Source organism: Amblyomma maculatum, chromosome 3 (assembly GCF_055883805.1).
Source record: "Amblyomma maculatum isolate TAMU_Amacu chromosome 3, ASM5588380v1, whole genome shotgun sequence".
Lineage (NCBI taxonomy): Eukaryota > Metazoa > Arthropoda > Arachnida > Ixodida > Ixodidae > Amblyomma > Amblyomma maculatum.
In genome coordinates, this window is record NC_139346.1 from 52820997 (window position 1) to 52893085 (window position 72089).

Sequence of the window (72089 nt, forward strand, 5' to 3'; positions counted from 1 at the left end):
TTGTAATTCTATTGTCGCAGTCGATTCATAACACAAAGCTCTAAAATTAGGCTTGTGCGGAAGTGCTGTTTTAAAGTCAACTCCCCAATGATGTGAACAATACTCCTTTGGCATTCTTAACACTACATTATAGCCGTAAAATGTACTCCTAAAATTACCCATTTAAACTACTACAAAAGAAGGAACCGAAATACTCTCAAAGGATTATTAACAGTGATATAAGGTGCCTTGATAACTCCTTAGTTACCCGATATATACTTGAAGAAAATATCCCTGTGGTGAGAAAAGTAAAATATTTACTTCTTGAACACTTCGAATACCTGTGAGTAAAAAACACCTTTTTTCTGAGGAGCAAAAAACACCTTTTCGAGAGTGCACTGGGTCGCAGGTCGTTTTGATCTTTTTTGGGTGGTTTTGAGTTTGCTGTGTATCCGGCTTGCGCCTCGGGCAAGAAATGCATTGCCGTTACCATCACTACAAGCCTCGTAAGCGATAACCTCCGTCACGGTCGAGTTCCCACTAGTAATTTTGCTCACTGAGAAAGGGATTGATTTAAGAGATAAAAACCCCACCTTGCTTTTCGCGGCCATTGAATTACTGCTCGGATCCGCTCCGATTTGTAGCCGGTTCCCCATGGAAAGGGCTCTTCAGCTGGATGTCTCAACGGAAGAGCAGGTTGACATGCTCCTGCAGTGGTCGCAGATTGGTGACATGAAAGTTAAAGTGCGGGTTTCCCATTCCTACATGAAGAACACCTGTGTTATTAAGGGTGTAACAAAGTGGTGTTCAGAAAGCGACCTACGTGATTACTTGAACCCACAAGGAGCGCTGAACGTGAAGCAACTCATTCGTCGTGTGGAGAATCCAGAAAAGGAGTGGGCTGCGAAACCTACCAACTCTGTCGTGCTGGCATTCGCTCCCAACTCATAGGCCTCGTAAAATTTCACCTAGGAGTCACAAAACACGCAGTTGTCGATTTCACTGAAACTCCTCCACGGTGTGTTTGATGCCAATGGTATGGGCATGGGGGCCAAAGTTTGCCCAATGAATCGACGTAGTAAGCGGTGCTGTGGTGACCATGATTTTAAAGCCTGCAAGACAGATTTCGCTAGTGCCAACTGCGGTGGTGATCATCTTGCGAGGTTTGGTGGTGGCCCCTTCGCTGTGCGCGCTCTATACCATCGAATATCTTTCGTTGCTGGTCCCAAAATCCAACAGAGTGAGAAGCCTGTGCCAGACATTCAAGAGTTACCAGCATTGGACGCGGATGTTATCGCGTCAGCCAGCAGTGTCTCTAGTAGACCTGAGTCTAGCAAGATGTTAAGGTCCGCTGCGTGTGAATCGGTTGTTCGACCAAGTGGCCAAATATCTGAGCGACCGGAGCATAGCCAGACTTGACGGCAGGGAGGACTTTCCAGTGCCTTCTAGGTGACAATAAAACCGGCTACTATGGTCGAGAGTGTGTCCCCGTCGGCATGTTTTGTCGAAGTTTTGAGTGAATGCGTTGAGCAAAATAAGGAGCTCGAAATTCAAGGAGCGTCACACCTTCAGGTTTTGTTTCGTGCCCTGCGTTCACAATATTCCAGCGATGCCACTGGTAAACTGAACAAACTACTACAGCTGGTGCTTTCATCGGAGTCCCTGGTTACCGCCTTCCCAGCCAACTTCCTTTCAGCCTAATATGGCTGGTGTTCAAACTCATGGATCTAAAATCAATCAAAAAGTGCCATTGATACTGCAATGGTACTGCGCTGGGATATTAAGCCGGTTAGCTGAAGTGAAATTATTCTTGAAAGAGACTTGTGTTTCACTACTGGCCCTGTCCGAAGCTGACTGGCCAAGCTGGAGATATTTGACTCAATATGTCACTCATAAAAACTTCAGCATAAAGTCATTTTCTGCAGGCAGTACTGCGCGGTACGCACGAAGGAAGGTTACACATGTTCCTTAAAACGTTACTGATCTTTGCACGGATGACATTGAGGTAGCAGCTGTTAGAATACAGCTACGCTTTCGTACTCCTTCTATTGCATCCGTGTATATACGTGTCCTCGCAAAAAAAAGTAGCAATTGAGTTGTTTCTGCAGCAGCTCTGCGACCACTGCCCAGCTCCTCGAATCATCTGCGATGATTTGAACGCCCATCACTCCATGTGCGGTGAGAGGAACACGGATTGCCGTGGACACAAACGCGTGGACGTTATTGACAGTTTGGACCTGTGTGTTGCCAAAGATGAATGCCCCACTTTCTTCCGGCTTCCAGCCTCAGTGACAGCTGTGGACCTGACTTTGAATTCATCTGATGTACGCGTGAAGTGTTCAACAGCATCTGACCACCCGGGAAGTGATAATTACCCGATTGTTGTGTTTTATACCTACTTTCGTATGGACGTTCCTAATATCATTCATGTTGCAAAGTGTGACGAGAATGGAGAGCACCTAGAATGTGTTTGTGCTCATGTTACCGACAAAAAGACTTCTAATAAGATGGCAGCAACTACGTCGGTCAAGTTACGTGTTCATTACCTGCCCCGGATTTAAAACGCAGAAACCTTCCCGCAACGAGAAGGGCGACAAAAACTTGAAGACGGCCTGGAATAAGCTGCATCCTGCAATCCGGTGCCACACGAACTAGCTCTACATGGTCGCAATGCGGCTCATTCTGTGCTAGTTTGACTGTTCTCTCAACGACGATGAGAATACGGCCAGTCATTGTCAGTCTTACTGGAGAACCTCGCTTTTTGCAGCCTTTTGAAGCTCTTGCAATACGCAACGAAAAACCGATCGAGTGCTTGATTGAAGAGGTTTCTGATGCGATTGTATCTGCAAGTACTAAAAATGACCTATATACCCCACCTGCTTTTTATACGTCTATAATGGACGACCTGTTCACGCATGGGGAGTTTCAGACTGCGCTCAGTGGTCTACGGCGCCAGTGTGCACCCAGTCCCGACGGTATCACCACCAATGCTGCAGAGCCTGCCCCTGGAACTAAGGGAACTCCTAAATTCATCAATCGTGTTTGGGAGACAGACGCCATTTCTTCGTCATGGAACGTGGCATATGTATTTCCAGTACCGAAGTCTGGTAAAGACAGGGCGGACCTTACCTCCTATCTCCCCGTATCACAGCATCACCTCCTGTGTGGCTAAGCTGATGGAGAAGCTGGCAAATGAATGCTTATCGTGGTCGCTTGAGGACACGAAGGCACTGCCAACATGTATGACAGGATTTCGGTGCGGACTAAGTGCCCAAGATAGTGTCTTAGACTTGGTGAGTCGCACTGAACACCATAGGGTTTTGGGCCGTTCCGCCCGCCTCAGCCACTTTTCTTGACTTTGCAAAAGCTTATGACAGAGTTCTTTAAAGCTCCATTTGAACCGATTGCAAGGCGTAGGCATACAGTGTCATATGCTAAGATTCATTTACTCGTTTGTCAGAGGTTGTACGGTTTGAGTGGGGTTAAGGAGTACTATAAGCACCGAAAGGGCTCTCACGCCGTGTTCAAGGAAGCGTTCTTTCCCCCACGCGAATTAACGCTGTAATGGCGGGCATTCTCGATTTGTTACGAAACAATTGCAGGCTAGTGCGTGGGTTAATATATGCTGATGACATTTGTATTTGGGTTACTGATTACCAACACAAGAAATTAGCCCTGATAGCTCAACAGGCTCTACTTTTGGTAGAAGCTTACCCTCAAGGTGTGAGATTGTCTCAAAGAAAGAAAAAATCCACCTTTGTTCTGTTTCCACGTGTGAGAAGACATCATGCACGGTTAAAGATAGACCTTGATCACTCTTCCAATACCCTTATTGTTTTAGGCATTAATGTTCGAAAGCAAAGGAAACGGTTGAAACTACCCTGGCCATTTCCGACCCTCGACTGTACGGTCACGATTCCTCATGTGAGCTCAAAGCGCAGTTCTCCTTTAGCGCCAACGCGTTCGTTGCACTTGAACATTTGGAAAAAGAGTGGCATCGCTATCTTCACGTTTTCACTGATGGGTCTGTAGACAAGGTCCGAAAGTCTAGCTGAGCGGCTTTTTACATTCCTTTTATGGACTATACGTGGCCTACAGTCTTTACTGAAGTCGTATCCTCCACAATGGCCGATAGTTTTGATATTGAGATGGCTTCACAAAAAATAGAGTTTTGTATGACCCAACCTGTTGTCATCCTAATGGAATCAAAATTTGCTTTTGAAAGGTTAGAGCTGGAGTTTCCTACTGGTGCCTTGTCTATAAGATCTCTAAGCTGAATGAAGAGTCTGTACAGCAGAGGCTTTACTTTACATTACCAATGGATACCCTCAAACATAGGTGTCAGAGACAACGAGGTGGCGGACAGTCTCGCCCATAAAGCGTTGTTAGATACTTCCTCAATAATAATCCATCAAGATAAAAGAGGATGCCAGAGAAACGGTAATCAACCCTTTTAGTACCCTGGGGAGTGCGCCGCACAAGCCATGTGTGATGAAGGGACTAAGAAGACATCAGGCCACTATACTATATCGAATTCGCATGGGCTCTGCTCGTACTCCTGCTGTTCCGTATGTATTGTGTGCGGGGATATAGAACATTATATTATTTGTTGTCCTAAGTACAAAGCGGAAAGCTGTGTGATGCTCGCTTCCTCCAAGAAGACAGGAGCCTTTCACAGTGCACTTCCAGAAATTGTCTACCCCAGTGGAAACCAGACATGAAGAAGGGAGGCTTCACACCTTTTACAATTTCTGCAGGACACTGAGCTTGACTCTAGATGGTGACATCTCGAATGGACGATGAGTGAACGGATCCGTAGATGGTGACTTCTGGAGTGGACTATTTTATACTGTGAGATAATGTGCGTATAGATGGTGGCAGCTGAAATGAACAGTGTTTTACTGTGAGTGAATGTGTGCATAGATGACGACTTCTGGAGTGGACTATGTTATACTGTGAGTGAATGTGTGCATAGGTAGTGGCTGCTGGAGTGGAACATGCAATGTTATTAGTTAGTGTGCGTATAGTGGGGCACATGTCACAGATATTAGGAAGTGACGCTACGGTGGAGTGATTGCCGGCAGAATAAGCAAGGCTAATTCCACCTGTAGCATGCAACTCAACTCCTTCTGGTAATCTGGGCTGGCAACTTTGCAGCACATCATATTCAGATACATCATTCCTGGTCATGTGTCCACCAGTCGTTGCCGCTGCTTACCCTTAAAGTGGGTGACAGAATTATTTGCTCCGCCATTCTCATATTCGCCACGGGTTACCACTGTCTGACTAGAGTCCTCAGTTGCGCAATAGCACGAGGAAAAAGGCAATTAACTAAAATTCCGCAACAGGTACTCAATACTTCTTGTCATCCTTCATAAAATGTTATCCTGGAAATCATTGGTATATATGAAAGCATTATAGAAAAAGGCGGGCAGGCACTAGGACGCCTCTGAATGCGTTTATTTCCTGGCTGTCCCCTCGATTCTCAATATGCCAACATGGCGCTCAATCTCTACCGCGCGCGCCCCTCACAAACCTCGTCTTCGTTATCTTCGTTCTTATTGCAGATTGCTATGCGAATCTGCAACAAGCTCCGCACCTTGAGGTAAACAGTAGCTAGAAGTTGGAATAGTGTCACACCTCAATGGCTTCTGGTGACCACTATGGTGAAGTCGGCGCTAACATCTCGGTAGTCAATGACGACTTGAGATATTTTACGAAAACGTGTTTCCAGCTTCCACAACAGGAGCACCAACCGTGCAAAACTAATGTAAAGTAAGCCTCTGCTGTACAGATTCTCCATTCAGATTAGAGATCTTATAGACAAGGCACAAGTAAGAAACTCCCGCTCTAACCTTTCAAAAGCAGATTTTGATTCCATTAGGATGACAACCGGTTGGGTCATAAAAACGCCTAGTTTCTGTGATGGGTCTGTAGACAAGGTCCGAAAGTCTAGCTGAGTGGCTTTTTACATTCCTTTTATGGACTATACGTGGCCTACAGGCTTTACTGAAGTCGTATCCTCCACAATGGCCGATAGTTTTGATATTGAGATGGCTTCACAGAAACTAGGGTTTTGTATGACCCAACCTGTTGTCATCCTAATGGAATCAAAATCTGTTTTTGAAAGGTTAGACCGGGAGTTTCCTACTGGTGCCTTGTCTATAAGATCTCTAAGCTGAATGGAAAATCTGTACAGCAGAGGCTTTACTTTACTGTCCCAATGGATTCCATTCAGCTTAGAGTTCTTATTAGGATGACTACAGGTTGGGTCATACAAAACCCTAGTTTCTGTGAAGCCATCTCAAGACTAGTTTTTTGTCTTTCTTTGTTGCCTTCTCGGTATTGGCAGTTTGAACAGCAACTGCAACGGCACGAAAGACCTCGCAAACCGGAAAAGAAGAAATGAAGCGAAATGCGCTAATGTTTGCACTTTTGCGATGCAGAAAGCTTCCAAAAATCAAAGCTGACACATTTTTGAACTGGACGCCGAGCCAACCAAACTTAAATAGCACTGCAGAATCTGCATTGGAGTGATGCGAAAGCACGAATGCTACAGTTGGCTGCTTCTGGTTGCTCAAGTGCAAGTTTTCCCGCACCTTCTGCTATACGCGCAGCAACGGATTGCGCTGATTCGTCGGGCTGAGTGACCACAATACATCGATTCCTTGGTTCATGTATGAGCCCACTATGTACTGCGGCACCTGAGTAGTCTTCTCGAAGCCTGTGGCAGCCCTTATTATGACTATCTGCGGCTGGTGGATGGCATCCAAGATGTTGTCGCTGGAGCTGTAGACCCGAAGTTCGTAGGCTCGCCGAGCATCGGCTTCAGTTTCACGTCATGGCGCCCTTGGTAGTTTTAACTGCTTGAAGTATCATCAAATTCATCGCTGATCTGCTTCAGCGTCATAGTAGCAATGGGTCCTCGTCAGTGCTTCAAGAGGCCCCGAGGTTCCGGTTCTGTCGGGCGACGACCAGAGCACCACCTCTCCAGGTACCAGCTATGACACCACTTGTACTACGTTCAGGTCAAACGTTTTGGAAAACGTTTACTCAGCTGCTCCGCGTTTTCTGGAAGAGCGAAATTCTCGATGCATAAAAGCACTGAGAGTTTCATCTGCTTAAGCTGGACGTTTGACTTGAGGCTCAATTTGACAGGGTCACACGTATTCTGTCTTTTTCTTGGTGAATCCACGTGTAGAGCTCTGTGCCAAGATGAAATCTCTGGTGCACCAGCAACAGCCTCGTTCTTTCGTTCGTGCAATAACACAAGAGACAAGCTTTTCGTTTGCCATCTCGGCATCTTTCGCAAGCTCTACAGAAGAACAGGGTCTACAGAAGGCGGCGTGTCTGCTAGAATCATTGTCGAGGTGTCTCTCCCGCATATTATTTTCAAAAGTTCCGCTTGCGACATCAACGCAGGCTCTCTGCTGTTGGCTTTCTTTCTTTTGCACAGATTCATTGAATGCGCTTTTGTCTTTCTCTATTTTTTATTACGTCTTTATTTCTGCTTACGGTAGGCGTTTACCTGGCGGCAGAACTAAGTTGCTTCATGGATGTAGGGGTGGGGAGCGGTTAAGGGTGGGGGTGAAGGTATGGCTGGGGATGAAGGTTGGGATAGATATGAGGGACCGGTGTCCACTTCTTCCTCGAGGTAGGGTCGTCCCGAGGTCGGCTCCGCGAAGTAATGGCCTGGTCCTTCTTCTTCCTTGAAGTAAGAAAGAAAAGTTCGCCAGAGCCGGGTTGCGTATGATGGCCCGATGTGCGATGGGGGATCGACCCATGCCTGCAGGGTTGCAGGTCGAAGCCCGCCCAGGGACTTGAGTGCTCTCTCCCGTACTGCATCAAAAGTAGGGCAGCTTCACAGTCGCTTGTAAACTGTGCAGAGTCGTCCGCCCGTCGTTCAACGCGTGTAGCTGGTTCGATGCTTTCTTTACTGTCGGAGATCCCCGCCTGGATCGGTTCCTACTTAGAGTGGGCTTCTTCCGAATATGCGTCCCACAGTACGGTGCCTCTGCTCTGTGAGTACTCACAATACTTTGGTCCTAATTAAAATTACCTCTTTTCTGTATGAATTTATGCGATGTCTCTTCATAGTGGGCTTCCTCTGTTGATGGCTTTGTGGTTGACTGGAATAAACGGAAATCGGGCATCGGTGCGAAAACTTTGGCACCTACCACTTGTCTCTTTTTAAACACAATGACTGAATCGGTCGTTAAGTGGAAAGGTGGTTCGGCGAAACGTTTCGGTAAAGCTGCGTTCGTAGACGAAGCAGCGACTGCAGGGACTGCTCATCTGCTTCCTTCGTAAAATGACAGCTGTCGGCAGCGGGAGTAGATGCCTGAAGGTCCTCTATGTGGCGGCTGAGGAGCCTCATTGCCCGTGTGGCCGTCTCTGGTCGTACTGCTGTAGAGCTGTGATGCCTTCTGCACAAACGTCGACTTTGAATGCATGCATTTCTCATTCAGCACGCGCAGACCATCGTTGCCGGTTTTAAGTGTGGCGTGAATGAGCTTTAGGTCAATTACAGTACGCTTGTTCGATTTGAGTAGTCTACTTGCCTCATGGCAGAGCCTGGTCTGAAATTCTCGTTGAATGACGCGCTTTCCTTTTATCCGTTCCATGATGTCTCGCTGAAGCTTTTTTCTTCCCTGTCTGGTGGGATTCGCTGGCGGAGCTCCTGGTATCTTCTGGAGGGTCGTTGTCGTTCCTCTTGCTACCATCAGGAAGGATCGATGGAGGATTTCACATTACCCTCCCCGGTTTTGGCACCAAAAATTATAGAAGAAAGAGGGCAGCTTCTGAATACCTTTTAATCCCAGGCTGTCCCCTCGCTTCTCATTATGCCATCATGGCGCTCAATCTCTAGCGCGCGCGCCCCTATTTGCAACAGGCAATATCTTCGTAATACTAATTAACATGACTGCTATTGTTTTTGACTTTTCGTAGGTAAAGCGAGCCCTATTTTCAAACGCCAAAAAAGAAAGACTAACCGCCGATTTACTGCATTTACTGCAAGGTAAAAGTGTATGTGCTAGCAGAACCTTTTCGGTTGCTAACGCATAAAAATTAGCATAATCTAAATCTACCACATTCTGTGAGAGAACCGGACATAACAATAAACCCCTGCTTGAGAATAAGCTTATGAACATGGTTGCATAATGTAGAAGTAGACTGGCTTACTCTGTACACAAGAGCAAACTGCACGGCACGTTGACAGCTCATACCAAATCGCCCATGCCATGTTGTCTAATAGCTCTATATAGCTTGTCGATCGATCAGTGCCTGGTCATGTCACTTTCTAGCGACCGCCAGAAAAAGCATGCTGTTGAGGAAACTAGACTAGCCAACCATCAGCGTAATGCGGGATGGAAGTGGTTCTTTGCACAATCGCAAAAAAAAAAAATACCCTAACGTATACTGCTTCTCTTCTCCAAATTTACCATGATCCCAACTTCCTCTAGCCGGAGCTGCATCACGATACTGACTGCTTGCCGCAATAAGTAGTTTCCCACTAGTACAGTATGAAAAAGGAGCTGCCGAGCTCAGACCTTAATTATTCGACATCTTTGGGCAAGATTTCGGTAATCCACAAGGGGTCATGCACACCTTTACGACATGAACATGATTCTGGAAAATTTATTCTTCATTTTAGCGACACCTCGTCATACGTGCTTGCATACGAGAGTTCATTAGATTTCTTTTTGCGCACCATAAATATATTCTATCGGTCGCTGTCCAGGTAACATTGACCTTTATTGGCGCTCGAAAACTCAAGAGAAATTTCTCGCGAACGTTTGAAAATGTTGTCGCCTGCTTTAAACCAGAACTGAGAGTTGCGCCTGAATGAACTCAGTCACACTAATGCGCCGAAACTATTCAAGAAATTCGTCGGGAGTCGGTAAAGAGTGGAGTAAGTTTCTAACGATGGTTCGTTCTGTTCGGAGCGATTGAAAACTTCTCCAAGTGTGGTGATTCAGGGATGTTGAAGCGGGACGCTATGATGCAGAAGGCGAAGAAATATATTCACTGTATTTACAAAAATACAAGGGCAAACTGCAAATTACACATGCAACGTCACTCAGACAAATGTAACAAACCTAAAAGAAAACAAACTCACACAGAGGTACTGTCTACGGGACGTTACTTATAGACTGAGCGTTTGAGTTTAAGCCTAGGCACTAGTAGACTTACGTGCTAAGCCCAGAGCCTCAACATAGTCTGATTTCTGTTCTGTTACCTTCACTTTTTATTTAATTGGTAGAGAAAGAAGTAGGGGTGATCATTTTTGGTGGCCTCCCCCTTGTGTCAGTTAACATATCAAAAAAAAGGTCAAGCAGGAAAGGCACTGCCCTGTGGGTTGAGCTACCCTACTGAAAAAATTGTATGTGAGCTGTACAAGAAAGTGTGAGAGGGAATGAGAATGTATAAGAATATGTGAGTTCTTGGTAGATTAAACGTGGATTTATGAGAGCACGTAGAGCCACTGTGCAGGAACGCATGAGATTGTACAAGTTCTTGTGAGTTTGAATGAGCCCATGAGCGAGCTCACAGAAGCACGCACAGCCACTGTGCAAGATTGAATGAGAATGAGCTGGTCACGTATTTGTGCGAGCTTGTAGAAGCACATGGAGCCAGTGCGTGAACAGATGCTCTAAGAGAGCATGCAAACTACGTGGCCATGTACATGCTTGCATGCTAAAAAATTAGTCTTTGAGACTGTGTAGGTCCTTCCAATATGAAAGAGGTCAAAGTTAGAGCTTTCATATAATGATTACTTCATGATTATTTGCGACAGGTACACTTTTTCATATTTCACAATTTTGGTCTTGGCTTGCAGCACATTTTCAACATTAGTAGAAAAGTGCTTGCTTCCATTCATTATGCAGAAATCTTTATATGACAACATGCACGCTGAGCAACAACTACTCGACATATCAAGCTTACTGTAAAGCAATGTCAAAAGCGAGATACTTCAACTAGATCTAATAGCATCATTTGCTTCTCTTTCAACCGTTCGTTTCTGAAAGTTGGACGCAGCCATAGATGCACGACAAAGGCTGTGTGCACAACATTGATGTGTTGCCTGCCAAGCAGATGACGGTCAAACTGGCGATCAAAATCTCTCTTACATTGTGTTTTGCATATGAATGGAGACAACTCACTATAACTGCACACTATTACCACCATTAGGCATCACAAGTTTGTATGAAGAACTGGCTTGTAGTTTCATCTGTAGAAGGAAAAGTAAATGTGATAGCAGAAATGTGAAAGCCAACTCCAGTACTAAACTTCATGAGCTCATATTCACTTGTAAAGACCACAGAAAGACAATTCTCAAACGACTGAACAGCACTAACAGATGGAATGGGAGAGAAGATGACAACAATTCTGCTTCTTTATCTCCCTTACTATCTTAGAGCACTGTTCACTCAATCGACTCATTATAACCAACCAGCCTGACTCTCTTTTTCAGCACAAGGATAGGCTGAGCAAAACAGCTCCTACAGCCTTTTGAGTTTTGACTTGCACATCTACACCTATATACACCATTTTTAAGTTTCCTGAGACTATAGCAAAAATTTGCTGAACTGCACTACTCTGAATTGAAGCTTTCTGCTGCGTAATGACATTTGCAAATGTTGTCCGTCTCAATGTCAAATAAAAAGAAAAAAAAAGAAAGGATTGAATCGGTGATCTTAGACTAATGAAGAGATACACAAATCCTAGTACTTTATGAGAGGCGATACCAACAGTATATGTTGCATCTTGAAGCTATGCACACTATACACATATATGCTGAATCATCATATTGCAAGGAAATGTATTTTATTTGGCATATTTTTCAGTGTAACTGTAGGCTGCGTCACGCGAGAGGCATTGAGGAAAGCTGCATGTGCAACTCCACGAATATATGTTGTGCAGTTTCCACCAGCAGTGCATAATCATTATGCTGCATGGAAAGAGCAGCTTGATTGCTTTAGCTTCTTTACTGTATGCTGTAGGCCACAGAGATAAGTTGAAATATTTGTATGGTCAGTTTCTTAATTGAAGTAAAGAGCGTGCAAACACCCCACACTGCCTTCACTTGAAGCTTGACCGGTAAGCTATTTTTGCATATCGCATATCTTTCCTGATTGAGAGTTCAGGCTTTCACCCCACTGTCCTTGCTTTTGCTATAAGCTACAGGCATTCAAAAATTTCGTCACCATTTAAGAGTTAAACACTGAAGTAGTGAGGCACATATCACACAAGAAATTATCGCTCTCAGGTGACCAGTTCGAGCTGACAGCCATAGATGTGGCGCCCATAAAGGAACAGCGGGCGAGCCGAATTGGGCTCGCCCACTGTTTTTTATGAGCGAGCACAATTAATTCAGCATCTTCTGTTTCCAAACAAATCACTTGATCTGTAAAACGCCGTATAGTCTTTCAATATTAACAAACAAACAATTGCCACTGTAACTGTTTATGAACAGGAGTTTTCGCAAGGAACTTGGCAATGAATTTGGGCCAAATTGTCCGATTCGCGAACCACAGACCGCGGTCAACCTAACGTCCATGACAAGCAAAGCACGCAGTTTGTCCAGCATCGCGAGAAAAGAAGCGAAACTCACGGTGGTCTTTCGCTAGCACTGCTAATTTTTGAATGTACAAACTACAGGCGCGTATACACGACAAACATGCAGCGTTAGCGTGTAGACGCCCGACATCGTGCTTGCCACTGTTCGGCGAGCAGCAAAGTCGTTAGGTCAGCTACTTCCGAAACCGAAACAAGTCGAAACCAGACGAGGCATTCGAAGCGGATCGAAGTGCTAGCCGTAGCCATTATGAGTTGGTGGCGTCGCGCCTTTTTCTCTTGTGTGTTGTTGGGGGCCTTGCTGCTGGCGGCTCTTTATTTCGAGATATACGAGGCACAGAGCGCAACAAAATAGCTCGTGCGATGTGCAGAAGCGTGGTAAGGTTGTGTGCATACCTGTGCAAAAAGTGTGCTCGCGTGCCCGACAGGTAGTGCGTTTCCTTTGTACGCTCTCACTGCAAACACTACGCTGACGACGGGACTATTGGAGGGCGGCCACCACTCGGCATACATTTGACATCTCGGAGGTAAGTTAATTTCCATCTTCCCTGTACATTCTCCTAAAAACTTTGCGCAGAACTGATGATGCATGCCAACACAGCGCTAGTTCGTAAACATCAAGACGCGCATGTCATTATAACATACGGTAGTTTGCTTTTGACGAGGGAAGGGTGAATGCGTTTGCAGTGTCTAGGAAAAGAGACAGTTAGTGCCAGGGGCTGCACGCTCAGAGTAGAATATGCCGTACAAATCATCACTCGTAAGACCATTGCGGGGTGCACGATGCTGGCGCCTACTGCAATTCAGCCTTCGGCAAGAATTTAGAATGGGCCAGTTCCAAGTGCCTCGACCCGGGCCTTATGTTGCGCTGCAGTTGAAGATCCGGCGCTTGTGCAGTTGCAACTACACGGATTGAATAAGTGGTAAAACCTACCTGCGTTACAACAGGGCTAGATCATTATTCTTATGTTCCATAAATATTGCGGATGACGAGATATGCAGCCGGCGAACATGCGACGGCAGTATGATTCAGCAGCAACCGTACTTAAACTCCATTGTCGAGCCTTGGGTAGCAGAAGGGGAAAAAAAAAAGTTTTGAGCTATTTTGAATTTTTTCGCCTGTATTGGGCTTGATATTTTCTTTTTCATACTTTGGTCGTAACTGAAGTAATCCCCAAAAACTACTAAGCGCATATAAATGACAGACACCAAACTCAGACCTTCAGTCCAGAAATGTCAGTAAGGTGTAAAGGTAATTATGCATTCAACAGTACCAATAGTATTGATTTTCTTGTTTAATTATTTACAAATGAAGCGAAAAAAAATCTTAGTGCTGAGATGCCCCATTTTCATCTTCTCTAATATGAAATGTGAATCAAAATGTGCAGTTTTTCTGTACCCAGTATACCACTGATTCATCACAGATGTGAGAATATGAAATTCATGCAAGTTTCAAAATGAAGAGTGCATGCAGAATTCCAAGCAAAACAAGCCTTTGCTTAAAGTATCATTCAGTTGTGGTGTTTTTGTTTAAATTTATGCATGTTTTGTAGAAGCAACGGTAGATGTGGATATGGAATTAGTGTTGTGTCTGGATCTAGATTATGAATGGCTACCACATTTATAAATTGCTTGGTTGCCACATGCACTTCCAGACATTGTTTGAACAGTCACATCACATTCTGCATTTGGCTTCTTTTTACTTTTTTGCATGGAACTGTTTCCACTTTAGAGTGTGTAGCCTTTCACAATTCATAATTGATCGGGTGAGCATGTTTTGGCATGATAAAAGGTTGGGAAGTTCGAGAGCATTGGCCGTTCATGATGCACAAGGGGCAAACTGCTTACTGCACTGGTACCACTATCTTCCTAGATTCCTAGATATCACTCATATTTCTATACAGAATACATGTTTTCAGAAATCCATATTTCTTGTCTGACTCTGCACATTCTTCAGTTGACATAATGGGAGCTAGGAACGAACTTTTGCCTTTCTTGGTGCACTGCTCCTATTTCATTTAAAGAGCCGCCACATTTTCTGTAACCCGATTTGGGGTGCAAACACTGCATGCTCATAGGGTGGTCAGGGAGCAAACTTGGTGGCCCTGTGAAGGCCATGAACAATATGCTGATGATAGGCTGCCTTTAGACTGACTGGCTTCCATTTCTCGGTGTGTTTTGTATGTGCGAGGGTTCCATAAGCTGCCACATATATTGCTTTGATTTGATGTTGAGGTGACTGGCATGATTAAAAAGTAAATGTGATGATCGAAGTCTTCAGAACATTCAGAACATGCTGGGATTGTACTCCTGGCTTAAGTTGCAGACATTGTTTGCTGGTTATACCTTTGAGAGGAAATCTAGTAGATAAAGCTATGGGCAGAGTGCTTGCTTGGTATTCCAACCTAACCACCCAAACGTCACTGTTTACTGGAAACAGATTGTTCAAGCTTCCAGCCTTCCACTTGTTTACTCGTACATTGCAGTGAAGTGCATTTACACCTTGGCACATGGCAGGCTCAGGGGCTCGTTCATCGCCACTGTACTAGGTTAGACCTCCAGTTGACTCGAAATGCCTTTTGCCATTGCCATGAAATAGTGTTTAAAAGAAGGTTCGATGACAGAAATACTGTTTGCTCTCTTAGTAGGTAAAGAAGAGTTAGCATAACATTTCTTTCGAGTTACATTACCTGGCATCTCTAGATGCGCGTTGTGCCTGCTATGGGCACTGAATTCTTGGTGTGAGATCAGAGGTTCCTGCAGAATCGCAGACTTTTATAATGCTACTTAAATTATGAGCAGATCGAGGTGATAGATGACAAGACTTTACTAATAGTCAATTCCAATCACAGGGTTTAGTGACTTACAGAACATTATTTTCTGCTCTTTTTGGAGTAACTGTATTCCAAATGCAGATCCGGAACACAGGTCCCATCTTCCCAATGCAGATGGGGAGCGATTGCTGAGCCAAGATCGGTCCCTGGAGCAGTGGATTGCTCTTCCGAAATCAACAGAACCGGCTAGAAGTTTGCTTGAGTATTTGTTCAGTTGCACCTTCTATTTCCAGTAGCATGCTCTGCTGTGCTGACTGTGCCCTCTGTGCTCCATAATAGATGATTATTACTTGCCACTGCTATGAATGCAAATTGCTGTCATGAACTAGTGCTTACTCTTGAGGACAGCAAGTCTAAGAGTAGCAGTATTATGCAATAATCTTTTTTAAAGACCTCAGCTCGGAGTGTGACTAGAAGATTTTGTGCGGAAATCATCTTTATGTGCTATTCCTGATCTTAAAGCCATTCCTGAACTCTGAAACAGTGAAAATGGTGAACTGCGACTTCCTTTTATTTGAGAATAGTGCCAAAGAAATTTTACCCTGCTTGCCCGCACTCGGCTATACGAAAGAATGGCATAAACTGTTGATGTCAATACCATCCCAAGAAGCAGCGGGAGAAATGCAGACCTATTACAGGTTTAAAAACAGCTGGCACGTGTAGACGAAGCACGGGCTAGCACACAGAATAACAGGCAATTCTTCTGTCAGTTCATGGGCACCACCTACTTGCGCTGGCATGAGTTCCAAACGCAATGGGGACACAATCTGTACTGGATGCAGGTGCTCTTTTGCGGAGCAGGCAGACCACTTCACTTCTGGGATTGTAATTCACTGTATGTGCAGAGGAAAAGCAGGTGAACGTGTCTCTGCTGGCATACGTCGCATTGCCTGCTGTCATCCTTTTTACTTTCAATATGTGCTAATGACAGGAATGCTCATAGCACAAGTAGAGTGAAGACACTGATCTGCGCCATTATGGAAATGCCGAGATGTTAGCATGGGCAAACATCTCTTTGCATCACCGCGAAGCTTGCTAAGGCTCAGTTCAATGTACGAGCAAGCTAATACAATGCGGGCATATGTCAGAGAGCTCTTTAGCTATGGGCCTACGCAACTGCTGCCATACCTTTAATGAGAACTCTTGACTAAAAAGACAACATTTTACAAAGAGCAAAGTAAATGATAATGACTTTTTTTTTTTCATTTAACAAAGCTGGTGGTCACAGTGAAGAACTCATGCCACGATTGTTAATATGCCTCTACTGCCCCATTTGTAAAGCAAGCATATTGAAATTCTCGAATGAGCATGGTTACAGTCGTGAGCAGCTCTGTTAGATGTATGTCCATAAGGGTGGCATATTGTTTCATTGTTCAAAAGAATTCTAAACAATAGGTGGTTTGGAACTTAAAAGAGAAAGAACAGAGAAGCTGGCTGTAGAGGCAGAAATACTGCAAATGGTGGGTGGTGGACAGGTGCCAAGCTGTCGGTATCTGCACTTTGCAAGGAGCCTCATGCTACTCATTAGCCGCAGCTTGGCCATACCCAGCTTATATAAGCTTGGCTTGTACAAAACATGCCTGCAAATGTAACCCTCTTCAAGGCTGCCTGCACCCTACTGTGGTGGTTTCAGTGTTTAGGGCATTTGACTAGTGAGCTGGGTGACGCGGGCTCGGTCTGAGCCGGGGTGGTTACATTTCGGTGGTAGCAAAACGCTAAGTCCCCATGTGCTGTACAGTGTCAGTGCACATTGAAGAAGTGCAGATAGTCAAAATTATCCAGAGCTACCTACTATTGCTGACCCTCATTGTCTAAGTTTCTTTGGCATGTTGAACCCTGTCATCAAATCAAGGTTGCCTACTGTTAGCGTTAGTAGATGACCTTCGTAATGCCACAAAGTCTGCTCCTCACCACTCTCCGAAATTTTGTTGTTTGCAACTCAACTCAGGTTATTTACAGTTTGATGACCCCTTTTTCTGAAACACTAGCAGTTGACGAACTCACTCCCATGCAGTGAACTCTGAGAAAAGTGCTGATTTAGTCATAAACATTTTTTTTCATGAGAATTTGGTCAGTCATATGACCATTGAAAAGTCATCTGTTGATATGTTCATGAACAAGCTAGGTAGCTTTATAGATGGCTTGGATATGATATCAGAAGTGCTATGATGGTGAGCTATGCTTAGTGTCTGCAATACCTTCATGATGAATGTGGGGAATGCAGATGCCATTTTGCTCCACTTTTATTTCACCAGTGGGTGCCTGGTGAGTTGTCAGTGCAAGCTATTGAGTTTCACTTTCTTCATGCAGTTTACAGAGCTGTGGAATCTTGATAATAGCAGAAGTATTATATTTATGGTTCACTAACTACTGTTTTTTTTTTAAATATAAAATAAGTAAATGCGCAGTCAGCAACCCTGGAGTGCAGCGTGCTATTCACCTGGACACCATAGATATTTTAATCATGCCATACCCCTTTGTTACTTTCAGTTTTCAGTTCTACAAGTCTTGATCACGGTAGCTCATCACTATACTCGGGGATAACTGTGGCTATGCAGCTGAAGTTAGGCAGAAAGGAAGAGGCAACATACCTCTTTCCCCTTGCCATGTAGAGTGGGTTACTTCAGCCCTAGTGACCTTGCATTAACTCTCCAACTTCCTCCCTTCACTTCAGCCCAGTACACTCCTAGCCCAAATAGTGAGCAAACCACTCTTCACGGCAAGGGGACAGAAACTTTTCTCCTTTTCTTTCGTACCTAGACTCGGCTGCATAGCCCCAAAACATTGCCTCCATGTACAGCAAGATTCAATGCCACATTTCTTCTCAGTGTCAGAGCACCCTCTGCTTGCTCTGTACCGCCCTTGCAGCAGCCCAGTGTTTTGTTTACCACAGAAAATCATGTCTGTGCAAGCTGTGTTGGCATGGAGAGCTGCATATCTGAGCCAACTTTCATGCTTTATGATGAGGCTCTCATTGATTGGCTTTAAGTTCCGTGAAACGTGGTCATGTGTGTTGATTAGTGTCACATGAAGTAAAATTTCACTGACTAAAATACAATCATAAGGATGTAATTTGGGTGAGTTGGTAAGGTGTCATCTTGAAAGTAGCAGCACGAAAAAACAAGGACGTGAAAAGAAGCAAGCAGATGCTAACTCGCAACTAATGTTTATTGATGCAAATAAGAAATATATAATGCCAAGCAACACTGCAAACCGCTCAGTCACCAATAAGCAGACAGCAAAACATGAATCACTAAAACTTCCGAACGGTTCCATTTGAGTAGATATAGGTAGAGGTCAACTTGGCTGTGCATTGTAAGAATGCACTGGTTGCTTTCAGTTTCTTTCTGCTGTGCACATTCTGGCTGTCATCCATTGCAAATCAGCTGAGAAATCATTGAAGCTAGACATATTTTACAACTAGGTAATGAATGTGTTAGTGAGCCATCTATCATGTTACCATGCAGTGAGTTGGGTTATCTAGATAGGGAACTGTTCTTAAATTTTAGTGATTCATGTCTTGCTTTTTGCTTATCAGTGATTGAGTGGTTTGCGTTGTTGCTCGTCTTCTCTATATATTTCATGTGTGCTTCAATAAACATTAGTTGTAAGCTAGTGCCTGTATTGTCTCCTTTCATACCCTTGTTTTTTCTTGCTGCTTCTTTCAAGATAAAATACAATCTTTGCTACTTCGGTCATAAAATGAATTTTAATGAAGTTCCACATCTCTTAGAAAAGTAGTATTGTAGTCGCAGGCATGTATTAGGCCCTGCAGTACCAATTAAGGTGCTCGCTCGATGTAAAGCATAAAGAAAGGGAGGGCTTGTCTGATCTCGAACCTAGTGGGAACTGGTGGATTATGGATAGCCTGTTAAAATGCACTTGCAGTTAAGGTCAAGTAAATGCTTTTTTATTTGTAACTAGGGGCACTGTGATGCCTGACTTGCTCTTTTGCCAGGCTGGCGACGAGATGGAGTGAAAGGAGTTATTTTATTTCACTGTTGGTATGTCTCGGGTGATGTCAACATTGTTTCTTCTCTGGCATTGTAGGCAATCGCCCTTCAACTAATTGAATCCCAAAGTGAAATTTTGAATTAAAAAAATAATAATTTAAGATTATTTAGCAGGCAGAGGCAAATTTCATGCAGTGACCTGCACCAGCATGTCGTGCATCATTTCAAGAAAAAAAAAATCAGTATTGTGGTGTTCCTACTCTGTGCCTTTATTTCTTGCTCACAAAGCCTCTGCATGTACGTGTTGCACCATATTACGTTTTCACTAATTTCTTGGGTCATGGTACTTTTTACCTTGCAGCAAGTTCCATGTGGCTTCGTAAGCAATGGCTCCTTCAAGCTCTATACCCTTTGCCGGAATTGTGCTGTGCTGTGGTGGGCAAGAAGCAGGACATTGATGTAAGTACTGAAGACATTTTTCAGTATGTGTAGTTTAGGTTTCTTCAGTGTTTTCTTTGCTTGCTGCCGTTGCTTATTGGCTATGACATTTGGCTGTTGAGTTTGAGAATGCGGAGTGGAATGGTGCCTGTGGCCTGTTGATATAGGCAAAATGCAAATTTGCCTGCCCACATTTGGTGCCACTGCATAGCTTGAAGAACTTTTGTGGAAGAGGGCTCTGGAAATTAACCCAGAGCCCTCCTTCTTGATGTCTCTCATAGCTCATGTTCAGCTTTAGAGTAATAAAAGGACATTGAGGACAAGGTGAAGCTGTCTTTTATTATAAATTACTGCATTCTATCCACTAAAGTGCTACTTACTGAAAATGCGAGCTTACTTTAAGATAGGAAAAGCCAGAAGTTTTGAAACAGATGTCATTACCAGCTGATTTCATAAGTTCTACATGATGCATCCATACTTTATTGGGCACAGGCCCCAGAGGCTGGGCTGGTAAGCCATTCCCTTCAATATGATGATCATGGAGTGTGGTTTACACAGGTCTTTGATATCATTGAGTACGCTTGGTTTTCAGGAACTATTTCAAGGAGCTTTGGAACTCCTGAAATTATTTGCTGCTTAAAATTCTCAAAAAAATTGCATGGTTTTTCTCTAAAAGCAAGCCTACATGAAATCTAAAAGTGCACTTCAGAGGGAGCAATCGAAGAGAGCATGAGCCTATATAATATAAACCCAAAGTGACAGCCTGGCATGCGTCTAGACCATGGTTACAGGTGGCTCTCTTTTTCGCAGTTGCCACCTCTCTTGTCCCTATTTAATATTTCTTTTTTTCAGCATGTTTGTCTTTGTTTTCCTAAATTTCACACATTTATGCAAAACTACTGTGAATAAATTTTTCTCAAATTGGAACTCCTTGAAGACCTTTCTGGAGGGTTATTTTTCTGGTCTTCCTGTCTTCAACTAGACCCGTTGATGGCTGCTTTCTTATAAATCAGCTCTGACAAATTTCCTCTCTAAAAGGCCCCCCTGCACTTTTTTGGTAGCTAAACTGAGTGCGAATATAATTTGTATGTAAAGTGAAAAGAGAAAACAGGGGAGTGTTATTGATAATACTATGCCATATGTAATCATAGACCATGAATGAAGTATGGGGTTTTTCTGGCAGAATATTTCTGCAATGCTTCTCTGCTCAGCGCAAACCCCTTCACTGTGGCGGCCAAACCTGTTTTGGGGTGAGAAATAGCCCAGGCAGCACAAAGCATTGGGCCAATGTTGTAAGTACGACGGCAAGCAGTGGCCCTACATTGGGCCAGCCTAACCAGCATGCTCCCAACATAGGACATGCCAGTCAACACAATGTCCAACAATGGCCCAGTCTAGCCAGTGCTCTCCCAGTGTTGGCGCTGCCAGTAGCCAACACTGGCTAGCTTGGGCCAGGATGTACAGTGAGTTCCCGATATTGGCACTGCCGTACATACAGAATGTCTATGTTGGACCGAGGTTGCCGTTGTTCCTCCAATAATGGTCGCACGGGTTTTAAAACTGGCTATAATGGGCCAAGCTGTCCTGCCTTCCTCCGTCATTGGGTTTTCCGTTTTTTAAAACTGGCTACAATGGACCAAGTTGTCCTGTGTTCTTCCGGCATTGGATGTTCCGGTTTTTAAACATGGCTACAATGCACAATGTTATCCTCTGTTCTTCCAGTATTGGATGTTCAGTTTTTTAAAGATGGCTACAATGGACCAAGTTGTCCTGTGTTCCGCCGTCGTTGGCCGTTCCTTTTTTAAAACTGGCTACAATGGACCATGTTGTCCAGTGTTCTTCCGGCGTTGCCCGTTCAGTTTTAAAACTGGCTACAATGGGCCAAGGTGTCCTGTGTTCTTCCGACGTTGACCGTTCCGTTGTTTTAAACTGGCTGTAATGGACCATTGCAATTTGTCTTGTGTTTTTCCAGTATTAGCTATCCCTGTATGAAAACTGCCCACGATGGACCACTTTTTCCCCTGATCTCGCAAATGTCATTGCCATCCTAACAACGCAGCTTTAATGGGCTGCCGAAGTGAATATTTTCCGTTGACCATTCAATCAAAACAAATTCTCCATTTTTATGGTTGAATACACGTGCGCTGGACGCCAAACCGCGGCATTTAATTCCGACATTTCAGCCGATCGTTCGGACCTCACCAAGTACCACGTACGGGACGACAATTACTATAACGCATTCAAGCACGTACCGCTGCAACTGTCTGGATTCGTCATATGCGGCGCACCTTTGGGGGTCAGCTATATGTGTTTATGGTTTTAGCCTATTGGCATGCACGCAGATTTCGTCGCAGGCGCATACGTTTGTCGCACAATCATATCTAATGATAGCACGACCGTGCGACCACATATGTATACCCCAGACCGGCTAGCACTCACGACCCAATATGCCTGTATTGGACGCCGATTACATCCCTGCATCTATACGTAACCTATAGTACAAATCCAGTTGTCAGTGAGAATGCGCATAAAAACGAAATCGTGTCGCCATAGCATGTTCATGTGACATTAAATTAGTGATTAGAAGGTAGCTTTTTCATTGCCGAGAAGGAAAAGGTTGCCTCAAGTTGAAGGAACAAATGACCATTTTCTCAGCGATGCTTTTGTTCTAGTGCTTTTGTATTATCCATAAGGAACTACGCGCAGCATCGTCTGTTTACCTGGAGAAAGGGCCGAATACGATGTGTGTACTTTCTAGACGCAATCACTGGAAAATGAAAAGCCGGAAGACTCGCGAGGTTACCATTTTAGTTTTGGGCATTCACACGGTGGTAAAAAAAAAAAATGACAGTTTTTCGTGCAGACTGTGAGCATGAAGGCCCCGGTACATTTATATGGCGCACAACATATATATCGCCAATAAACAAAAAAAAATAGTTTTTTCCGCCTATTAGTTTAGAGTTTGACCATTCCAACCGCGCTAGGCGGTGGCAAAGGAATAAAAAAAAAAACTGTACAGGAATGAAAATAATGTGCGCTGTCGAGTCATTCGAAAAAACGAATGCAGCCTACAAACACTGTTTTAATGAGGCAGTTTTCCATGCCCTTTCCAATTCTTTCATTCTACTAAAATGATTTGGAATACGTTGCTTGCTCATTGAACGTTATCGTCTTTTTGTGCAATCCGCGTTAAGGTGAAGGTGATTGCGAAAAACGTCTGTGTATTGCCTGATGCCACAGCGCTTCAGGACCTCGACGCGCACAAAATTGATTCTGAATCATTCATTGCTGTGTCTGTCACCGTCGATTTGCGAAGTCGAGATAAAACATGAGCGAAGAAATATGGTTACAGCTGGAGAATGATGAGGACGAAGTGGCGCGCTCGTTTGTGGAAGATTAAGAAAAAGAAGTGCGTCGAATGGGCGGCCCTCGTAGCCTGGCTCCTTGGCTGTTCCTCAATGTATATATATCTTTAATCCTCTTGTGTAAATATATTTCTCCCTGTTACAAAATTATATGCCAAAATTTAAAAACCTTGAACAATTCACAAATTCTGTAGAATGTTCAGAACAGCGCGGTGCGCTATAATTGGACAAAGGCTTTATCGATGTGGCCATAATTACTTGCGCAACAAAATTATGCAAGGTGTTTTAATGGTTTTGAAAACTGAGGTAGTGTAGAATAGGTGGAAAAAGTTTAAACAATGTGAAAACTGTTTTTGTTTTCCTAAAAATTTTCAATGTTCGCTGTTTTCTGTAAATTAGCGCGATCGTATCTCTGTATCCAAATGTCATAAAAACATGAGCTTTAGCTGTTTGCGGATAATTATGCTGAGAACATATTGTGGAATTATTGCTGCTCTACCATGAACCTTTTCTGAAATAAAGGCCTGGAAATTAGGAAAATTTTCGTTTCCTGGGCCGATGTTTAGAATATTTATAAAAACATCTACTCATACCCGAAAAGCGAACATTAACTGAATACAAATAAAAACATGTATATATTTAGTCGGATAATTTTCAGCTAGCTAACTTGAGCATAATTTGTATAATCTATAACCAAAGTTGGCCAGAATAGAAGAGAAGCTCGGAACTCCACCTCTTTGACATTATTAATCAGTCATCACGCAACAGTATATAATATTTTGAAGTAAATATAAAAGGTCGAACGACCATCCTTTGTTCGATCATAGGTGGCGAAAGGGAGGGGACGCGCGCATTTGTCGATGCACCAGCTGTATGGATTTACTCAAGAATGTGGATGGTAGATGGGGAGGCTTTCTATTTTTTTAGAAAATGTTTGTCCGTGGTTGGCTTGAAGAAACAATGCGTTTGCGAACACACAAAACAAAACTATTTATTAGAACTCGACTCGAGCGGTGCGCGCTGGCGGCCGCTCATCGGCACGGTCCGAAGTCACGGCTGGCCGGTGCAAGCAGAAGAGGGCTGGGTAAAGGACGAATGGAATGTTGAGAGGGTCGTTGGTCCTTCGTTCCCACGCGCAGCCCTTGCGAACACAACACCGCGGCGGGAATCACGCGCTGGTTGAGCGGGTCGTTGTTCCCCCTCGCCTACGCGTCTACGTGCAAGACACAACAGACAGCATCCCCAGCTGCGCTGCTGTGCGGCCTCCTCCCGAAGCGTTCATTTCAGAGCTTGTTGGAGACGCTACAAGACTTGTGACAGCTTCTTAAACCTTTCTTTAATTTCTTCCCTCATTAATTTTTTTTTCATTGTGCTGTGCATAATTTTCTCTTGCGCCTATACATGTCCATGTGCTCCGGTTGGTGCTTGCTACATATCAGTGAATAGCTGAGCTGTGAAATGTCGCCGGAGTACGGATTACAGCAACGGCGGGATACCATCGGCATTATCAGACTCAGTGAACGCCGTCATCTTAGACCGTGAGTATATATCTTTGCAGCATGCCATTGCTTCATAATTGGTTCTATATAATCTCCTACCAGTCCCAAGTGTTCTCTTTCCTTATTCTCCTCGAAACAACTGCGCGAAGCATGACTTCAAGAACTAAGCGAATTTTCGTCCGGGTTACATGCAAGCAATAAGTGCGTGGACTTATTTGCTGGCTGCGATATGAATAGCATTTGCGCCGAAAATAGAGGAGCCGTGCGTAACAGGTGTGTATGCCACTAACACGTGACAGAACACTGCAGGCAGCCATTTGCGCAGTTTTTTGACTGTGCAGCGCGCCGCAATCAATTAGTAACCAGATACTATGCGCCCGGCTTTGTACATATATTTTGGACAGCCTCTCTTCTGCGCGCAGGAAGCCATGTTCACACAGTTTTTGGATTTTGTGAAGAGTTAAGGGCAGTTTTTTGTTTGCAGATGTACAGACGAAGTTTTGAAAACTGTTCGTGCCGTCTGTGCAAGCGAATTTTACAGTGGGGCAGACATGTGCGTGATGCCGATTGATAACTAGGCTATAATTAAGTCATAATGAACCTCCACTTTTATAATGGTTAATATCATATTGAGGAATTGAAAGCCGTGAACAGCGCAAGTGAGCCCCTTTTCAAAATTTTCTTAATCGACGCCCCCCTTCTGAGCATGTGCCTTCAGGTGAGGGCGTTATCAGAAAGCGGCGACAATAGGAGAGCGATTTCGCAGACGCGCTTCGAGGGCGGGGGAAAATAACAATACAAGCAAAAAGGCACATCAGCCGTGTGTGCACTGCGTCCCTGTCACTGCAAAGTAAACAACGTGCACGCGGGACACATTGTACAAAACATTGACGGCCGCTATGAGGCAACCATATCGTCCGAAATATATTGCTCGCGAAGCGCTCGATCACGGCGCGCATTTCAGGCGAAATTGGACAGGCCGTCAGGTCCGCCTGTTCGGCAATTACAGCTCTTTGTACCTCACGTACCGAACCGTACACATGAAGTGCACGCCATAGCCATCGTGCAAAAATGTTGAAACCGAAGCAGCGATCCACGTATTCTAATTCTATAGGAAATCATTTGGGAGTAGAAAAGAGCAACTTAATATGATGTGCATGGTTCTTTAATGAACGATATGTATAAATGGACGGTTGAATAGTTACAGTAATGGAGTGTTCTGCTAGAATTGTTTACGGCCGTGACCGCAATAAACATTACTCATATTGCTCTTAGCTTTAAGCTCTGGCATTGATAAGCCTATCTAAAGAACCGACTGGCAGTGACAGGTTGTTTACAGCTGTTGATCAAAAGGTAGTCCATCATGCTATTATTGCAGGCATATTTGCCTCTTTTTGTACCTCTGTTTACTAAAACTTAATTTTGTTCCCCATTCCTAGGGACGCTGCACCTCTTACAACACTCACTGTTCAGTCGCTTTTATTCAAGTATACAAAAAGGAGGAAATGCGCATGCACTCATAGGACAGCCTGTCTTTCCGTTAACAGCTGCAAATAACACGCCACTGCTCCTCGGTACTTTGGATGAAGTTTTCAATGGGGTTACCTGAGATGCCTAGCAATTGCTGTAATATTTATACCAATCACTGCAGTGAAACAGAAAGGTAACACTGCATCACTTTAACTGCTGCATGCACCTATAAACGTGCCTTAATTTATTGCCTATTCTTATAGACTCAGGACCTCTTACTATAGGCTTTGTTCAGTAAGCAACCGTCTTTCATTGCTTCAGTTTCTATCTCTCCACCACTTTCTTGTTGCTCTGGGTGTGATCATTTGATTTCATTGTTCAAATCATATTGTTTTATCATGTGTGAATGATTTAGCCTGCACATACATGCTTTCATTTTTTTAGATGCGCATCGGGAGCGTTTTCTATGTAGAAGTGGATCGATTGAGTTGTATCACTGGTGCGAAAACCGACAACCCCCAGAAGATGTGTCCTGTGGTTGGAAGGGCAATAAAGAAGAAGAAAATCAGCGGAAAAGCCTGCCTAAAAAAAGGTAGCACTGCATCACTGTAACTGTTGCATGCACCTTTAAATATGCCTTGTTTTTATTGCCTATTCTTATAGACGGTGGACCTCTTGCTATTGGCTTTTTGCAGAAAGCAACGGCCTTTCATTGCTTCAATTCCTATCTCTCCACCACTTTTTTGTTACTTCGAGTGTGATCCTTTGATTTTATTGTTCAAATCATATTATTAAATCGCCGGTGAATGATTTCGCCTACACATACATGCTTTCATTTTTTTTAGGTGCGCATCGAGAGTGTTTTCTACGTATAAATGGATCGATTAAGTTGTATCACTGGTGCGAAAACCAACAGTTCGGTACCCCCAGAAGATTTGTGTCCTGTGGGTGGCAGGGGTATAAAGAAGAGGATAATCAGTGGAAAAGCCTGCCTAAAAACTTACAAAGATGGCGCAAAAGCGAAATGCTGATCAGGGTTAGAGTCTGATTACTTCTGTTATCCCATTTCACTTGCTAGGTGATGTGACATATATGAAGCACCTTAGTATAATTTGTGGTATACTCACTGAAAATTGTGTAGACATTAACTTTTTTCTCGTTCAATTATTTTGAGTGACGCACGAATTGGAATAAAACGAAGTCATCCACACGTCTAATGCCCATAGACATTAGATGCGTGGATGAGCTCATTAATTGTGTTCCTATGTGAGCATGCAATAGTTTGTCGAATATATTAATATGTTAAAAGTTGATTTTTTTACTGTTAACCGGAGTAATACATATGCTCCATATCATAGCATTATTCGCCTGTAGTTTGTATCTGCTCTTTCCTAAATTGTATTCTACAAAGTATACGTGTGTCATCTCGTACGTCTATTTAACTAGCGAACAATTTGCAATCGAAGCCCTTTTGTGATGTTTCAGCTACAAATAATGTATGACAGTTGTGACAATATAGGTAACTTTAGGTATAACATATAGCGCAAAAATCTTTAATATATGCGATGATATTTTTATTCACCGCATTGGCTAAACCAGCCTGTTGAAGAGACGAAATGAAAACAAATATGGATGTCTTCGGACAGGAACAGTAATCGTGGTGCTATGACCATTTTTTTAATTAAATTTTCATAAGTCGTGGGCTAATGTCTCGACACAAAGGAATGACCCTTAGGTTTGCCAGATGCGGCGTAGTATTCTCGAAAAAGAAAAAAACGCCCATCACTAAAGCTGGAAAACGCCGTTTTTGTCGTTTCAAAAAGTTGCACGTTTGGAGGCCGGCTGGTTGCGTAAAATTTTGTCATCCACTGTTTTTTACTCACCGCATTTGGGTAACGTTTACTTGTATAAGAAGTATTAAAAGTGTGTTTCATTGATGCAGTTGATTTAGTAAAAAATCGCAAACTTTGCTTCAAGAACAACGCGCTACAAAAATGTTAATGTTCAACCTTACATACTGGCGTGACGCATTGCGTTGTTTGCACTAAAATATTCTGTGTTTATTACGCAGGTCATATTGTTAATTTAAGGCAGAATTTGGAGCTCTAAGCTGCTATGTGTGTTCTCTGTAACGCCACCAAAAGTATTATGCTGGAAAGCGATTTGCTTAAGATTGTAATTATAAAAATTACACATTGCAAAATCATCTTCAAAAATATAGTATTGTTAGTGGTGGTCAAAGCTGACAAATGGAATAATATATTAATAACCTAGATTGAATACTATTGCACCTAGCAATAAAAAAGAATGCAGGACAGAGAAAAAGTTCAGCCTTCACTTGCGTTCTGCCATGAAATTGACAGAAATAGTGAATTAATACCATTTTAAGCTATATTAAGTATTTGTCCCAGAAGCAGAAAAACGGTGTTAAGCGCTGACAATGTTTTAAATTTTACTTAAGGTAAAATGTAACTAAATTAAGCAAATACTAAATTGAAGTTTTGACGCCTATTCCATAAGGGGGAGTCATATAAGCACATCTATAGAACAAAAACAAGCATTTTTATATTTCTAATATTACATTTTGCAGAATTAAATATATTTACTGACTCAAATTAACAAAGTACTTTGCATTTTTTCCACAGATTTTGATAAAAATTGATGTTGCGGCCGTTTCTTCAATTCTAATCAGTTTTCCTTATTTTACCATTTTCTTACTTTTGTCCAATTTCAAAATAATATGCAGATACACACACAAATCTAGAGCTTCAAATTTTTTCAGAAATAAAGAATGGAACCTAGATAATGTAGAAAAATAGTTTCTGTGCCAAGATATTATTGGATCTTGCAAGAATGCAGGCTGAGTTTGGCCATTATCAGCACAAGCACTCGGTTAAATATTTAATGTTACATTTTTAAACAGTATAACGCAACACTTTTTAGTCCGTGATATTTTTGAGGTACTGAAGATTTTTGAGAGGGATTTGAATGAAAATCGAAGATGATCTTTTTTTAATTGCAGCAAATTTGCCCTTTACTGCTGTTTTCGAATTCTGAGCAATTTTGATGCGTTGTGGAGAACACACCTAGTGGTCTGGAGCTCCAGATACTGCCTGGAATTAAGAATATGCGTCAGGAAGTGAAAACATATTTAGTGCAACCAACCTAATGCATCATATGCCAGTACATAAGGTTAAAAATGAATATTATTTTTGCAGCATATCGCTCCTGAAGCAAAGTTTGTGATTTTTTAATAACACAACTGCAAAAACAAAATAGGTTTCTAATAGTGTTTGTAAATATAAAACCTGCATATATTTAGTGAGTAAAAAAGAGCAGATGACAAAATCATGGCATCCAAACTTGCAACATTTTGAAATGGCAAAAACAGCGTTTTCTACCTCTAGAGATATACCATACAATTGTTTTTTTTTTCGAGGAAACTACGCGTATCTTGAAAAACTAAGGTTAATTCTTTTGTGCCTAGATACTTGCCCACCACATATAAGAATTTCATTGGAAACGAAAGATGGCCATGGGACCTCGATTATGTTTCTTATCTAAGGCACCCATAATACGCTGTGAGAAAGCCAATATCAAGGGCTTTTTTTAATTCCATATTTCGAACGGTTGTGCCATCTAAGAAAATTAGAAAGCTAGGCACACCTTAGGTGTAGCCAGCCCTCACTTTCTGTTACAGCTGCATTTGCTAAGCTGAATTAATGCGTTGATTACTTTATTTTAGCCACGAATATAGCGCTATTACGTGTCAATTTTAAAGAAAGGCCGCAGTGACGCGATTCCTGTAGAATTTGTAAGTGAAATCTGTAAACCTTACAAATCTACCCATATATATGATCTCTTGCAGGTTTTATTCAAGCTACATTACACCTGCTGCGCCCCATAGCTTGAGCCAAGGGTTATAAATAAACCATTAGAAACAGACGATGGAAACCGGTGGTGCATTGCTGGCAGCCACTTAGGACAGCGCAGAAAATTTTTATTTTGTACGTGGGGAAGTGAGGTTATTCGCTTCAAGTACTAAATATTCACTTTAGACAATAAATAGGACTTACAGAGTCGGTGAGCACGTTCGGAAACCCCTGTTTCAATATTTGCGGTTAGAAACCTCATGTGTACCTTTTTTTCCAGCTGTAGATAAATTCCGGGTTATGTAGATACCGAAACCGTTACCAGCCCATTCGCGCACCTCAACTGTGCTGCTCACAACATGATTTTGAGCGGACAAAACAACCTGCCGCTAAGATTGCTAGCCCCATGCATGAGTAAGGGTGATATGCTGGCGATGGTTGCTTCGCGTCGGCCCTTTGGCGCACATGAAGGCTCGAGTTACAATGAGCGCGCCGAACTTTGCAATGCGGACAATGACTACAAAGCGGTAAGGATATAAATGAGTTTAACAGTATTTTTCAGCTGTAAAATACAAATACAGTCTTGTTGGACGATGTGCTGGCGCGGACGAAGAAACCATAGGCAACTTGTAGGTCTAACGCTACACGGGGCTGTCGAGCCAAGCCAAGTCCTCAATTGTATTGTCCGGGAATCAGATTTCTGTATTTTCGTGGTTTCCTATTGTATCTGGCGTTCATAATGCAGACGTGAGGGTTCTTTATCACAAATAATCCAACGTGGATTGTGCCGGTACTCTTCAAAGTAGCAACACCATTTATCGTGTAAGTCATTAATCAGTAATTTAGGTAAATAATGTCAATAAGGATTCCAAACAAAACCTTTTCTGTGGCGCTCAAGGTAGCTTCCAGCAATATATATCTGGTTTCCTTTGCCTGGCTCCGAAATTTTTTTTTTATCCCTTGGATCAAATTTGCTTGGACAAGCAGTATATGTGTAAAAATGATGCACCTGTGAGCTACCCGTTTAAGTGAGCTCCCGTTTAAGTGAACTACCCACAAAACCAGTCAAAAGCGTATATCAGCTAACCAGCGGCCAGTGCAGCAGTCGTGGGCTTAGATCGCTCGTGTATATTATATCTAGCCATTTAAAAAAAATGAAAATGGTCGCCGAACATTCTCTTGGTAACGATTATTAGTATAAACTGTTTGCACATCGCAGAAAGCGTAGGAGCGGCAAAAAACTAGCGCGCCAGTCATATGCGGAGACAGCCGATAATCAAGCACTAATTCCTAGTGTGGGATGAAACACTGGCTGTCTCAGCCGTATTGCTGTGTAGGCGATAAAAATGCAACAGGGCACATGCTATGCAATGTATATATGCGTCTTTCATCCTAATAAACCCAAGGCAGCTGAAACTAGTCTGGAACTCATCAGTATAGTGTTTCTCATTGACCATAAATTTCGGTACATGAATCCTGGAATTTTCTACATCTTCCTAAAATAATGCGCGCGATTTTATGCGCCTCGTAATAGTGTTGTAAATTTTGTTTCCTCATTGTTATTGTGCAGGTGCCATTTGCGAAAAAGTTGGGGTGGACGATTTGGAGGCACACGCATTTATTCGCAGGTGGCTGCCTGGTTCCTGTGACAGGGGGGGTGGAAGAAAAAGGCGTTATGCTGAAACCTCCCCTGGCGAACCAGGCATGCCACCTGTGAATGCAATTGCATGGTCAGCCCCCTCACTACGCCTATGAGTGTGCCCTCCAGCTCCCTGGCCCCTTCCACTTCCCGAGAGCCCGCCCTGCCCTGACCAACCCTGCCACTGCCCCGCTAACTGCTGCTGTGTGTGCCCTCAGCGCTGGCTAGTAACAACTGCCGTCTATAGTAACAATTGCAATAAATATTATCTTTTTGTGAACCATGCCCTTGTTTTGTGAATATCTACTGGTTGCTCATGAGCAACAATTTGAATTTATATGGCCACTCCTATTTGAAAGGCCATTATTGTCCCAGCAAGTTCGATGTGCTGTCACGAATATGGCTAGAATGAAAAAGGCTGCATTTTATGGCCTGCACAGGCAGTGCCACAAAATGTGTAATCTTGACATCATCAATGGCACATGAATGGAGTAGCCGGTGTACCATAAACCATTGGATTAATATTGGTATCGACAATATGCGGCATGAATGGAGTAGCCAGTGCACCTGCAATGGCTAACCATTGGTATGATATTGGCATTGACAATGGGCCATCAATGGAATAGTTGGTATTAAACAAATATTGGTAATACAATGATGGTATAAAGCTGGACAGTATTGGCAAGAATCATGGTGCATGAATGGAAAGTCTAATATTTTGCCTACATTGGTGGCTCCAGCTTGGTTGAACACTGGACCAATCTTGGAACGAAAGATGGGCCAAGAATGGAGAATGTAGTAAAATGCCCAAATGCCAATATCAGTCCAATATTGATGCCATTCTTTTCCAGTGATGAACCATTGTTGGACCAATGCTGGTGTGCTGCTTGGGAGGTGGCTGCCAGGAGACATTTCTTGTGACAATGACCACATCCATTACCTGCTCCACTCAGTAACAAAATTCATAACCCCCCCCCCCTCCCCCACTTCCGCCCTTCTGGTTTTCAATAGTGAAGGCATGCTTCTCGTCAGATTCGTGCATAACATGAGGTTTGATACAGAAATATTCAGCATTGCACCAAACTTCTGCCCCAAAGGGAATTGGGAGGATATTTTTGCATGTCTTCAGTGCACAATCATGTGATACATCAGTGACATAGCCTATGTGTTACGTACACATATCTTGTGGAGTTTGTATTCTTTTTTTCCTTGAGAGAGAAGCGCTGCTCAGTCAAAAAGCATGATGCAAGGGAATTTAGAGTGAGCGCCGATTCTGTGCATTTGCTATCTTTTGCTTAGCTTTCATTCTTTTTCTTCCGGTGGTTTAGTGGCGTTGGTGGTATTCGAGCAATGCAAGGACACAGAGTCAAGAGTGTTCTTCTTCACAGTGCGCTGCAGGGATTGTGCATTTGTTTTCCTCATTGTAATGAAAACATGCAAGGCTAGTGCATGAGTTACGTGAACACACGCACGCCACACACATGCTGTTTTGCAGTGGCAGAAAAGAAATAACTGTCAAGACTGAGAGCATCTTCTAAGGGCACATAAACGTTGGTGTTTGAAGTTAAGTTGTAAATTCATAAAAGATGTGGCTTAGCTTATGAACCAACAATTTTCCGGCACTATCGTTTCACACAACGGGTTTAACTTAAGGTACAAGGGTGGCCGATCGAGCCCTGTGCTCTAACGTGCTGCGCACAGAAGCAATCAAATCTTGAGCGCTCCCTATACTGCTGCTCAGGTCAAAGCAACCCAAACCTCATTGAAACAAAAGTGACGTGGCTATGTCACTCCTGCATGTCCTGCATGGGCTTTTTTTTCATTCTACTGGGAGAGAGTGAGAAAAGGGTTGCCTGGTCTGTGCGGGAAGGACGCAAGGGTGCTGGGATGTTGGTCCTTTAAAATGAGTGGCGGGTGGGAAGGGGGAGTGGAGGTAATGGGAGGGGAGTCTAGCTGTCCTGCGAGCTAAACGCACAGCAGTATGCATGCTTTCTTTTTTTTTATTTAGCAGTGCGGAAAAAATGAATGAATCGAGGGGGGGGGGGGCAGGCTGGCCAACGCAGGCAGCACGGTTTCAAGTGAGTGATGGCTTGGAGCTGCCTCGGCAAAGCACAGAGCAGTGTGCATGCTTGCTTTTTTTTTTGTAGCACCGAAGGTTTGACTGCTTCTGTGTCCGCACATGGGCTGGTTTTGTACCTTGAGTTAAGCCCCCCATGTGATACAAGCCTGAGTCGCTTTGGGGCGTTAAACCCCATAAAGCAAACCTTATGTGAAACATCTTGTATAATTCCATTGCTTAATCCAAACGTCAAAGTTTACGTGCCCTTTAGAAGATGCTCTGTCTTGACGGAATTACTTTTTTTTGCGCCACTACAGAACTGCATGTGTATGGGCACGTATGGGCATGCGTGTGTGCAAATAACTCTCACTCTGGTACTCAATATATATGCAGCCCCGCACATGGCAAGTACTCTTGCACGTTTTTTTTAGACTGCAGAAAGCAAACGCACCATCCCGGTGACATGCTGTGAAAAAACAGACTCACGACTCCAGAATCCCGCATCGCATTGCATACCAGCCGTTCCACCAAACTATCGGAAGAAACAGAACGAAAACAAAAAATTGCAAACGCACAGAATCGGTGCGCACTACACTCCCGCGCATCGCGTCTTTTGACTAAGCAGCATGCCTCTGTAAAAAAAAAAAATCTAGGAGATATGTGTATGTGACATATAGGCTACATCACCCATTTATCACGTGACTGTGCACCCAAGATGTGCAAAAATATTCTCCCACAAAGATTTTGCTATGTAATATAGGTGACGCATTGAGTTTTGCAAAGGGTCCAAGTAGGTCATTGTGCTCCTACTTTCTCCCTGGCCAATTCAAGGGGTGAGAGGCACCTAAGAGCACAATTACCTACTATGATCTATATGATCTCGAATGGGCCAGGTGCAGCAGATAGCTTGTGAGATTGAGTATAGTGACAGGAAATCTTGACTTCATAAGAATACATTGACTTCAACTCCACGTAGCCCTGAATGCCTGCTTTTCATTTATTGGCAGTTATGTGACCTTGAGGGCTCATAGACTGGCACTCAACCTGTAAACACTTGACATCTTATCATTTGTTCTCTCTGTGGGCTTTGTTCTGCGGGTTTACAAGCTTTTTACTAAAGTGGATACAGTGAGTATGCACAGATCTGTTCTCTGAAGCATTGGCTGAGTGACAGCCCAGGTCAAACCTGGTTAACTTAGAACATCTAGCACATTATTTTTTCTGGGTATGGCTTTGGTATTCCTCCTGACATCCCAGCTTCTGACACCAAGTAGGCATAATCATGGTCTATCACTAACTCCAGTGCTGTAGTTGATCATCACATACTTCTGTGGTGCTGCACATTTTAAGTTGTCGCTGTATATGAGCAGTGTTTCAGAACCTACTTAGTGCAGAGCTACGGTACAAATTTGAGGACTAATAGTAAGTTTGCTCTGCTTGGAGGCTTCCACAGACAAGGACACACTTGTGGGGAAGGCATGTTGCATACATACCTGCAGCCAACCCTTCCGACTTTTTAGAAGACTTCAGATGTTTGACCAAACTTTCTGATTGCACGATCACTGCCCTAAATCCTCCGATAAGGGGCTTCTGCCTGCAAAGAATGGCTTTTGCGGAACCAGCACCGAGGAATCAGCAGCCGCATTATAATTTCAAGCATCTCCATCAGAGGCCACACTAGCACCATCGGCATCATTGGCTAAGCAGGAAATCAATCAAAACAGACTTTAGCCGAGCAAGAGTAGGTGTCGCTGGCTGCGAAAACAGTTGGTGTACTGCGCTTCTTGTAGGCAGTGATGCACAGCTAATGCAGCCACAGTAGATATAGATGCTGTGCTGGCTTTGCTTTCGATCTCAGCTAAGGGCAGCCACTCAGTGTACTTGAGGTTAAAGGCTTTGCCCAAATGTCATGTTATCTGATCCTTCTTATTGAGCTCAGCCGCATGCCTTATGTTACTAAGCTGCTCTATGCTCAGCAATGGCGTGATTGCTTTTTTTTTCGGAACCAACGCAGCCAACGACGGTCACGGATGAAATTACGTGTAAATGGGCTAGTTATGGTTTTGCATTAAAAATTTAAACAGCGCTCCGATGGTACTGAGAGAAAACTGGTGGTGGGCATGCAGATCAGTTTTGCGCTGGCTATAGAGACGTAGTGAGAACATTTGGTGGCGGCCTGCAGATATCTCGACGGACGCACACCTTTAGACATGCATTGCATGCTTGCTGCTGCATGTTTTTATGCTTAGGATGTTTAGATTAGGACGCATCAGACACTGCCTGAAAGTAGCAGCCGCCTCCCCCTTTTGTACACAAATGCTGCCTCCTCCCCCCCCCCCCCATTTTTGCAGTCTTCCCATTTTTGGTCTTAGCAAGTACGTGTTGAAAATCAGTATGCAGAAGACTAAGGTAATGTTCAACAGCCTCGGGAAGGAACAGCAGTTTACATTAGGTAGCGAAATACTGGAAATAGTAGGCGAATATGTCTACTTAGGACAGGTAGTAACCGCAGATCCGGACCACGAAAAGGAAATAATAAGAAGAATAAGATTGGGATGGAGCGCATTTGACAAGCACTCTCAGATTATGACTAGCAGCTTACCGGTATCGCTCAAGAGGAAAGTATACAACAGTTGCATCTTGCCTGTACTCACCTATGGGGCTGAAATGTGGAGGCTAACCAAGAGAGTTCTACTTAAGTTGAGGACAACCCAGAGGGCTATGGAACGAAAAATGGTAGGGGTAACATTAAGAGATAGAAAGCGTGCAGAGTGGGTCAGAGAAATAACTCAAGTTACCGACATTCTAGTAGAAATTAAGAAGAAGAAATGGACATGGGCAGGACATGTAGTGCGAAGAGAGGATAACTGATGGTCGCTGAGGGTAACAAACTGGATTCCAAGGGAAGGAAAGCGTAGCAGGGGGCGGCAGAAAGTTAGGTGGGCGGATGAGATTAAGAAGTTCGCAGGGGTCAAGTGGACGCAGCTAGCACAGAACCGGGTTAAGTGGAGAAATATGGGAGAGGCCTTCGCCCTGCAGTGGATATAATCAGGCTGAAGATGATGATGAAGAAGTACGTGTAAAGGAAGCTGGGGCCACTAGTAGCGCGATTGAGCCTTGTGAACAATGTCAACATCTGTGCTACAGGCATCAATGGCTTGCTTGTCACATCAGGGTACTATGTACTCTACGGACACACGGTGCTGTCAAAGCGGTTGGTTCACTTGTTCTGTGGAGACATATTCACGGTAGGCAGAAGGCATGGCTTTTCAAGTGCAGTGACCATTGTGGCTCCAAGCTTTGTTTGGAAACTGAAATCAGCGAGTTGAATTTGTTGGTTTGGGTGTATATGTAGCGAAGAAGCAAGCATATTTTCTTCCCTCTCCCCTGAGCCCTGCAAGCTTAAAGATCAAGTGTAGCAGCAACTTCAAATCAAATCTTAATAAACAAATTTGGTCACTAAATTTCACAGCATTTCTCAATGCATATGTCATTCTCTACATGAACAATATCACAGCAGCAGCGACATTTTGCCTAACATTAAGCGTTTTCAGCTGTTTTTCACAGCTGCCTTTTCATGCAGCCTGGGAAACGTTCTGTTAGCCTGTGAATATCGAGTTTGCTTCTGAATGTTCAGAGGACTTGACATTAGGACATGAGTGTTTTGCGTGTGGAATAGTTAATTCAAATTTTACCCTTGTGGCCAAATTCAAAAACATGTCTCCACTCGACGCTACCTCAGCTCCATAAAGTGCAGAAAACAGTCTTTTCTCTACTTAAGGTTCAGTTCAGATTCTTGAATGCTTTTCAGCATTTCTTCCGACTTACCCTTCAGAAATATTTCTCCACTCCAGACAGCACAAGTGGCATACGGGGCAAGACTAATGGCGAATTCGAGCGGGAGAGCAGGCGCCCTCGAGAGCACTTCGAAAGTGCTCTCAGACAAGTGGGTGCCCTCCAGTGGTAGAGCAGGAGTAGAATCACTGGCTTCCAATGGTAGAGGAGGAGGTCTTTTCCTTTGCTGAGAGCACCTGAATGCACTCCCGGCTGCTCCCTCATCTAAAGCGAGTGTAGAGGAAGTCACATGACATAAAGCGGTGTATCCGCACCATCTTTTTTCTTTTCTCAAGTCGGTGACGCTCTAAATGGTGGCTGCAAAGCATTGCTCAGGTTTGAGAGTCACTGCTGGCATCGAAAGGGCCAAAGGAGGAAGATCGCCCGCGCTGTGAGAACAAAGGCATGCAAAGCAGTTCTACATGGAGTGTTTGCTTCTCGGGTTGCAACTGCTGCTACTGCGGGTAGGCGGAGAATGCTGGGGAGGGAAGTGCGGTCACAATGGTCGTGGCGTACTGCTCTCGACACGCAGAGAGCGTTCCCGTGGGAGGAAAATTACACCCTCGCTCGGCGTGCTCCTGTACTTCTCTGTACTGCTCGGCACCTCTGCTCTCGTCCCCCCAACCGAATGGGCCATAAGGCCAAAATTTGGCCCGGAAAGTGCATGCCACTACGTGTAACATGCTCATTTTCTAATGCCAAGTCCTTGTGAACAGCATCGACAAGCTGCCTCAAGAGTCACAGGCTAGTAGGCTGTGGCGGCCGCTTTTCGATGGAGACTAAAAGCAAGGCGCCCATGTGCGGTGCGACATCACTGCACGTTAAAGAACTCCAGGTGGTTGAAATTGCTGCAGTCCTCCACTACAGCATTTCTCATAGCCTGAGTCGCTTTTGGACGTTAAAAAAAAAGTCACAGCCTAGTAAAATATGTTTTGCAGACTGCATGAACAAGTCAGCTGTGAAAAATGGCTGAAAACAATTCACATCTATCAACATTCACTGCCAGTGACATATGGCTGATGTAGAACAGGATTTAGGCATTGAGAACTGCTCGAACTGCTGTGAACTCTAGTGACCTAGTTGCATATTTGCCCTCTGAGTGCTCAGCGGCGAGCGTTGAGCACATGTGAGGTTCAAAGAAGCATGTTATAGCGCATGCACCCAAGCCAACAAATTTGTCTTTCCAGAAGCAAATGCCGCTTCTGTTTCCAAGCAAGCTAGGAGCTTTAATTTTAAGCGCACTTGAAAAGCCATGCCTTCCACCAACTGCAAATATCTCTCCACAGCTAAAAAGACAGAATTGACCCCCCCCCCCCCTTCAGCACTGCATCTAGACATACAAGTATATTTGAGGCAATCAGAAAGCCATTGATGTGTGCAGCACAGGTGTTCCATGGCACAACTGCACCTCCGGTACCTCGCTGTCTTCCTATTTACAATATGACATTCCCCACGATTGCACCACTGTCCACAGTGGTTCACAGAAACCACTGCACATGTTTCATTTGCTGTTAGCCATTAAATGCTTTCTGCAACTTGGCACTCGGCGTGCTCTGAAATGTTGCTAAGGTATCTGGTGATGACTTGAAATGTGTTTACACCACAGTAGCATAATGCGATGATCAACTACAGCATTGAAATCTGCAACTGACGATAGTTATCCATGCTCAACATCAGCCGCAGAAACTTGGGAGGCTTTTCTTGGTCGTACTTGAAACGATGTTTCAGTATTTTCGCGTCAGATTGAGGTTCTCGGAGCCAATGCTTCAGAGAGTGGGTCTGTGAATCCTTATTGTATCCACTTTCATGAAAGGCTTGGTATGCAGTAGAACGAAGTCTGCACAGTGTGTGAAAGCTGCGATGCCCCATGTTTGCAAGTGGAAGTCTAGGTGTCCCCATAGTAGTGTCATTGCCACTTATAGATGCTCTGTTTTCTCATGCACTCGAGGAGCAATTCAAGCGGAGCTTCATTTCAAAAAAAAAAAGGGCCTCGAGGACCGTTTGGAGTAAAGGTGTTAGTCAAGGCATGTTTGTGAATATCAGTTAACCTGATCCCTATGCACTGTTTCCACTGCCTCGGGTGGTTAGGGTATTTCTCGACCTTATTGGAAGGAAGGCTGAGGGGCCGTCATGAATCCTAACCAAGCTTTTAGTAAACTTGGGGAGAGTTGTGCCACTTCTACATGGCATTCTCGATCACCATTGAAAGATTCCATCATCTCACTAAGCTCTTGTACCCCGCTATTGCCATTGATAATTCGCTGCTGGGCTCAAGTAATACTCGTGCACTTTTGAAGATGTGTTATCAACTGTTTTTGTACAAGTTGCAATGATGATATACTTTCCGTACTGTTCTGTGTGCAATTTTGTTTTTCTTCTATGACCATATATGTAGAATTGCATAATCTTTCATTTCAGGTTTGGTTTTATTCCTAGCTCTGTGTGCTAAGCCATATCTAGAATGCACACTTCTATTTCTCAAAGTCCAGTCTCCAGTTCTGGACTGCTCTGTTCACTCTAGTTATTGTAGCTTTCCATGAAGCAGTGCTCAGATGTCTTTGATTGATAGGATATGGTTCAAAGACCCTTGAAATATCTGTTCGACTAAGGTATTAGATTTTGTGATGGACTGATGCTGAACGCCTGTATTCTTGTGTCAGTTCGTCATATTTCTGTAGTTCAGAATCGAAACTTTTTGAATTGTTATCAATTAAAAATAGAGCACCTAATTACCCCTTTCTCAGAATGTTTTGTAAAGACAGCTGAATTTTCGGATTTTGGAATATAGTCCTGCTTTTTTTTTGCATTTTGCAGATGTCGCACAGCGAAAACCTGTATCCAAGCTCGAATCCAACAGGCCAAGAGCAGCTGAAGAAGGAAACCTGCATCCAAGCTCGAACCTGGTGGACCGAAAGCAGATGTGTTGTGACCACACTGTATCAGCCAATAAAGCCAATCCAGGTGACCACATGTATCTTTTGGAAGCTTGCATTCTTTGCACTTGAGACTCATCTCATGGAGAGCATCATTTCTGCAAAACATTTTGTGTCATAACTGTAGCAGAAACTGATTGAGGCCTTGCACAAGGCCTAAAGCTGGCATATTAGTATTATGCACAACACAAACATGAGGTGTGATGTAGGAGCCTTGCAACAATGCAGAGTATCACCATAGCATGGTAGCATTCCCATGCCGAATGTCTCATCGTTTGAGATCAGACTAATGTCTTGCACCTTCAGAGTGCACTCATTCCTTGCACTAAAGGCCCTAATATAGTCCGACGTTTTCGACGCAACTGGCTAAGTCTGCGACGTCAGCCACGGCACGTCGGCCATGACGGGCGCGTCAAAAAACTGCCGCTTCTACAGGATGGCGCGGCTGGCGTGCCCGATGCCGCGGCGCGCATGCGCACAAGACGCCCTCGAGGGCTGGTACATTTTTGGGGTGCATTTTCGAGCAGACGATAGGGCACCTACAGGGACCTGGCTGCAGCCTATCAAAGCACTAATTACTATTGTGATGAAGGCAATGACGCGATGTGTTTACTGCGAATGTTCAAATGGCACAAAGCATTTACAGGCAGCCGTGGAGATGTCCAGCCCAGCAACGGCCTGAGCCCGCGTCGACGACGGCTGCAGACGGAACGATGATTGTGTACGTGCGTGTTTTACTGAAAACTAATCAAAATTTAAGTGTATGTACGATTACAGAGGAGTTAGAGATTACACAGTAATGAGGATCACATTCTCGGCTGGCTGCAGCTCCTGTAGAATTCCATAAATTTCGCGAATTCCCTGGTTGTTGAGCCGCTGATGTTCCGTGAGGCCAAATCGAGTACGGCCTTCAATTCCGGCGTGTACCGGTCACAACTCTGTGCGAAGCCGCTTCCGCAGTTTTTGGTATTCTTCCAATGAATGTACTGCAGATAAGTGAAACAACACCATCGTTACACCTTCTAGAGCAATGCATTAAAACGAGCATGGTACACACACACAGTTTGCATCCCAGGCATTTTTCTTTCCTTTGAACGTCTGTGTATAGTCAATCCGCTTGGTATCATTAACGCAGGGCTGCCCTCGAATTCCTTCTAGCAGCTTTTCCGCAACAGTGTCTGAAATGCGCGCGTGGTTATAGCGCAGTCTCTGTCTACATGCCAGCCGCCATCTTCACTGCGCGTGAGGAATGCTGGGATGGATGGCCGACGCGGCTGAGGCGGTCGGCGAGAAATAGGCGAGATTCTGTTTGCGCGTCAGCGACGTTGGGCCGCGTCGGCTCGCGCTCGCTACGTCCATCACGCCGTGACGTTGGACTATAGACCTCGGTTTTTCGCCGACGTAACGTCGCGGAGGGCGACGTGCGCGCGCGCGTTACGTCGGACTATATTGGGGCCTTAAGTGAGTGCCCACATCCATGCACTCTGAATGTTGATATGTATGCACAAATTTTGCCACACACACACGGGTACAAAAATCTTCACAGTGTGCACGCCTTCGCGCCGTGAACACGTTGCACGTTCTCCCACCGTGCACACATCGCACATCCTCGCTCGCACATTCTCGCTCGCACATCCTCGAATCGCACATTCTCGAATCGCACATCCTCGCACGCACAAACTCGCGCTGTGCGGGTCGATAACCACGCACAGATAATCACGCAGAGCCTCGCACAATATTTTCAGTAGGGTAAGCTTCAGACCCAGGGCCCCACTGATAAAACGAAGCCCTCAAAAACAAATGGAATGGTTACTCTGTCTTCATGGTTCAGGGAATCCATCCCACTTTCATGTCCCCGCTGTCGCCACCTCCACACTTGGTCTAGTTGAAATTGTTTAAATTTTTTCCGTCCTGCTCGCCGTCGGGTCTTGACAAAAAGTCGTTTTTGTTTTTCTATTATGTGCATGGAGGGTAGGGGACCTGTCGTCCTCAAACCGCTCAGGTGGGCGCCGCCGTTTCCCACTTAGAAATGAGCAATGACATAATCATATCTAAATTGTTTGTCGCGACTGTGAAAGGAAAATATAGTCAGTTCCGCAAAGCACGCAGGGGACACGTGAAGGATTTCCGGGAGAAGAAATGATTGCTTCTTCTATCCCTTCTCACAAAAGCGCAGGTTGAACGTCGCGCAGCTAGAGAAAAAGCGATCGCCTAAGGTTTCGCTTCAGGAGTTCGCTGCTACGAAAACGAAGACTCCACCCGATTTCCAACACAGACGACACCTGAAATGCCCGCGACAGAACACCGATGCTTCCTCAATTACGAGGTGTCTTTTGTGACAAACGAAGTAAAATTCGCGACCGGGAACTTGTAAGAAAGCAGTGGCCTAACAAGTGGGTTACGTAGTAAATGAAGATACCAGCAATAATCCCTTGTTTTTGTAAGCTTTGTGTATTCCCTTCGGTTGCTTTAAATGCTTTCAATTTCTTGCAAAAAGAGGCTGTTATTATGATATTAAGTCAGTATTCCTCTTTTGACAGGTAATCCCTAGGATGTTATCAGAGATATTTTATTTTGTAAAATACAGCAAATCCGATTGTAGATATTTTATGGTGTATTGGGGAGGGGGGGGGGGTTCCTCTGAATCTACTGAGGCTGTTAAGGACTTCTCAGTAGGATGGCTCTAGAATAGCTTTGAACACGTGACGTTGTGTACGCACATTAACAACGCACAACTAACTGAGGATTCAGCAGATCGTTTCTATCAAAATATGACTTCGCGGTCATTCATGATGAAAACAATGCACAAACCAATACGAGGTCGTAAAGACGACGGAGAGAGGCGTTATCTGTGGCAAGAAACAATGGAACTTGTTTGATATTGACGATGTGGTGCGCAGCAAAATTTGCTGTGTCTTACTCTTTGCTTGTTCTAGGAAGTCGCACCACGCAAATATGAATACAGAAACACATCACAGTATTCAGTATTTCGATTTTTTTTTCGGAGCAAAAACTTCGCACTCAAAATGTGAGAACAACTGAAAATAAAACAGTTGGAAGGAGTTTGAGCTACGGCGCAGAAAAATATTCGTAAACGATATACCTGTAGCGCTCAGAATATTAAAAAATATACCTCACCTTTACATTTACTGGGTCCTCATTCTATCCATTTTCAGGCTGTGCTTTCGTCAGCAGGTCGCAAGCGCACGTCCCTGGCGAAAAAGCGTATCCGTGCTTTCTGCTCAGCAGGGAAGTTTTGTTAAGAGGAAGCGTCCGACATTTTAAAGCATGGACGCAACACACTTCCCTATAACATCAAAGACAACTGTGACGGTAGTGAAAAAAGCGTCGACTAATCGCAGGACAGCAGCCAGGAGTTGATTCATACTCAGGTGTTTCATTTCCGATAGAGCGTTCATATTATGAGGAAGCAATGCACTCGATTTAATAGAACCTGTGCCACGTTTGGATGTTGTGGCTGCTCAGAACATTTATTTATATACCACCATATGTTTTGACATTTGAAAAAGAATAGGGGAGCAAATCGTTTACAAAGGCACCAGGAGCATTATAATTTATGGCTACCAAAGAATGCAGGCTTTCCTGCTTTAAATTCGCCTTTCAACTAAACCCTATTTAAACGGCGACATGTTGTGATGCGAGGAGCGTTCTGCTAAAGAATGCAGCTGTTAGTTTATAATACAACAAGCAAAAATATTCGGGAACACAAATGAACAATCATGTCACTATTATGAGTGAGCTGTCCGCCATACTGGCTCGGCTCGGCGTCAAAAGTATTGTGTACAAGCACATGTAACGGGCTGGAAGTAATTTAATGTTAGATTGTAAATATATACTGCCTAATTTGAATTGAATCGGCACAATTTCTTCTTATTCCCTCATTTTATAAAAAGCTATTTCTTTAGTTCGTCGTTACCATTGAGCTGTGAAAAACGCAGCCAAGAAAAACGTTATCCAAATTGCTTTAATCAGTAAATATAAACTGAAAAATGAAGCTAGAAAGTTTAAGTTTAGTGTTAGCTACACCTCTGTTTCGTAGTGATTTCATATGCGCGGTAACATATGACAAATTTGCTGACAGAGCTCGGCGTGCCAACACTGTTTACATGGTCGCTTTCAAAAAGTGGTCAAAGGGAGGTGCCATATTGGAAACTCGGCTGTGCTCGTAGCCGATGAATGTCTCCCCAAAGCCCGCTTCAAAGATCATACAAACTGCTTTCTCCAAGGGTCGCGAAAAGGTCTATTACTGAATTGGATAAGCAGTTGCCAATTTCGGCGAGCCGCCCCGCTTAATAATGATACACTCTTCCGCCCCGCTTAACCATGATACACTCTTCCAGACACATTCATTACTATACAACAAATAAATCTAATTATATTAATTTCTGTAAAACGCAGAGTCGTAGGAAGTATTTAAACCAAGTAATACAAAAAGCGTCCAGTTTATGCTTTATTTGTTACTTGTCTCAATCTTTTTGTCAAGTTGCCTTGCACGTTAGAAATGAGCAGAGAAATGCGGATTTTTTTTTTACTTTAGACACGTCTCAGGAATTAGAAGCTGTCCCGTGGTCGAGTGGAAGCTTTTTTATGCTGATAGTTATAGTCTGCGGGCGAAAGTTGTTTTCATGAACTGCAGCTTGATTCAAGCAAAGCAGCCGGCCGTTTTCGAAGGAAGTCTACAGCTTTTGCTCTGACACTAATTCCCAGACAGAAATAATTAAAAATAAAATTAGTATATAATAGTTGTTAACTTTGGGCAACGAAAGAGGGCAGAATACTAGGAAAGGAGAACTCTCAAGAGCTCTAAGCTGGTTACACAGAATTAAAACACGAAGTGCTTTTGAAAACTTGGCTACATTTAGCGGGAATAAATAGTACACTAATCTTTTCATTTGTAAGACTGTCTTCGTGAAGCGATAACGAGGCGAAGTAACGAATTCATGTATTACACCCCACAGTAAAACGTAGAATATAACATGGCGACTGTAGGTTAGGGAATATAAATGGAGAGGTTCAACTATGCTTAAACCACGCTTCGCGAGCATCAGGCATCGGCCGCAGCCGCAGTCGCTGCTACCGCTTCGATCTTTGATCGTGCCGTGCTTCCACGCTTGGTAAGTTTCTCAGCAACCGCTGATCTGGGCAGCCTGTCAGGCATGGCCGCGATCTCTGCCTTTAGCGGGATTGCGTATAGCTAGGTTAAGCGAAGGAGCGCTGTGGATAAATCATAACGAACAGGACGGTATTTAACGCCCAGCACGAGAACATTTTTTAGTTTGGAGTTGATGAAGACGACGATGTTTCTACTGCATAGCACAAGTATGTTGCAGTTACGAAACGTGATCGGCCTCGGTGACAGCATGGCCACGGTGATAGCGTGTTTGAGCAAGATGGGGAAGACCGCGATAGTGGCTGCGCAGCGCAAGAATTGAAGTTAAACCACCTATTGATATTTAGGTTTCTGCCTGGAAGTACAGAATTAACAGTCAAAAAGCATTTCATCGATCAAAACTACAAATGGTACCAATAGGAAACTGGCAACCTCCATCGGGAGGGACGACAGTTGTGGGGTTGTTTTATACGTGAGTTAAATGGGAAAATGTAGACAGCCTCGCTTATCCATTGTGGTGATTTTTCTGTACTTTGAGCAACTTCACTGCCTAATAAAACGATGAAAAATTTGAAATACAATACTAAAAGGACCCCTTCTGTGCGAAATTCTTTTCTTCGGACTACTCCACATTTCCTTGCCGTAAAAACTCCTATACTTGACAACGCTAACGTAGTGATTTTATGCATTTTCATTCAGAGGAATTTATTTTTCTTGGCATTCATGCTAAGAATATTGAAGTTTGCATACATATGAAATGTTTGGCTCGTTCAACCACATTGTAATCCAATCAGGAAAGTTTCAGGGGCAAAAGCATTTCGCCACCGCTGCTGTCAATTTAATCTTGGCGCGTTTCTGCGCTTCAAAGAGGGGTGCAGATTAACTTCGGGAAGACGACGCTGTTCAACGCACAACGCGAGTATGCTGCAGTTCCAACTCGACGAAGCCAACAATGGTTGCTGCACGTCGCGACAGCATTTCTATTTTACACGAGGCGTTATTGGCTGTGGCGACAGAGTAGGAAAAAAGTTAGAAGAGGTTTAGCATAGGTAAACATTGCATACAGGGAAAGCTTCACAATTTGGTTACACTTGGCAACTACTCTTACACCGTGCACTTGGCTGAATTCTTTCGTAGCCTGGCTGAACGGGTATCTAAATGACATGCTAAGCGCAGCATCATCGCCACTGGCATCTATGGCTAGCTCTGTTTTGAGGCGCCGTTGCTCCTCGTTCTTATAGCCATCCACTGATGTCATGGCTATTTTAATTGTGCGATGGGAGGACGGTGAACGCGCCCAAATGCAGGTTGGAGGCATGTCGGTCTGGCTTCCGCATTTTGGGCTAGTCTTTCTTAGTTAAAGCGAACGTGGCACAATCATGTTTGAGATATCCGAAGCATCTGGATACCTAATTTAGAACGGTAGGCCGATTTACGACTTTGTATTGAGCTGCACAGTTCGCCTGCGGCCATGTCGCATTAAGCCTAACGGGGCCATAGGTTCCGCTGGACCTCAGCGCTTGCGCGCGGCAGATGGTAAACGGGAGATGCTCGTTAGCCCTAGTGGGAGTGCAAACGCTCCTACGGTCTTGCAAAGCGAGCGTCAGCAGAGCGAGGAATTGCACATGGAGGATGAAGAATCAGAGAAGGAAGGCTCTCCCCAAACGTGCGGGAACGTGTGAGCGACGCAAACGCAAACATGGACGCATATTTGGAACAAAACAACAACGTCGCAACGGATAACTTTACGCAGGTTCTGCAGGCCAGACGCTACGACGAGAAAAGCTCAACAAAGCAAAAGGAGAAAACAAAGCAACGGCGGCAGCCAGGATGGTACAGACGCCTGTCGGACGGGACCCTGCGCTCAACTGGGAGAAGGAAAAAGACAAAGTACCAGCACGGAGAAATCCACCGCTACCCCAAAGCGACTTGACAGTCATTCCTAGACCCAAGCACGGGCATCAGCTGAAACAGTTCCCACAGTTACTAATCTGGAGAGCAATTCAGGAGGCGACTGGCCACCACCTGGAATACCGAGGAAAGAACTTCATCAGCCGAATCCGACCCTGGTCGATGATAATGCTCACGAGCACGCTACCAGAAGAGACGGAGAGACATATAAAAAATTAAGGCACCTCATCATCAGAGGAGTCAACCATGAATTCAACACGTACATTGCGGCGCCTGAAGACGTGATCCAGGGAGTAACTCACGGAATATAGCCGGGCCTAAAGAGCGAAAATTACAAGCGGAGCGTAGAGTCCGAACGCAAGGAGTTGAAATCGTCGGCGCGAGAATGCTGGGCAAATCCTCATCAGCGATGATTCTCTTCGATGGCAAATTCCTTCCAAAACAAGTATTTCTTTTGCGGGGGCAGAACATCAGTGCTACCCGTACCGAGTCCGAAGGCAGTTGTGCCACATATGCAGGCAGCTGGGAGACAGAATGGATGTGTGCTCCATCCAAGGGGCAAAAGTATGCAAAACATGTGGAACCAGGAACCTCTAGGAAAACCATCGAAGCGAAAAAAGAAAGTGCGCGCTTTGCGTCAGTAACCACGCTACCAGGAGGAAGGGGAAAAATTATTTAAACAAAAAAAAACTGAACACTCACAGGAGGACCTCTTAGTCCAGGAGCCCTCTGGCTGTTCCTTCTAGCTTGGCCCGCTCGACCAGCTGCAATTGATGTGCAGGTTGCGTGGCTAGAAGGGCAGCCTCCCAGGAGGAGGGGGTTGGGTGTTTGACGGGAGGAACGCGGATGTGATGTGGGCATCCCCATAAGTAATGGTAGAGGGTGGGTGGTTGCATGTGGTGCAGTATGGTGGGGAGTCTGTGGGATGAAAGATGCGGGCAAATTGAGGAGATGGAAATAAATGTGTCTGGAGCTTTCGCCAGTACGTGCTGTCATGTGAGAAAGCGTGTGATGTGGTGGCGGGTACGTGGCACGGCAACGACGATAGAAGTGAACAATTATAGTGTAGTGAAGAGGTTCGATGGGGTGTATAATGAAGGTTTAGGGGGGCCATCCACCGGCGCCCGGATGCTTAGTTCTCGGACAAACGCATGAGCGCGCTCATTTCCAAGGATGTCCTGTGCTCAGGTACCCATGTGATGGTGACGGGATCAGGAGGGGTAGGTAGAGTAGATAATAGTTTAGCAGATTAGTGTGGGAGGGTTCCTCGCAGGAGATATCTGTATGCTGTTTGAGAGTCTGTGCATATCGTGGTTTGCTGAGTCTGCAACTGACTGATATGTGCAATAGTGAGTGTAATGACCAAGCATTCGGCCTCGGCGATGCTACTGCATTAGATGGAGGCAGCATTGAACGTTGAGTGGCGAATGTCCGTGAACACAGCAGTGCAGATGTGAGGAATGTCCGGATTATGTGAAGCATCCGTGTAGATGGTGTCCCGGGGTGTAGAGTATTGCTTGGAAAAATATGAGGCACGGGCTGCGTGACGGCCTTAGTGGTGTTCGGGATCCATATTTCGTGGGATGGGTTTGAGTTCGAGGAGGCTCCGCAGAGACTATATGACTATATGGCTATATGAGTATGTGGTGAGGGATCAGGGGTATTGTAGCCCATTGAGCACAGTAGGTAAGTGCCTGCAGTAGTTGTGTGGAGTCGACGTTGTTGGCTGGAGAGGTGCGCCTCTATGATCTCCTCAACATTGTTATGTTAGCCTAATTGAAGGAGCCGAATCGTACTGGTATGACGAGGTAAATGGAGGGCAGCTTTAACAGCTGAGCGGTGTAGGACGTTAAGTTTATTGAGCAGGAACAACGACTGCGAGAGGTGCTGGCAGACAGCCAGGCACCAAACGGGACAACCTAAAGGCAAGCCCTCGCAAGGAAACAGAGATCAAAACAATGAGGACGATACTACACGCGTGAGTATACCCAGAGAAAAGCAAAGGGAAAACGCAAGAAACCATGTGCTCAACTTAGACAACACTGGAAGCCAGTCCGGAAAGGAAGACAAGCGCACGAGATCGAGATCCAAATCAGCGTTGCGGTCAAGATCCAAGACAACAAAGCGCGATGAAAACAGCGGATTTCAGGAACAAAAAGACACCTTCTCAAAACGGGCGACCGAAAACAAGAAGCGAGGTCCCATCAAGCCACAGCTGGGACCGGATAACCAGGTGAACTGGCCACTCGAACACACCAGTGCAACCACTGTGTGACACTATAATAAGACGAAATAAGACTGAACAACTCGAGAATAAAATCGCAAAAGTAGAAGAGAGGATAGCTCAAGGCAGTATAAGAGTTAAGGAGCTATACGAACAAAACACGAATCGTAAGGCAGAAACGGAGACAAAAAGCGCAATACATGTACGCTCTAAGAAACTTAGAACACGCCAAGAAACCCATCTCGCTCTCGGAGAGTGACAAGTTGTAGCGTGCCAACTTAGGAAAGAGGCCACAGAAGTTGCAGCATAAAGGTAGCAGAAAGCCAACTAGTCGAAATCAAAGAACTAGATCAGGAGATGGTTAATCGCAATATTGAAACAGCATATCAAAGTCAGTGAAGACCTAGACAAAATGGACGAAAAGTGTAACTATATCAAAGGGAAAGTTGCCACTACATCGAAGGAAGCACACAGAGAACGAACGCAAGAAGACGTGAGCAATAGGCCCATCCATTGCGACGAACAGGAAGCAAGAGGACAAATTGTCTAACTGCAAATACAAAACCCTGAATACAAAACGAAAGCCTAAAACGTTGGCAGTGGAACTCGAGGAGTAACGGGAAAACGAGCTTAGCTACTACGCCGAATAAAAAACTATGAAAAATTACCGCACGTCATTGCCATCCATGAAAACGGGGCCAGGACTAAAATGAGCCTAACAGTATACGAGTGGTATGACAGACAGGGTACCGACAAGGTCGTTATCCTAGCACATAAACCAATTACAGCAATCGGCAAAAGCAAAATAAGGGAAACCGACGTCCCCTACACGATACTAGAAATCGTGCCCAGAAAGCCCGTGGAGTGTTTTTATCATAAGCGTATGCAGTCCGCCAAAACAAAGGAAGCACAGAATGAAAGTGCTGCTCAAGGAAGCAAGCGATATGGCAGATCAAAAGCCATTGCTGATCCTGAGAGACTTCAATGCGACAAACCTCATTTGGGGATACCGAAAACTCGATGCCCGAATTTATTTATTTATCTCTTTATGTATTTATTTATTTATTATTTATTTGATCATACTGCAGACCCAGTGAAGGGTCCTGGCAAAAGCATAGCTGAAAGCGCAGATAAATACTACAAGGAGACAGCTAACGACGGCATGACTACGACAAAAATAGGAAACAGCGTCTGCAGAGAAACTGCATCTTACCATGTGTTATCAAAATTAATAAAAATATTCAATGAGAAAACAAAACGGAAACATTAGGGAGGATCATTTCTTCCTCAGAACAAAAATGACCACAGGAGGAATGAAAATGTACCTAGGGAACGCCAAAATCACGGATGGGAACGCTTTTAGGGGTCACAGCGAAGGAACCACAAAACCGATAACCAACATCTGAGAGTGGTGTATGGAGCTCACTAATGCCTAGGAAAAATACACGAAGACAATTGCTCGCACTGCACAAAACTCAGAAGTAGACAGCCACTTCCTTCACCTATGGCAAGTGCGAAAAAACCTCATCAGAAAATGGAGGAAGCAAAAACACAAAAAAAACTCAAACTTAATATTACACATCTAAACAAGAAAGCATCAGAGCGCGCAGACAATATCGTGCCGCTTAGAGGAACCTTAGGCATGGAAAGAACTTGGAAACTACTAAGAGCTATAATAGATCCCACAAAAATCAAAACTGAAAGCTGAAAACTGATTAAAAATCTAATCCACACATAGCCCGAACCGAACATCAACTAACACAGGCACTGAGGGAGAAATGCTACGGCAAATCCAAGTTCCCAAAGCAAAAATAGGAATATATAGGAGAGGAAACCCCAAGGTGGATAGATCAATCACCAAAGAGGAAGTAAGTCAGCCATAGTTGAAGCCAAAAAGAAAACGGCGGCCGGAAAAGACAGAATAAACAATGCTACAAATAAGTTAAAGCATGTGAGACACGGCCATCGGCGAACTCACTAACGAATGTTTGGAAAAAGGGATCGTGCTGACAGAATGGAAACATGCAAAGAAAATTATGATTCAAAAGCCTGGGGAATGGCTGCAAATCAAAAACTCAAGACCAATATTCCTAACCTCTTGCATAGGCGTTACGCGAAGCCGTCAATGAAAGGATCACAAACTACATGGAGGACAAAGAATATTAGCCTTACGACATGTTTGGCTTAAGAAGAGGACTATACATGCAATACGTGCTCCTACAAATAAAAGAAGGAAGCCCTCAATGAAATACCAAGAAGTGGAGAACTCATATTACTAGCACACGACATAAAATGAGCCTTCAATAACGTGGGGCATGCGGCCATCATGGAAGATCACAATAATATAAACTGTGAACAAAGATCCCTCCGCTATGCCAAAATCTTCTTGACAAACCAAACGGCTGCGATAGGCATCGAAAATGTAAGATCGGAGAGCTTTATGGCGCCAAACAAGGGAACCCCGCAAGGCTTAGTAATATCACCATTAGTATTCAACGTAGCTATGATAGGACTAAAAAAAACTCGACGAGATAGAAAGCACCACCTAAAAATATGGACAACAACAGGATCCCTAGCAGAAAATGAAGAGCGGCTTCAAAGGGCGATTGACCAAACTGAATAATAGGCCAAGGAATGAGAACTATCGTGCCCAGCAGAAAAATCAGAATACATGCGAGTCAAGGAAGGCGCAAGGAAATACGACTCCGAAATCACCCTGAAATTTTAAAATGAGACAATACCTGAGAGAATGGAAGTCATAGTACTTGGAATGTGACTGCAAAGCCCAGAAGCCCAGAACGCGGTAGCAAAACCATTGCCTTCCTTAAAAATACAGTGTATTAAATCACCAGGGTCATGCGAAGAGTTTGCAGCCAATAGAACGACATGCGATAGCAGGACCACCGCCGCTCAATGGAGGCGCACTTGGTGCGGCCCGTCGCGTTGCGCCTCAATGGCTGGGGAAGCGCGTATTGGGAGAAGTTACAGTTTCCGCCGCGGGGGCGCCACCACTCCAGGACAAGGCGCCGCCGGCACGGACGAGCAAACGACGCGGAAGGAGCGCGCTGGCTGGGTTGGCGCGTGTTATCGTTTTGACTACTCAGCATAACCGCGTGGTTCTGATAGTTCTGCATGCGTGTCATCGGTGCCTGTGTCAACAGCGTCCTAAGCGTATGCAGCACCATGCCAGGCAACTGCTGTGTGCCGCTGTGCACCACGAAAGCAGGAAAAGATCGGTTACCATGGGTTCCCGTGCGATTTACAACGTCGAGCAGCATGGCTGAAAAACATATCTCGGGAAGGTTAGGACGGAAAAGGAAGCCGGTGGGAGCCGAGTGACAAGTCACTGGTATACTCACTGCACTTCACAGATGACGATTACAGGAAGAACATAAAACTGAAGATCCTGCTTCCTTCAGCTGTCCCCTTCGTGTTCCCGAACTGCCCACCTTACAAGTTGAGTTACTCATGCGGGCTCATGTTGAGCCAAACAACCTTGAAAAAATTAATGTGCGCAGGTCAATAGCTTTATTTTCCCCACTTGTTATAGCTACACTTCATTTCCTCCTGGACAACCCCCCGTGTCATCCTGAAGCATGTGTGTTTCAAGATAGGTGCGCCACGATCACTTTTATGACGGTGATATCAAAATGGTATGCCTTGCTCAACATCGCATAAGTGAAGCCATGGAGACACCAAGAGGAGCCGCTCTATTTGTCAGATGACGAGTGACTCTCTTGGTTAGAGTTGGACTTTGCCGTATCAAAGACATTCAGGTCCTAGGAGGCACGTCGAAGCAAAGGCTAACCAAGCAAATTAACGTACGAAGCAACAATCATGACAACCAGATCCACAGTGGCGCAAATTAAGTACCTTCTTGATCACATCAAGTATCTTGCAACGTCTTCTGTGTGCCTTACAAGTGCATTGCGTTTAACCGAATCTTATTTTCAGCTTCCGATACGCCCTAAAGCAGGCCCTCAACAGCAGGCCTGTAGTATCGCTTTTTAGCAGCCTAAGGCAATTCAAAGGCGGGAACGACAGAGTTGACGCAAGGGCTGCATTTTCACCTCGGAGAAAATACTGAAGGTACAACTAGCGAAAAAAATATATATATCGACTGAGATACACATTTTGCCATGCTTTGTGCAGGTTGGCATCTTGCAAGCATCAGTCTGCAAATGCACCTATCAACAATAGACAGCTATAAAACTTGGCATTCGTGATTATGAAAGTCGTACCTTGCCAACTGCCATATCACGTCTGCTATGAGAGAGTTTTCGAGTCAGCTTGGATTCATTCATGTGTGGTGTGAACCAGCAGCTGACACAGAGTTAGCACCGATTGAATGTTTGGCTGGTTACCTTGCACGTCCATTTGAAGATAAAGTATAAAAAGTTTAACAGAATCTCATGAAACATTTTTATTTATTCTGTTTTCAGTGCCTGCCCGTGTTTTCATTATTTATATATTACCAAAGTTTAAGTAACTTCTAGTGCTTACATTAGAGTGTCAATAATTTTATTTTATTAGTCCCCATCCATTTATTAACTTTGTGCCTTGTGATTCCTGCAATACCCTGGACTTATCAAAATTCTTGATGATGGACGCCTATGGTATCTGAAAATCACCATGCACCTTTGTTAGCAAGGTGATGAAGTTCCTGCAGGTCATAAGAAGCAGCAAGCTATGCAACATGTTAATTTCATCCCTTCTTCCCTATTTTGTGCAATTTCCAGAGCTGATTTGCGAGAGAAAAGACCGCAGTCACACTAAGGACCTAACTAAACTAATGCGACCACTGCTGACCAACTGGACAGGCAACATTAATCAGACAGTGGAAAAAATCACGCTTGCACATAAACCTTTTTCGAGAAAAGTTTTTCGCTTGTAAAATAAGCTTGCGTGTCTTCTGTGCATCACGCGGCTTCATAAACGAGAAAAAAAATTGCCAGAGCCTGCGGGCGTGTCGTTGAACTGGCCGTCTTGTGTTGTTTCTTTTGCAACAGTTTGTGTTAGCTAGTATGTTTTGGTGGTGGTACCCACTTGAATATTATTTCCAGTGAAAACGGAGGAACAGGCTGAACAATAATGTTGAACGCTACGTCCAGAAAAGTGCACGCTGAATAAATGGCCCCAAACCATGTCCCGATTTCAAGATTGCAATATCTAATACGTTATTACAGTGGTTGAAACGCAACTAAATGGGTGCGCACTCAGCGAAGCACACGACTGCCCCGTTCTCGTTGTAAACGGAAGACCACGAATGACTTGGAAAAGCCTAGTGATGATGACTTGCCGCTATCACCTTATCAATAGCAAACTTGCACATAGCATCACATACTGAGTGAAACGCCGCACATAATCCTAAATTGAGCAAGCGCCGACCACGCGGACGCCGAAACGAAAGCACAGCCACGGCCGCTGCGCGCAGCTCTCCGCCCGAACTCGTCCCGGAGCGGTGGCGCCGCAGCGGTGGCGATGAGAACTAGGCGCAATACGGCTCTTCTGGGCGACGCGACGGGCCGCACCCAAGTGCGCCTCCTTCGAGCGGCCGTGGCAGGACACACTTAGACTCACAGTCTTGTCACGTGCAGGATTACACACAGCCTACCTTACTACGAACTATGCAAGCAAGAGGTTCTGCGAATTGACACTATAGTACGAAAAGCTTACAAAATGGCGCTAAGTCTTCAGATGTCAATACTAACAGGAAGGTTAATGGCACTGGGAGTATCGAACAGCTTCCACGAGCTAGGAGAAGCGCAACGTAGAAAGCGCTACTAGACAGACTCGCGCAAAGAACGAAGGGAGGACACCTAATGGAGAAATAGGGATACCCATCGCCACACAAAGAGACAAGAAACCGATAAGGACAAAAATACAAAAAATACATAAGGTTACGACTCATACCCAGATACACGGACCACAAAATGCACCATAAAAGAAGAGTAGCCAGCGTCCGAGCACTCAACACTGAATTCATCGACAATCACAGCATAATCCAGACGGACGGAGCAAAGTGCCCATACCAGTTAACGCAAATCGGTCGCCGTGGTAATGGACGCTGGAGAAAAAGAAATATGCAGCACAATAATAAACAACCTAAGCATAGAGGCAGCTGAAGAAGCCGTGATAGCTCTGGCAGTAGCGCACGGCGATGCAGCAGGATAGAACCTCACTATAGTGAAGGACTCCAAATACGCGTGATGAAACTACGCAAGGGACAGAATCGCCAGAATCGCCAATCGTATCCTACAAACGACAATATATATAACAAACGCTAAACAAAGTAAAGTATGGTTTCTGGGACACAAGGAGAGGAAGGACAATGAGCCAGCAGACGAGTTGGCTCGAAGGTACGACGACCAAGCGCACTCAACACTCTGCACCACTGGTACCTTTGAACCGTCTATACCTACGTACTCAGATATACTCGATAATTACAGAGGCCTGCGAAAACGCTGCCCAGGTCCATACAAAAGGCTAACCCAAGAGGAGGCAGCGCCAGATTGCAAACCGGTACTGATGTACACCCACAAAAATTACACCCGATTTTAAGGCGAAAGCCTACAAAGGCTCATGCTGCCGTGGACAAAATGCGACCCGCTTTTGGGGCGGCCCTGAATGGCCTAGGCGAGATGACGTCAAAGAGGTATCGACCAATCACAGAGCACCACCACAGTATGCGCGAATGCCTGCCTTATATGGCTTATGCCAATAAATCATCAATTACTAATTAATTACAGTTTGACAGCTAGTTAGGTAATTTGGTAATTATTTAAATACTGAAATACTAAGTGAATAATTACAATTATCTAAATACTGAATTACTAAGTGAATAAATACATACACACTGGCTGATAAATTACTTACCTAATTGTTAAATAATTACTCATTGATTCATTGCTAATTAGTTTCAGTTGCGTAGCAGAATGCGGCACTCAGGCTTTCGCCTTTCATTACTTTAGTCGCTAAGTTCCTGGCAATTTTTTCCTACGTAATATATGCAGATGTATTCCCGTAGTGTCACGGTACATCAACACTGGTGCATGTCAGATGGACCTGTCCTGAGACATATTTAAACCCCAAAATAGACAGCTCTGTGTGTCGCTGTTGGAGCACTAGCTGGCCAGCGAGGACAAGGAAGAGCAACGATTTCTCGTATGCCGAGCCACAATAACAGCAGGGAAGTGCGGCATTCTGGACCGAGGGTTAACCGTGGAGCATAAGTGACCAGCAACGGTTACGAAAACATCGAATCTATAGAAAATAGTTTTTTCCATCGTGCAAATGGGACGACGTGAGGTCATCAAAGTGATAATTCACGTGCTCTGCAGCTCTTACTCTCTCCTCCGCGCAAAGTTTAAAATGTCAAAGGTATATAAAGGTCGACGGTGAAATAAAGATCAAAGAATTAAGGTCCTGAGCTTATCATGTGATACCTAGGTGGTGCACAATGTTGTACTCCAAGCGAAGGAACGGAAGGCACAGTATATTTATAGGCACAACTTGTCCTGTGGCTGCTTGGATTTTAATGGCTAACCCAATATTGTGGGTTAGTTTAATAGGAAAGGAACGGCACAGTATCTATAACGGTCTTCTGTGGACATCTTCACTGCATAGCAACAGTCCATGCTTAAAATCTGCGTTAGTTTATAGGAAAGTAAAGAGACTGCATATCACATTTTTCTGTGAACTGCTGAGCTGCATGGCGATAGCTTTTCCTCCTGCTTTTTGAATTTCAAACGAAGGTAAAATTGAAGCCCAAGCGAAGACCGGCTATACCTCCCGTACTGAACCTTTGCTTCAAATTGCTGCGATAGACAGTGCTCTCGTACTTGAGTAAGGGAAGCTGATCTGGGGCCCTGTTCTAGACAATTCGTCATATCGGTGAAATTGTTACCAATGCATGAAGTATTCAGTAGGACGGTGCCATGTTACGTACCACGCAATTGTGTTACGCATTTAAAAAAAGATAGAAAAGGAGAAAAAACGGCTGTCCTCTTGTACTATATGTTGGCGCCAAATATGAAAAGCGAGGACGCTCCAGGAACCGCGCCGCTGCGGTACATTACGCAGTGCAGACGCCTAGAGATGCAGTGCGAGTTAAATATGTAGTCGTGTTATAGTCTCAGTGCACCATGACATACTTGCGGTTGCACATTCGGGAGCAGCTGAACGGAGATGCTGGGCGAGTTTATGAGACGCGAGGAGCTTTACAGCTGGAGAGCAATAAGGGCAACGGAATACTCGCTGTGGCTTTGCGCAGAATGGAGGCAGGAAGTAGCATTGGTCCTCATAAGCGCCGATGATTTCTCGCGTTCACTTATCTGAATGCAGCAAGTAGAACTTTGAAGGAACTCGTCCTAAACAGAAGGACTCGACAGATTTGCAAAGTAGCTCCAGAACTGGCGAAGAACCGCTCGCGAGCCGGCATGGCCCATGCTCAAGGACCACAATTGCACTGTCAGAACACCAGTTAGAAATAGTTACAGGCTGTGTTCCCTACCTTTTTGGAACAACCGCGTTATGACAGGAGCCGTTAGGTCAGCGATTAAATATGCTGAAGTTTCTAACATCATGTGTCGGCTTCACGTGTGTAGAGCGCTGAAAGCAGTCCAGAAATAGCGTGTCCGTGCGTGTTTATGTGTATGCGTGTGTGCGCCTTTCATACACTCATTCACAAACGACTAAGAGCACGGGACATCGCCGGCCTTACGCTTAGACGGATAAATGTTCATGCGCTGCAGTGCAAAAGGCTCCTACGAAACACGAATGATGTCTGAGAAAGAGAGACAGAGAAACAGAAGAACAATAGCAGGGAGGTTAACTAGACGATGCCCAGTAGGCACTGGACACTTGCAGCGGAGGACAAAGTTATAAGAAGGAAAGAAAGCGAAATATGAGTGAGGAAATCGTGACATGAAGCTAGGGCATCGTCGCGTGCGCGTATCCCTTAATGTCGAAACACTAAAATGCAAAGCAATAAAGTGAGGTTTTTTCTGGCTGTGTAAGGAGAAAGGCATCAACACAAAAAGTCATTAATAACATTATATGATTAGGGCGTATCGTTCTAAAGTGCTCTGGAGTAGTCATTTTTGTTTTCTGAAAAAATAACGAATGGTGAGCCCGCATACATACCTGAGCAAAACTTTACGCGAATAACATACCAGTGGCAAGGAAAAATGTGCGATGTTCATAGCACATACATTACTTCGTTAAAGAAAAAGGCTGTCAGTACTTTTGTTCACTTTTTCTATCGGGAGAAGGCTCTCCATTTCATTAATGTTTAAGTGAAGGAATAGTGCTAAACAAAAAGGTAGTGTTTAGGGCCGACGTCTAAGACAGTCCTTGTTGACCCTCAGTGCCTGTCGCCATGAAGTTCTTTGCACAGTCACCGCACCGTATGACTCCTCTGGCTGTCGCACTCACGAACCGTCCAGACTGATATTTCTCTTTCAAATGCTCTCTAAAATGCCTAGTCTCGTGCAGATCTGCAGCTTGAATTAGCAGACCACCATTGCTGCAGTTGGCAACAACTGCGTAGATCTATGATTTCTCTATGAGGGCAAATCTTTTGCAACGGGAGGAAAGCTAGTAGCCTTGTGCGGCTGTAAATGTGCGATACGTTTTTATTCACCTAAACGGTTGCTAACTGAAACGTATCCTTATGACGTCGTTTCAGTGCTTTCTGCAATTGCAAGATATCTCACTTACTTCAGCACCCAGAGTAATTGTCTACCCAACTGCGGTGAGTTAACGGCCGCCTACATTTCCATTATCATAATCAGCCGGACTATACCAACTGCAGGGCGAAGGAGTGTCCTATTTTTCTTCAATTAACCCGGTTTTGTGCTAGCTGCATTTATTTGACTCATGTGAACTTATTACCCATTAACCCACCTAGTGTTCTGCCGCGCCCTGCTATTCTTTCCGGAATCCAATTGGTGACTCTTATTGACCATCGGTTATCATCTCTGTGAAGCCGCCTACCTCCCTTTTCAAATTTGGCATATTTTTATGTGCGCGCTTCAATGTGGTTCCAAACGTGCGCCCAACTTTACCATTTTACCCCAATGGCAGGACATCCTTTAAGTCATGAAACCTCATTTTGTCATCGCCGTGTGACATGTATGCATGACATATTCCCCCCTACACATTATCCAGTTAAATTTAGGAAGCGACCCTTGACAGAAAGCAGTACGTTTTACTCCATTCATATTACAAGGAGAAGTGCTTTTCACCCTCCTATCTATACCTTTTTCCCTCTCCAATTACTTATATTTACAATCCAGGGAGATTAAATAGCTCTGGTAAAAATCCGCTTATAAGGTCACGTTGATCGACGTTACCGCGAAAAGCCATTTTGGCAGCTTAGTATTTCGAGCCACAATTTTGAAACAAGTGGCTACTCTGAGCACTCATCAGAGAAACAGTATGGTTCTCAACAGCGGCCATGCGTGGCGAAAATCGGGCCCCTGTTCCTTCGGGTGCGGGTTCAGATCCCAACCGCGAGAATGGTTTTTGCGACACAGCTGTGGCGAGGCGCAGATGATACTGGCGCATGCGCAGTGCCTTGAGCAGATGAATGACCTTGGAGAATGAAGACGACGAAGCATGCTGCAGAGCGATAGTTAAGGGTCAAATTTGGGAGCCAGATGATGACATTGATTTTCGCATAAATGCGTTAGAGCTTACGCTCTAAAACTAGGTACTTTTTCGAACTGAGTTTAAAATAGCAAAAAGATGAAGCTAGGTAACATTTTTTTATGCCAGTAATGGATTTTTTTCTGCATAAGGGATAACAGTAGAAACATTTTATTTCCCTCCTGGAATGTGAGAATGCACGAATCTCTTGCTCATTGCACCCAGGTGGGTAAAACGAAAAAACGAACACACATATTTCATGCTATCGAATTATACCGAGCCATGCTTTTTGCATCAAATGAGGAATGGATTGATGAATAGGAACAAAAAGAGCCGTTAAACTATACTTGAAAATTATGCTTCCCGCAATGCTAAAAACGTAATTTCCAGCTGAACGTAGATTACTTATTTTAAAAAATTCCTCTTGAGCAAATTCTTTGAAGTACCAGACCATGAAAGATACCTGAATTTTTGAAACAGATAGGAACTTTTGCTTCTGTACTTGATATACAGACCATGTAGGCGCAAAATACGTACCGAATGGGTTTTTCTGGCGGAAAAGACTATCGGGCATGGGTCTGTGGTTAGGGTGGCAACACACTATGGCGAACGCTGGTTCAGACTCAGGGAAATTTTGACTCAAGGCCTTGGCGGTCACGTCACACACCCGGCCAAGCCGACGCGAAATCGCCAAATGGGAGAAGTGGGAGCTAACGTTTACTTATCGTACGAAGGTAGGTTTGCCTTCAACTTCATTGAAACGAATTTTTACTCCGCGCCCTACATGAAGACAGGTGTGGGAAATGTAACTTAGAAACCCTTGGGGCGTTTCTATCGTAGGTTACTTTTCCTTTTATCCTTAATTATTGTGAAACTGGTCACGTATTTGGACCACAACTAGGACCAGGCCGTTATCAAAAAGTATAATGTACCAGGAAGCTGTAGAGAAATAGAGGGCAGCTTACATCAGAGATATTGCCGAAATAAATAAAAAAAGGCACCTAAAATCAAAACAAAAAAGGTATGATGCTGGTATCGGCACAACTTCACGCTTTCGTAAGAAAATTGTAATAACGCCGTTACAGCTTTAATGGCGCATATATCAGGCAAGGCCATGCAGTGATTTCGTTTCAAACGAAAATTTTGATGTCACTATCATGAATCGAAGTTCCTATTTTGATCCCGCCTTTTCTCGGAGCTTCTTTGCAGTGAAATCATACCAATTTCAGGTAGATTCTCATATAACTACTCAACCTTGGAGCTTCTCTCAGACAAATTATCTTGCAATCACTAACGCGTGCTGCATTCTGTTGTGTTGTTTGCACATCTGAGAAAAGCAATACCTAAAAATATAAATGTACAAAATTGTCAGGAAATTTGTTTGAGCCGTTAGTAGCAGGTATTTCATGCGTCGAATCTAAAATTAATTGGAAATCGAACGGATCGAAACAATCAAACCAAAAGTGCCAAACAGCTACGCAATTAGCGCCACTAGTGGACAAGATTTGGTTTTACGGACAAAATGAGGCTTACCTTTCTATACGCTCTCACAGCACTTTCTACATTTCCATTGCAACTCAGGTGTCGTCTGTTCACATACTCCTAATTTTTTCCCAACTGTGTGTCTGCTGCCAGGAGCACTGAATAAGGAAACGTCCCCTCATTTAAAATAAATGATGGTTACAGAATTTTGCTTGCACCATAAAGGTTGACAATAAAGGTATACGAGAACACTGCTGGGCTAATGATGATGCAGCAGCCAGGGGTTTACTACTGTGCAGGTGTTTCCTTTCCGTCAAAACGTTTTACCCCTCACGATGCGATTGACCGGGCCTCGTGCGTTTATGCGCTGAAATATCCGACCTTTCGCGCTTTAATTTCTTAACAACACAGGAAATGTGTTCACAGTGCTCGTTATTGTACTAAAATCTCGACATGACTTAGTCACCCTAGCTAGGTTGACATAGCGCAGTCGATCCCCGAGAACTTGCTGCTATCACATGTCCACCTTTATTTCTTGAACAAATCACACGTGTACTTGCGCAGTGAAAATCTTGTATTTTTATAACTTACTTACTCATATATGTTACCAATTCTGTTTTTCATTTCTGTGCGCCCCACCCCTTAAGTAATACCCTCTAATGAGGGTCTTTAAGGTATTAAAGTGATGTGATGTGATGATACTTTTCTGCTTGGAACACCTTTGGATGGCTGCGATGAACATTGAACAAGTAACAGGGAATGCAGAAGGCTGCTAAGTCTGTCGACTACAAGCGGCTGCAACCCAAGAACGCAACTCCAACCTACTTCTAAGGAGGCTTTTCAGCGAAAGGCATCAATCACTATTGTTATCACGTTACGGGCAGTGCGATTATAACGCACGTGTCTGCTGTTTACATGGCTCGCTCATACTTGAGCCCTCAGCGGCGAGAGCGAGCGAAATCCGCTGCAGAGGCAGAGAATCCGCGGAAAATCTCGACGGAATGCCAGTTCACTCTGGTAGCGAATGTATCGGCCGATTTCGCCGATCTCCACCAGCCGATAGGACGGCGAGGAGTTTGTGCCGCCGCGGCCCGTGACGTCGGCCGTTAGCATCCCTCAGGGGCCACCATGTTCATGGCATAGCGGAAGTAAACTGGTCGCGAAGGCTGGGTCAAACAGCCGTCTAGCGCGACCGCAGCACAGCCAAAGGTCGTGAGTGGGGGGCACTCAAGTAACAGAATGATAAAACTACAAATTCAAAGGCAATGTACCAACACAAGGATAATAAATGCTTTACTCTGCTTTATGCAAGAGGTAAGCTATTTTAATAAAACATTTCATTTTCTTTTAGTATCGCAACACTTGTGTTGCGTCCCCTTTGACGTTACATCAGCATTGATGGGGTTTTAGCAGGCCTGGTTAGGTGCCTGCAAAGCAGGCGACAAAGCAGATTCTTATCGCTGCCGTTACATTGTTTGCGATGGTTCTCCCGGGAATGGTACGAAGTAAGCTCGCTTGTCTGAGCATGGGCTGGTTGAAAAGTTTTCGCGTTGCGTGTATTTGGTTCTCAGCTATTACTATTAGGCAGGATGCTTCCCTGTTTTGTTAGTGCGTCGTTTTCTCGTTCTACGTGCGACCAGCGCTGTCTTTTTGCGTCGCTGTGGCACACCTTCCGATTCTTTTAAAGTGCTTGGCGCCTTAAAACTGAGCTAGTGGCATGCGAAGGACCAACGCACCGTGAAACAAATAGGACTCTGTACCGGCGGTGTCACACTACATTGTTTCCTGCAGGATTTTCACACGTGGGTTCACATTTGCATTTGTAGTCCGTCTTACGGGTGCGCATTGGTAAATTATTGGTCAGTGCTGGCTTTGTTGTTCATTGGCTGGTATGCTTTGTTACTGTATTTGAATGTTTTCAGCAAACCTTGATCGACAATCTATTACGCCAGTGAATTACAGGTAATGTTGTACAAGTATTCTGAGTCTGTCCCCTTGGAAGAGGTGCTGGTTTGCTTAGTTACTATGCCATCTTCTAATTGCTGGGTTTTACTGTCAACTGCACTCAAACAGCAGCTACAGCCGACTAGAATGACGAAAATTAGCGAGCGCTGCAAGACGCCCTTCAAAATGACGTCCTTAAATATACGGTAGGGCACATCCAAAAAATGATACTATTTTTCGCACCAATGTTATACGTATTCCCGACGTAATTCAGCGTCTCTTTGCTTAGTTGGCCCCCAGTTTTCAGGGGCCCTGAAGTGCCCATGTTTTTAACATAGGGACGTCCATACAGCTTTCGCTCCCTGTGTACAGATACCTTGGTCACGGCGTACTCGCCTTTGACCATCGCCTCACAATACATTACAGCTACAGCCGTAATGCTCATCGACGCTGTGAAGCTCTGTCGTGAGCCGGCGCCTCACGTGGGCATCGCGAAGGCTGACGCTCCCACTAGTCCCTGCTATACATTTGTCGCACGATTGTACGTGCTACACGCGTAGGCTGTCCACTACTTTTGTCTTCTCGTCCTCAAGCATACATTTCTCGCCTTGCCCCTTTTCTTAACAGCTTGGGTGGCCTGTCAGCTCTCCCGGGCTTGTTTTCTTCGTGGCTGAAGATTATTCCAGTTAGCGAGAGACCGTGAGTTAGCCACTCCCAATAACATAGATATACAGCCCTCTTTTTGACACCTGCCGTGCCGCTAGCGTCGGCTGCGCGTGGAAAGTTCTTTCAAGCCTGGAATTGAGGGATGAATTGCAAGGTGATAAGAAGTGGTGAATGCCATCGGTTGGAGTGCATGGTTTTTGATCCATGCACTTCTGCGTTCTGGAGCTGTAAGCGGTTCCACATCAGTTCAATGAATAACCATACCAAGCCTTCGAAGGTGTATAAATCACATAGTTGCTTTTTAACATTACAATCTTTTCAGTAAGACCTTGAAATTGTTAATCAATTGTTTATCATTTCTAGAGGCTGTCGACTACTGAAGAAATCGCGAGATGGTTGCAACTGTGTAGCGAGAAGGATCGAACATTTGCTGTGAGGTGACACCGAAGAAAGTTTCACGGAATGGGTATATTAGTTATTCGCTGGCAAACTTCTAGAGGTATCTCGATTTCCAGCAATTACAATAATACTTCCAAGGAACCTCTTTCGAACGATTGTCTCTCTAGACAAATTGGTTAGCGTGAATTTGCATTGCTCGACTCTCGCCGCAGGTTATAGTGGACATGAAGCGGAGTCATGTTCTCACAAAGATCAGCTCCCACGTTGTTCCCTTGGCAACCAGGCTGTACTTGAGAACTTTGCCGCAATTGTTCCATGCTCTATTTCCTAACCTAGCTACCCTTGTGCTAATCGTCGGGAGATTGATTGATACCAATATGTCAATATTTTTCGCTGTAAGAATGCAATAATTAGCCTAAAGGAAAGAAAACCCATCTGGAAATTTATGTATAGACCGCACTTTGCATAAAGTGCCCGGCCATCTCCTCGTGATGGTCGATTCGGGTAAAACATTCATAGCCAGGAAGTTTCATTATATTGATCGCATGTACATGTCAGGTTTATGTTAATAAGGTAGCATCAAAGCTATAGTGAATATTTTGAAAGGTGTAAAACATCATTAAACCTATTACACAATGAACAAACGTTTAAATGGAAAGCAGAAAATCATTTGTGATTAAAAAGTGATGAATAATTTGATGAGGCAAAAAAGGTGGATATATCATTACCGTTAGCGTTCCTTCAAGCGTCTGCCCAGCAAGGCGGCTGCACATCGTATAACGTAGGGGTGTCACCTTGCTTGTACCCTATAAGTGCCTTGCCAATCACGTGTCAAGCGAAATCATCGCCAAATTGCTTAGTCCATTCCTTGCACCCTACCAGAGGGTTACGGCATTCATTGTTCATATTTTTGAGATGCAATTATTACTTTTTTCAAGTTTTAGCGTCTTACAGTCAGCAAACAACTTGTCTCTTTTTTCTTGGCGGGCAAAGCGAATTATAATTCCCAGTATTTTCTCTACATAGCGGGCAGTCTGGTTTCTGCTACTGCAAGTTGCTTCTCAAGGTGTACGTCAGCTGCGACTCCGTTGATCTGTGAAAGCAGGGCTTTTTTATCGTTTCGTTGCGAAATCAACACTACGCCAGCCAGCTCGGCTCGTCGCGCATGCTTGTATGCCGTAGGCACAAATGGCAGGCGCAACAAAACCGTGGCAGGAGCTGCCAACTTTGGTGGCTCGTCTCACATGGGACGGTTATGTCACAATCAGCCTGCCAGGACCCTGATATTCTCTTTACCTCTATAGGCTACTAAGGCACATTAATACGGCCTGGTTAAAGGGGGGCTTTATATGTGGGCGGGTAGCGTACGATATCGCGTCATACTCTTCAAGGCGGAGCTTAAATGCCTCCCATATTTAGAGGCAATAAGCGCCTTTACCACTACCAACTAAAACGCCGGCGAACTTTGATAAGTTCAACGGAACGCGCTTCTACAGATGTCACCGCCGTCGACGCCGCGGCCGTCGCTGTGTAAAACTGTGCGAGACGGGGGTCGTAGTAACCGAGATGTATATATCTCCCCAGGCCAAGGTTGAAAATTTATTTATTTATTTATTTGATACTGCCAACTGCCTCTTGGCAGTCCAAGCAGGAGTGAGTAAGTACAGTCGGCACTACAAATCAAGGTAAACAAGAATGTGAGTGACAAGAAAACATAAGGAAATGACTTGCAATACAGATTATTGCGCGGGCAAAAGCAGCTTATACAAAATTACAAAAAAGAACATTAAAAAGAACAAAAAAAAAAAAAAACACACACACACACATCTGCAAACTGCAAAAACAGGAGACTGGACACTCTAAAATTAACATACTTCATTGCAAAGAGTGCACAGCAGACGCAAAGGATTCGACCGAGGTCATATTGGCGACTTCTTGCGGTAGGGCATTCCACTCTGCTATAGTTCGAGGGAAGAACGAGAAGCGATAAGCGCTAGTCTTAGCCTGTGGCATCACAATTGTTTTGCTATGCTTGCCTCTTGTTTCTCTTCTCTTATTAAAATTGATGTAGATGTCGGAATCCATTTTTGTTTGTTTATTAACTATATTAAACAACGTTTGTAGGCGATGTAGTCTACGCCGAAATTCTAATGTTGGGAGGCCGGACCGTGTTCTGAGTTCAGTGACCGAGGCTCTTCTACTGTAAGTATTATAAATAAATCTAAGGGCTTTCTTTTGCACGTTTTCAATGTTATTGATGGCAGTTTTTGTGTGGGGATCCCACACAACATCGGCGTAATCGAGCAATGGTCTAATGAGTGTCGTATAGGCAGCGAGTTTAGTCCTACTAGTGCAATGCTTCAGCCGGTGTTTAAGTAGCCATAGTCTCCTTAGCGACGCCGAAACGACATATTCAACATGAGCATTCCAGGTTAGCTTCGAGTCAATTACTACACCCAGGTATTTAAATTTGTCAACCGGCTTAATTGCTACATTGTTGATTTTATATGTACAAATTAATGGTGTTTTCTTCCTTGTAATGACCATGTGTGTGCATTTTGACGCGTTTAAGTTCATGCGCCAGGACTGACACCAATTATTGATTGCAGTTAGGTAATCATGTATGGCAGTCTGATCGTGCAGTGATTGAATGTTATGATACACAATGCAATCATCTGCGAAGAACCGGCATCGTACCGGGGAATCAAAGGTCAAATCATTTAGATAAATTAAAAAGAGAAGGGGTCCAAGTACTGAACCTTGCGGTACACCGGAAAGTACGGGAGCAGGTAGAGAAATTGAGTTTCCTATACGGACGTACTGTGTTCGGTTAGATAAATAGGAGTCAAGCCAGCGGAGAATTTGTTCATTCTTTAGCACGCATTGTAGCTTCAGTTTTAGTCTATTGTGACAAACACGATCGAACGCTTTCTGAAAATCGAGAAAAAGCACGTCTATTTGCCCGCCCCGGTCCAGCGCTGCCATGACCTCATTGGTAATGTGTAGAAGCTGTGTAACTGTGGATAGGCCACGCCGAAATCCATGTTGTTTTTCGGAAAAGAAACTATTATTTTCTAGAAAGCTAATCACGTGCTTAAAAATAAAGTGCTCCATCACCTTACTAGCGGTGCACAGAAGAGAAACGGGTCTGTAATTAGTAATACTGAGTTTATCTCCGGACTTATAAATGGGTATTACCTTTGCTGCTGTCCAATCATTAGGAAGGACACCTTGCCTTAGACTTTCATTAAATATTATAAACAGATATTTTGCGCACCACTCCGCGTACCTAAAAAGAAAATTATTTGGGATGTCATCGGGACCAGCAGATTTCTTTATATCTATGCTTAGTAGGGACGAAAGAATACCTTCTTCAGAAACAAAAAGGTCCGGAAGTTCACAGCCAGAACCTGAAAATTCTGGATTATTGTCATCACTACCGCGTAGAAATACCGAGGCAAAGTACTCGTTGAACGCTTCGGCAATATTCTGTTTATCACTTGACTCGGTATCATTCACTCTAACTTTGGTGACCGGATCCTTTTTTTCCGTTATGTGCATCCAAAACTTCCTTGGAGCGTTAGTAAAAAAATGGTGCAGCTTAACATTGAAGAAATGATACTTTGAGTCTTTTATTTTGTTCCTAAGTTCTGTGCGCATTGACTGTAGCAGAGAATGGTCGACAGATGAATTGGAACGTGACAGGCGTTTTAAGCGGCGCTTTAGCTGCAATATGTCTCGAGTGATCCAAGGGTTGTTGCGAACCATTCTCTTGCGCTTTGTTGGAATGTACCTGTGCATACATTCTTGGACTGTGTGTTTAAAATGCAACCATAAATCATTAACACTGAATTCCCCCTGGATAAATTTTTGAGAAAAAGTGTCGAAATCTTGTTCTAAGTAGTCTAGTACACTTTCATCTGCCGCATTCTTAAAATCCATGAATTCTTTGTCTGGACAACGTAGCGTTTTTTGCGGTAGATTGCTTCTAAAGAGGACCGCACCATGATCTGATATGCCTGGTAAAACTTCTACAGTAAATCCTGTTTCACTGACAGCTTCAGAGATAAGAACAATGTCGAGGATAGTTCGCGAGTTTGAAGTGACACGTGTAGGTGTTCCTACTACCTGTCTAAGATTAAAAGAAAATGCCAAATCGATCAACAAATCTGCGTGCTGACAAGAAGGTCGAGCACAGAGATCGTCCCAGTTGATCATGGGCAGATTAAAGTCACCGCACAAGATAATATGAGTGTAGCGTTTACTATGGGCGTAAAGAAAATCGTGCAGCGATTCCAAAATTGAGGTGTCTGCATTCGGAGGCCTGTATACTACACCAATAAGAACGTTGCACCTGAACGACGGCACAAGGATCCAAGCCATCTCAACGCAAGTATTGTGAGCAATGGATGTGAATGGAATGCCCTTTTTTATTATGGCCGCGACACCGCCCCCTCTCGAGCCACGGTCCTGGCGAAGTATGTTGTACGAGCTGGGTATTATGTCGGAATCAGGAATAGCATCATGAAGCCATGTTTCCGTTAGTAGCGTGACGTCCGGGTTGTAACTAAGAAGTAGGCTTTCAAGGTCGTCAGACTTATTCACGACGCTCCGGGCGTTAACAGTTAATACAGATAGCGGACTGAACGCATGGGATGATTCCAACGATTGAGATTTAATTTTACTTTTGAGCTGTTTTTGACTGGAAGTAGACCGGGTTTGTCAATTCGTTGCATATGGAACTCCCTTATTCAGTGCTTCGTCCCATCTAAAAGTCTTGCCATTGATTCTAACTTTGTCAAAGGTTAGAAACACCTTGTGTCCTCTGTCTCGGTTTTCTTTCGTCCAAGTCCAAAGGTTTTTCCTTATTGCTTGGACCCTAGGAGAGAAGTCCTCAGAAATGCTATAGTCAGTGTTTTTGAAGGCGCTGCATGCTTTCAGTATTTTTAATTTGTCTCGGTAGTCCGAAAGCTTGAGTATTACTGGGCGACATTTGCCGTCCCTAGGCTTCCCTATTCTGTGGACGCGCTCCATTGACACGTTTGAAACTTTTAGTATGTCCTGAAAGATCTTTTTCGAAACCTCTTGTTCCAAAGATTGGGACGGTTCTTCCGTTGGTTCCGGTAAGCCATAAAGTATTAAATTGTTCCTCCGGCTTCGATTTTCGAGGTCATCTACTTTTAACAGTAGGCTGTCAACAGTTTTCTGAAGATCGTCCACCTTGGCTGTGTAGGTCTTAACAGTGGTCGAAATATCCTCCACTTTTCGGTCAATGGAAGCTAACTTAACAATGCTTTCATCTAAGCGTCGGTTTGTTGTGGCCACGCTTTCTTTAAGCTCTCGCAAGTCATCCATTATTGTTTTCAGCATTATTTCAGTAGGGGGGCCTGGATTTAATTCAACGTCCCCGCAGGAAGCCAGTAAGTTAACAAAACAATGGTATACATTTTTTAGCACATCAATAAACGATGCGTTGGGCGTTCTGGCTACCGGAATGCCTAGCTAGCTGAATTAAAAAGGAGTTGGTTATCGTGATGGGGGAGTTTAACAAAAAACTCTGCCTTTGTTCAACCTGCAGAGAAGGGGTTTCTACTTGAGTTGAACCAGCACCAACCTCAAACCACCACACATTGGCGAAGCAGCTCAGACTAGATTTTACAGAGAGGCTCGGCAGATGCGGAGCACTTCGACAGTAGAGGGGAAATCAAGTCCCACTACTGCATTGATCATCGCAGGGTCTACATTAGCATAAAGAACAAAGGCCTACTCGTTAAATGAAGTGTTCGTCTTTTCTATACAATCGAGGTTAACCACACGCTTAACCACAAGCTGCCACCACAAGCGTAGCCATGCAGCCGTTGCGTTCGCAATTCAGTTGCGGTTAACCAGAGCTAAGCCGCAGCCAACTTTGTTTCACAATAAAATACACAAATAAGTCGCTAATTATGCCATTTTCGTTCGGTTACGATTGCTTTCACCTAAACTAACACTTTTCGGTTACTGCTTTGTTTTAGGGCTTTGTTTTCTCGTGCCTCGAGTCCTTTTGTTCGTTTTCTTGCTTATTCAGCCGCACTGACATTTGTCGAACTGATTTGAGAGAATCTCTATAGGCATTTCTATTCCACTAACCTTTTCAGGGTTTCTGAGAAGGGAGTTTAGCTTCGCAGTGTTGTTCAAGAGCACATTTTATAATATTAGTCGGCGGAATTACGTGTTTAAGAACTACCACTATTCGTCATCTCATATTTTCAACACACGCACTTTAATCACCTCTTAAAGAGCTCTCTTGGTGCTAAACGTCTCTTCTGAAATGCCAGAAAAGACACCCAGATGAAGAGAAAAGCTGCATTCAGAGCAGATCACAAATGATTTCCCGTCCAGGGCACATCTGCATTCACAACAGCGTTACTTTTTCCGCACACTTGGAGTGTAGGAAAATCAGCAAAAACAGCGGCAGTCAAAATAGAGCAAGCAATAAAACCAGACTAACCTGCAAACCTACACAAATGTTTTCAGTCAGCTTCCTGCCACGAGCTGACGCCGCTGCCAGATGGTTGGAAAACACCCCTTTCAGCTTCCAGCGGTTGCAGCTGTGTTGCCGCTGTGTCGCCCTTGCGATGGCTTAAAATTCGGTGCCAGTGACAATGCCTTTCGTAAACCTTGCTCCGCTTTTTGGTTTTGTAGGTCGACCTGCGGAGTGCACTAGCAAATTTCAAGCCCGCCACGTAAAGCTAGCGTATTCGCTGAAGAAAACCTGCAAAAATACACGCATGTTTTCCGTCAGCGTAGTACCGCGAGCTGCGGCTGTTTCCAAAAATTTGTTTTGTGGCTCACAATTTTAGACTGGATGCGAATCATTCCTTGCAATAACTTTCCCTCTGCGAGCCAAGCGGGCACGCAACGCGTAAACACGCAGTACTAATTTCTCATCACTAATCATTAATGTGGATGTCATCCCTGATGTGGAGAAGATAGCCGAAGTAGCCGAGGAGTTGTATACTGACATATGCAGTAGCCGAAGTTGTTAGTACGATAATGAGATTTGCATTAGGGAAGAGCAGTCGGCCCTTCCGCCAGTGGCCAAGGACGAGGTTAAGACAGCATTACAAGCTATAAACCGGGGAAGGTCTGTGAAGCATCATGTAACTGCATATTTGTTTAAGAACGAGTGAGATACCGTGCTAAAAAACTGGCCACCCTGTACACGCAGAGCCTGGTGGCATCAATG

The 72089-nt window shown here is 44.3% G+C and overlaps 2 long non-coding RNA genes across 2 annotated transcripts; both read left to right on the plus strand.

Moving 5' to 3' along the window:
* The first annotated feature begins 12809 nt into the window (after positions 1–12809).
* LOC146194767 (uncharacterized) lies at positions 12810–19841 on the plus strand. Its single transcript, XR_014705908.1, has 3 exons — positions 12810–13085; positions 15474–15594; positions 19707–19841. It is a non-coding gene; the product is annotated as an uncharacterized LOC146194767 (long non-coding RNA).
* A 4189-nt stretch (positions 19842–24030) lies between these two features.
* Positions 24031–32127, plus strand: LOC146194768 (uncharacterized). Its single transcript, XR_014705477.1, has 4 exons — positions 24031–24686; positions 26562–26709; positions 26963–27153; positions 31560–32127. It is a non-coding gene; the product is annotated as an uncharacterized LOC146194768 (long non-coding RNA).
* Positions 32128–72089: the final 39962 nt, after the last annotated feature.